The sequence below is a fragment of the Dendrobates tinctorius genome, unplaced genomic scaffold, assembly GCF_039654945.1.
Source record: "Dendrobates tinctorius isolate UK_male_01 unplaced genomic scaffold, ASM3965494v1 ptg000022l, whole genome shotgun sequence".
Lineage (NCBI taxonomy): Eukaryota > Metazoa > Chordata > Amphibia > Anura > Dendrobatidae > Dendrobates > Dendrobates tinctorius.
In genome coordinates this window covers 38,860,140-38,928,358 of record NW_027361690.1, presented here as the reverse complement: position 1 = coordinate 38,928,358, position 68,219 = coordinate 38,860,140, and the positions used below count along the sequence as shown (strand labels likewise).

At 45.1% G+C, this 68,219-nt stretch overlaps 1 protein-coding gene across 3 annotated transcripts; it reads right to left on the bottom strand.

Annotated features, from left to right (window-relative positions):
* Positions 1-41,459: 41,459 nt before the first annotated feature.
* Positions 41,460-65,445, bottom strand: SERF2 (small EDRK-rich factor 2). 3 transcript variants are annotated; one of them, XM_073568609.1, is made up of 3 exons: positions 65,251-65,445; positions 48,033-48,135; positions 41,460-41,959 (listed from the first exon to the last, which is right to left on the bottom strand). In XM_073568609.1, the coding sequence occupies exons 1-3, from the start codon at positions 65,255-65,257 to the stop codon at positions 41,896-41,898; spliced, it is 174 nt and encodes a 57-aa protein (XP_073424710.1). In that variant the 5' UTR covers positions 65,258-65,445; the 3' UTR covers positions 41,460-41,895. The 3 variants fall into 3 exon arrangements, with proteins under 3 accessions (XP_073424710.1, XP_073424708.1, XP_073424709.1); XM_073568607.1 differs by lacking the exon at positions 65,251-65,445 and adding an exon at positions 64,994-65,140; XM_073568608.1 differs by lacking the exon at positions 65,251-65,445 and adding an exon at positions 51,562-51,837.
* Between the last annotated feature and the right edge of the window lie 2,774 nt (positions 65,446-68,219).

The window sequence follows — 68,219 nt, the reverse complement described above, 5'->3', positions numbered from 1 at the left end:
GGTTGTCCCATGAACAAAGTACATTTTAATTAATAGATCTTAGAATAAAATGATTATCAGAAATGGGGCATACTGGAATAATATGTTATTTAAGAGCAGTAAAAAGCATATGGCTCAATGGCCTTATTTAAATGTGTAATAACAAGGGATAAAAAATACAGATAAAGTATGATGCCAACAAAAGTACCTCTAAACACAGTATGATACCCCCAAAGTGAATTCTCCTCACGTATGTTGGGATAACCCTACTGTACCACCAAGCAAAGTATGGTGACCAACATGTTATGATGTGCCAACTGTGATCCCTACAACACTGTGCACATTATAATGATAACCACATTATTCCAAAAATCCAAGACACCAAAAATCATCCTTCACAAAAACTTTCACCCCAGTGTACACAGTAATGTTCAAAATAATAGCAGTGTGTTCAAAAGCATGAATTAATCACAATCTTTATACTAGTGTTTATTTCCAAATGGACAGATTCGTGGTGAAAAAGCCGCGCTGCTGTACAAATAACGATCCAACAGTTATGCTGAAAGTGATGGTTTATTTTCTTTCTCAACGCGTTTCAAAGTCACAAGGACTTCTTCAGGACATGATACAAATATGCCCTGTCATTACATGCTATTTAAATAGGTACAGCATTCAAATCTAGCACCAAATAGGAAATCACATGTCAAACAAGTGTCAAAGTTCATGGAAGTAACACATGAAACGCGTTGAGAAAGAAAATTATCATTTTATTCGGTCGTCCATGACAGCACCACCTGAGAGAGGGGATCTGCCCTTCAGGAACAGGAAACCTACAGATACAAAAGGGCGGCACCTCTCCCACACATCAGTTGGCTTCCTGTTCCTAGAGGACAGGACTTCCTACAGATCGTCCGTCATGGATCATCGAGGATATTCCCAGGCCGGCTGACCGACCCAGGTAGCGGGGGGATCTCCTACCTCGGTCAGCACGGGGTCCCTGGAAGCGCCACGGTGGGGCCGGGTAGGTTGCCACGGCAGTGGAAGGAGCAGGTGGAGCAAGGGGTCCGGTGGACAGCCGCCTCCAGAGTGCCAGCACCAGGAGGTATGTATGCCCCGGGCCCCTCCTGGTGCGGTCCCCCCGGGGTCCGGTCCTTTCCTCATCCGGGCCGGTGTTGGCGCCCGGTCGGCGGGAAGGGGCGGGGACGGGAACGCCAAAGTCGGGTGCCGGCCGGCTTTCCGGTGTGCGCCGAGGATGCGCGCCTGTCCTGGGTCGCGGGCGGCAGCCGGGGTGGGGGGAGCGGGGAGGTCACGGGAGAGTCTTGGGTGGGAGGTGCCACGGCCAGAGCCCTGCTGACCCGGACATCAGGAGGCCTTATGAGGCAGGCGGGGACCCTGCTGGTGTGCTTCCGAAGGCCCAGCAATAGATACGACGGAAGCCCCCATAGACCAGCAGGACGAGGCGCAGGAGCGCCCGCAGAAACAGGCCACAGTGAAGCCTCATACGAGTGGCCAGCAAAAGAAGCAAGGACAAACGAGCGGACAGAGCCACAGTTCCTCCAGACTAAAGGATCCCCCTGCCTCCCTCCGTGATCCGGTACCTGCTTCATCTGCATGGGTAAGACATCTCCGTGAATGTACCCTGATGCAGTGGTCCCTTATGTTTTTCGCAGGGGAGGAAAGCTACGGGAAAACAAGCACAGGAAATGTGCCCTCTGTAGTTGCCCCTTGCCAGATGGCCACCCTAAAAAGTTATGCCAGCCATGCGTGCGACAGACGGTAGGGGTTGATAGGGAACAATAGTCCATGGGTAGACTGACAGGCCCTTACACTCTCCCCCGTTTTTACAGATAGCGGAAGAGACGCCTGACTTCACTACAAGCCTGAGGGAGTTAATCAGGACAGAGATGAAAGCCCTATCTCAAGGGGAATCTTCTAGGAGAAGAGAGGCTAGTTTTTCAGGCTCTGAGTCCTCGGTCGCCCCTAGGAAAGACGATAACTCCTCAGACTCCCCGGCCTCCTCTTCGTCGTGTTTGGATGAAGACTAGCCGGATCTGCTTCCCCTTAGACCAAATGGATAGGCTAGTCAAAGCAATAAGGTCCACCATGGGGGTAGCAGACACAAAGCCAGAACTCTCAGCACAGGACATGATGTTCGGGGGTCTAGATCCCAGGAAGCGCAGGGCTTTTCCATTAAATGATAAAGTCCAGGGCCTGATAGAGAATGGAAAAGGCCTGAAAAAAGGGGTACCATGCCACCAGCCTTCAAGTGGAGGTACCCTTTTGATGACCCAGTGGTAAGCAGATGGGATAAGGCCCCTAAGCTGGACGCGGCAGTAGCCAAAGCCTCCAAAAAATCCTCCGTACCTTTTGACGACATGGCCTCCTTGAAAGATCCGCTGGATAAAAAAGCGGATTCTTTTCTAAAGGGAACATGGGAGATGTCAGCGGGCGCGCTAAGACCAGCGATAGCTGCCACTTGTACAGCCAGGATCCATGATGGTCTGGCTAGATCAACTGGATTCCCAGCTGAAAGACGGAGCCTCGAGAGCATCCATTCAGAAAACTGCTGATCATCCAGAATGCCGCTGCTTTTTTTAGCCGATGCTTTGGCGGACTCTGCAAGGATGGCGGCCAGGACCGCGGGATTGTCTAATGCAGCTCGAAGGGTGCTCTGGTTAAAGTGCTGACCGGGAGATATTCAGGCCAGGTCCCGACTCTGTTCCATTCCGTGTGAGGAGGAATATCTATTCGGCCCCGTCCTGGACAAACTATTAGAAACAGCTGGGGGTGATAAAAAGAAATTCCCCAGTCTGCCGAACCCTTCTTATAGACGTCCCTTTACCAGGAAAGGATATTTCCGTAGAAGGCCGTCCAGAGATCAGGGCAGATAGGATGAGAAAAGAAGAAAAGGTACAGGATTTATGTTTGGAGGAGGGGGGCGCCAGGAAGGTCCAGCACGCGACACTAAAAAACTGCCCCAATTACTAGTTGCCCCGGTAGGAGGGAGACTAGCTGCCTTCTACCCAGCCTGGTCGCTGATCTCTAGTAGCAACTGGATACTGGGGGTGATGGCTGCGGGACTACGACTAGAATTCTCCTGGGTTCCCCAAGATCGATTTAAGGTCACCCCACTCAGGTCTTCCACATCAGAACAAGCTGCCCTGGAGGCCGAGGTTCGTGATCTATGCGGCAAGAAAGTCCTAACAGAGGTTCCAGAGGGAGAAAGGAGGAAAGGTTTCTACTCCCCTCTGTTCCTGGTCCACAAGCCAGACAGCTCCTTTAGGACTATAATAAATCTTAAGGCCCTCAACGAGTTTCTGGTCATACGTCCGTTCAAAATGGAAACAATCAAGTCCACAATAAAATTGCTGTTTCAAAACTGCTTTATGGTGGTGTTAGATTTAAAAGACGCCTACTACCGTATAACCATTCATGCAGCTCATCAGCGTTTCCTCAGAGTGGCGGTTCAGTTAGATGGGTCAGTTCGACATTTCCAATATGCGGCCCTCCCCTTTGGGGTGGCAGTCGCTCCCCGGGTGTTTACTAAAGTGGTAGCGGAAGTTATGGCCCATCTACGTGAATCAGACATTCTAGTAGTCCCCTACTTGGATGACTTCCTTATTGTAAGCAAAACGGCGGATCATTGTTTGGAACAGCTACAGAGGGCAATGTCTGCCCTAGAGCGGTTAGGATAGTTGCTGAACATCAAAAAATCTTGGTTACAGCTGATGAGAGTCCAGTAATTCTTAGGCCTAATCCTAGATTCTGAGAAACCAGAATGCCGTCTGCCTCCGGAGAAGCTTGTTCGCCTACACTACCAGGTCCTGAACGCTTCCAATAACCCCACCATGTCCCTCAGGAAAGCCATGTCCCTTCTAGGGTCTCTCTCGTCCTGTATCCCGGCAGTCCAGTGGGCCCAGTTTCATGCAAGGAATCTACAGGGCGAGGTTTTATTACATCAAAGAGTCCTTGGGGGTTACTTGGAGGGCCAGCTAACCTTGTCTCGAAACACAAGGGAGTCCCTAGAGTGGTGGCTAGACAAGGATAGTTTATCCAGAGGGGTACCCTGGGAGTATAACATAACCCGCATAGTCACCACGGATGCTAGCCCTTCTGGTTGGGGGGCTCATATGGGTGAGATTCTGGTCCAGGGCCTATGGGAGCATCATAAGAATGAAATGTCATCTAACCTGAAAGAATTGATGGCAGTGGAGCAGGTGGCTAAAAAGCTCCTTGTGTATCTACAGGGCTATCACGTACGAGTGTTCTCCGACAATCAGGTCACCGTGGTTTATATCAACCACCAAGGCGGGACTCATTCCAAGCCCCTGATTAATGTAGCAGAGCGTTTGTTCCATCTAGCAGAGCAGCATTTTCTATCTTTAACAGCTCTACTTATAAAAGTGAAAGAAAACATCACGGCAGATTTCTTAAGCCGCAATCTGCTAAAGCAAGGAGAATAGTCCCTAAAAACCTCCATCTTCAACCTGATTGTACAAAATTGGGGACAACCAGAGGTAGATCTCTTCGCCATCAAAGAAAACAGGAAATTAAGACAATTCTGCTCCCTAAATCCCAGAGAGAATCCTCTGGCGGTAGATGCCTTTATGATAAAGTGGGACTTCAGGCTAGCCTACGCCTTCCCTCCCCTCCCCTATCTCTGCTACCCCTGATGATGAGGAAAATCAGAAAAGACAGAGCAAGGGTTATAGTTATCGCTCCATTTTGGCCCAGGAGGGCATGGTTCTCATGCCTCAGGACCATGTCGGTGTCCGATCCTTGGGTTCTTCCGGACATCCCGGATCTCCTATCCCAGGGCCCAGTTTTCCATCCTCAGGTGGCTGGCCTACATCTGACGGCGTGGAGTTTGAACGGTCACTGCTAAAAGATAAAGATTTCTCTCCAGACCTGATTAACACCCTACTTAAAAGTAGAAAAATCATTACTACCAAAATTTACGTCAGAATTTGGAAAAAATACCTTCAGAACTCAGGAGTAGTCGCTGGGGATTCAGTGCCTATAATTCAAATCTTAGAGTTTCTACAGAAAAGTCTGGACATGGGGCTTTCCACCAGTACCCTTAAAGGACAAGTATCAGCCTTGGAGGCCCTCTTTAGCTGCAACATCGCGGGTAATTACTGGGTCAGTAGATTCATTAAGGTGGCAGGTAGATCCAGGCCAATAGTGAAGGATAGATTCATGCCGTGGGACTTGAACCTAGTCCTCACGGCTATGACGGAAGATCCATTTGAACCTATCTCATCAGCTTCCATAAAAAACCTGTCCCTCAAAGTAGCCATCCTGGTAGCTCTGACGTCAGCTCGTAGAGTAAGCGACATCCAGACATTATCTAGGCGTCCTCCTTATATACAGTTTAAAGACGATAGGGTAATACTTAGGCCTGATCCAGCGTACTTACCTAAGGTAGTTTCTAGCTTTCATAGGACACAGGAAATAGTCCTTCCATCCTTCCTCACTAATCCAGCTAACGAGAAGGAAGAGAAACTACACACCCTGGATGCTAGGAGATGCCTCATAGAATATCTGGCAGTTACCGATCCCTGGAAGAAAGATAATGCCCTGTTTGTCTCCCTTCAAGGCCCTAGGAAAGGTTTTACAGCGTCAAAAAATACAGTAGCCAGGTGAATTAGAGAGGCGATTTCAATAGCATACACCTCAAAAGGCAGGTCGGCACCTGGGAAGCTGAGGGCGCATTCCACCAGAGCCATGGCGACCTCGTGGGCTGAGAGATCGGAAGTCTCCATTGACCAGATATGTAAGGCGGCTACTTGGTCCTCTCTGAGTACCTTTTATAGTCATTATAGGCTAGACCTGGGTGCTTCCGCAGACCTCTCCTTTGGTATAAGGGTACTGCAGTCTGTAGTCCCTCCCTAAAGTAGTTATTACTCTCTGTAATTCTCGCAGGTGGTGCTGTCATGGACGACCGAATAAAGTCTTAGTTACTCACCGGTTAACGGTATTTTTCAGAGTCCATGACAGCACCCGTACATTCCCTCCCTTTAGTTTAATTTGGGTGCGCACTTCTTCCTCTTGTATATGTCCACTGGTGATAAATAATTAGATAATAATAGTACTGTACATAAATCATGCATTAACCTTGGAGGTCCTCTTGTGCTCTGTAATCCAACTGATGTGTGGGAGAGGTGCCGCCCTTTTGTATCTGTAGGTTTCCTGTTCCTGAAGGGCGGATCCCCTCTCTCAGGTGGTGCTGTCATGGACTCCGGAAAATACCGTTAACTGGTGAGTAACTAAGACTTTCAGCATAACTGTTGAATTGTGATGTGTACAGTAGCGCTGGTAAAAACCAAAGCAACAGGTTGCGTTTGGCGCTGGTCGGCGCACCGTCAAAAGGACGCAGGCGCCGCCAAACGCATACTGCGCACGGCTTGCATCCTCAGTGATAAAGATAGGGGACGCATGCAGCGTCATGCGCCCAGAGGCGGAGCTACTGGAGGAGGCGCGGCAGGGGGCGGGGCTTAGCAGCGCCGTGCGCAGGCCAACGCTGCGGCCCTAAACGCAAATGTGAAACCGGCCTAAGAGAAACATGTCCATATCATAATGCCTGCACCACCGTGCTTCACTATCTTCAGAGTGTACTGTGGCTTGAATGCAGAGTTTGGGGGTCGTCTGATGAACTGCGGACCTTGGACCCAAAAAGAACAATTTTACTTTCATCAGTCCACAAAATGTTTCTCCATTTCACTTTAGGCCAGTTGATGTGTTTGGGAAATTCTTCGAATGGTAGTTTTCCATTTTCTTATCTCTCTGGTTTGGCTCTCCATTTTAAAGCATTAGAGATCATTTTAGCTGAACAGTCGATCATTGTCTGTACTTCTTTATAGGTTTGTTCAGAGCAGCCTATCACGTTCACTAATCAAAGGCGTTTTAAGTGAAAGTGTGCGTGTGTAGCCCATTCACTATCCCCATCTATCCCTCACTCCCTCAAAATGGCTGGACCATCATTGTAAATACACACCTGTATTCTGTATCTCCCCCACCTCATTGTAGATTATAAGTTCTCACAGGCAGGGTCGTCTAATTTTGCTTTAATTATTGTATTGTTAATGTTGTTACTTATGACTTGTGTTTTGAAACTGTTAAACTGTAAAGCGCTGCGGAATATGTTGGTGCTATATAAATAAAGATTATTTCACCCTCTCCAATCAACTTTTAATCTAAGTACGCTGTTCTTCTTAACAATGCTTGGAACGACCCATATTTCTCAGGACTTCAAGGAGAAATGCATGTACAACATGTCCTGGCTTCACCCTTAAATAAAGGCCACCTGATTCACACCTGTTTCTTAACAGAATGATTGACCTCACTAATTGAACTCCACATTGCTATTATTTTGAACACTCCCCCTTTCAATTAATTATTCTAATACAACAGACTCCAAAACATGCAAATCATGAATGCTGAGTCTGTTGGGGTTTTTTTTAGAATCCACTGCACCATCTAGTAAATTGTTTGACCCATGGTAATACCAAAAACGGTGATTAATCTGGTTCGTCATATTGGACTATTATTTTGAAGACTAATGTAAGAGAAAAATCATGCAGAAAAAAACATGCAACGTCTCGGCCATGCAGGGCCTTTATCAAGCCATTAATAAGGTGTAGACAGTCCTCCATATAGTATTATGGTCCTACATAGTCCTCCCTACAGTATAATGTGCCCCATATTAAAAAAAATAAATACCTTTCTCCAGTCCTCGCAGCTCCGGTCTCAGCAGCGATCACTCAGAAGCTCTTCACTGCTTGGAAAATAGTGGCGTCATCGCTCCTGCTGTGTTGAGACATCAGACGCAGAGGGAGAATTATGACTGAGGGATCGTCCGCCTACTGCTCCATCTTCTTTCATTCTATCGGATTCCAGGATGCTGCAGATAAAGTTGAAAGTGCGATGGCGTCGCGAGCCAAATATAATCACCCTGCGGTCCAGAGTTTGATGTGTGCGCTACAGCAATGCCATACATGCGGGTGCTTATTGTAATTTTTACACACTTTGGTTTTCAGGAGGGTGTGGGGGAAGGGTGACAATTTGGCTTTGGGAGTGTGGATTTTGCTTCTTTTTTTGGCATGGTTTCAGTCATTGCTCTATGCATAGAGAGCAGTGGCTGTAACAGCATCTCTGACACTGACTGATAGCAGGCTCTAATGCTGATACTGCTGTCAGCCAGTGCCGGGGAAGTGGTTATAGCAACCACACTCTATACGCAGAGCGATGACTGAAACCGTATAGGGGCCACCCATGTGACTGAAAGTGTGAGTATGCTGGGGAAATAAAGTTAATTTCCTTTCAGCAGCAGGGATTTCAGTGTGGTACCCTCAAAGTGACAGAACACTATTATCCTGCAGATTAATCCCATATATGCAGGTTAAAGGCGTTATTTTACATGATAGGCTCCCGTTAAAAAAAGATACATGTCCATTAAGTTCATCCAAGGGGTAGGAATGGAACACAAGAGAGTAGTGTATAGGTAGATACATACGTAATGCATCATCCAGTCTGCCCAAAAGAGCAAGTTCTTCCTACTGATCCTGAGTATTGATCAACATTATGTTGTTTTTCTAACTAAAGCACCTACGCCTTTTCTGAAACCATCAATGGTTCCTACTAGAGTTGAGCGAAACGGGTCAAAAAATTTCAAAAGTCACCGACTTTTGGTAAAGTCGGGTTTCATGAAACGAAACCCGACCCTAGGGTGAGGTCGGCCACGAGCTCGCCGACTTTAGCGCCAAAGTCGCGTTTCAAAAGTTTGTTTTCCGCCCTTTTTCAGCCAATCAGGATCCACAGACACTGTGGGCAACGTGATGACATAGGCAGGGGTCACCACCATCTTTGAGAAGGGCATGCAAGTGATTGGCTTGCTTTGGGGGGCGTCACAGGGGGTATAAAAGGGCGTGCATTCCGACCGCCATGTTACTCATGCTGATCGCAGAATAGGGAGAGCTGCTGCTGATTCTGTAGGGAGAGCGTTAGGCAGGGAAGAAGACACCAAAAACTGCTTCTGCTGCTAGCGATTTTGCCTGTACAACACACCAGTCACTGTGTGTGCAGTGCAAGTGGAGGCTATATTTTGCTGTATCAGCTGTGTTGGTTGTTAGGCTGCCTTATAAGGCTTCCTGATAGCTGCATTGCTGTTTTCCCACTGCTCTGCAAACTGCTTTTTTAAAAGCAATCCAAATTTTTTTTTTCTTGTCCTGGTGAGGTACTGAGCGTGCATTTTTTCACACCATACAGCGGTGTACGCTCCTCACACAGTACCGTGTAACGGCTGTTATCACGGCCACAGTGAAGCTATCTGTGTGTGACTCTGTAAGAATAAGTCGAGGACATGTTCCATTCTTACAGACCTCCACCTTCTAGCTTTGTCTGCTTTTCAAACAGTTAAGTATATTTGCTGTTTGATCACATTCAAAACTAGAGAGACAGCGTGTGTCAGTCCGTATACTTAAAAAACACGGAGCTTGACAATTTTACGGACATCGGACAGCGGTGTACGTGCACGCTCCTCTCTCAGTACCGTGTAACGGCTGTTATCACGGCCACAGTGAAGCTATCTGTGTGTCACTCTGTAAGGATAAGTCGAGGACATGTTCCGTTCTTACAGACCTACACTCTAGGGAGATTCCTATTCTGCCCAATTCTATATACACCTTGTAGTTTGTCATACACTAGCCAATTTCTGCCTGTGACATAGCGGTGTGATATTCACTGGGCCTCACACAATCCAACAGTGTCTACAAGTGTGTTCAGAAATTCTACATCTCCCCTGTCCTATAGTGACATTTTTCACACCTGCGACATTGAGCCTGTGACATAGCAGTGTGATATTCACTGGGCCTCACACAATCCAACAGTGTCCACAAGTGTGTTCAGAAATTCTACATCTCCCCTGTCCTATAGTGACATTTTTCACACCTGCGACATTGAGCCTGTGACATAGCGGTGTGATATTAACTGGGCCTCACACAATCCAACAGTGTCCACAAGTGTGTTCAGAAATTCTACATCTCCCCTGTCCTATAGTGACATTTTTCACACATACGACATTGAGCCTGTGACATAGCGATGTGATATTAACTGGGCCTCACACAACAGTGTCCACAAGTGTTGTTCAGAAATTCTACATCTCCCCTGTCCTATAGTGACATTTTTCACACCTACGACATTGAGCCTGTGACATAGCGGTGTGATATTAACTGGGCCTCACACAATCCAACAGTGTCCACAAGTGTGTTCAGAATTTCTAAATCTCCCCTGTCCTATAGTGACATTTTCTCACACCTATGACATTGAGCCTGTGACATAGCGATGTGATATTAACTGGGCCTCACACAACAGTGTCCACAAGTGTGTTCAGAAATTCTACATCTCCCCTGTCCTATAGTGACATTTTTCACACCTGCGACATTGAGCCTGTGACATAGCGGTGTGATATTAACTGGGCCTCACACAATCCAACAGTGTCCACAAGTGTGTTCAGAAATTCTAAATCTCCCCTGTCCTATAGTGACATTTTTCACACTTGCGTCATTGAGCCTGTGACATAGCGGTGTGATATTAACTGGGCCTCACACAATCCAACAGTGACCACAAGTGTGTTCAGAAATTCTACATCTCCCCTGTCCTATAGTGACATTTTTCACACCTGCGACATTGAGCCTGTGACATAGCGGTGTGATATTAACTGGGCCTCACACAACAGTGTCCACAAGTGTGTTCAGAAATTCTACATCTCCCCTGTCCTATATACACCTTGTACCTTGTTTTACATTACTATATAGTTTGTGGGATTTTGTGTACATTTTTACCAAAAATGAGGAAGGCTGGTGGAAGAGGCCGTGGAATTGGGTGGGGGTTGCCAGCTGGTAATGATGGTGTTGGTGGTGGATCTGATGGTAGTGGCAAAAGCAAAATAGGACCGAATGCAGGAGGTGTTGAGCCTGCGTCATCGTCTGGCTCCACAAGGGCTCGAAGGCTTAGTTTTCTAGGAGTTGGCAAACCGCTTTTAACCCCTTCACTACCAAGGGTGGTTTGCACGTTAACTACCGGGCCAATTTTTACAATTCTGACCACTGTCCCTTTATGAGGTAATAACTCTGAAACGCTTCCATGGATCCCGGTGATTCTGACATTGTTTTCTCGTGACATATTGTACTTCATGTTAGAGGTAAAATTTCATTCATATAACTTGCGTTTATTTGTGAGAAAAACGGAAATTTGGCAAAAATTTTGAAAATTCCGCAATTTTCCAACTTTGAATTTTTATGCCCTTAAATCACAGAGATATGGCACACAAAAAAGTTAATAAGTAACATTTGCCACATGATTACTTTACATCAGCGCAATTTTGGAACCAAAATTTTTATTTGTTAGTAAGATATAAGGGTTAAAATTTGACCAGCGATCTCTCATTTTTGCAACACCATTTTATTTTTATGCACCACATCACATTTGAAGCCACTTTGAGGGGTCTATATGATAGAAAATACCCAAAAGTGACACCATTCTAAAAACTGCACCCCTTAAGGTGCTTAAAACCATATTCAAGGAGTTTATTAACCCTTCAGGTGCGTCACAGGAATTTTTTGAATATTTAAAAAAAATTAACATTTAACTTTTTTCACAAAAAAAATTACTTCAGGTTCAATTTTTTTTATTTTACCAAGTGTAACAGGAGAAATTGGACTGCAAAAATTATTGTGCAATTTGTCCTGAGCACGCCGATACCTGATATGTGGGGGGGAACCACTGTTTCGGCGCATGGCAGAGCTCAGAAGGGAAGGAGCGCCGTTTGACTTTTTCAATGCAAAATTGGCTGGAATTCTGATCGGACGCCATGTCGCGTTTGGAGAGCCCCTGATGTACCTAAACAGTGGAAACCACCCACAAGTGACCCCATTTTTGAAACTAGACCCCCTAAGGAACTTATCTAGATATGTGGTGAGAACTTTGAACCAACAAGGGCTTCACAGAAGTGTATAATGTACAGCGGTACAATTAAAAAATCATATTTTTTCCACAAAATGATCTTTTCACCCCCAATTTTTATTTTCCCAAGGGTAACAGGACCCTAAAAGTTATTGTGCAATTTGTTCTGAGTACGCTGATACCCCATATGTGGGTGTAAATGACTATTTGGGCACATGGCAGAGCTTGGAAGGCAAGCAGCGCCATTTGACTTTTTTGGCTGGAATTGAGATCGGACACCATGTCGCGTTTGGAAAGCCCCTGATGTACCAAAACAGTGGAAACCCCCACAAATGACCCCATTTTGGAAACTAGACCCCCCCAAGGAACTTATCTAGATGTGTGGTGAGAACTTTGAACCCCCAAGTGCTTCACAGAAGTTTATAACGCCCAGGCGTGAAAATAACAAAAAAATTTTTTCCACAAAAATGATATTTTTGCCCCAAAATTTTTATTTTCCTAAGGGCAACAGGAGAAATAGGACCCCAAAAGTTGTTTTGCAAATTGTCCTGAGTAGGCTGATACCCCATATGAGGGGGTAAAACACTGTTTGGGTGCATGGCAGAGCTTGGAAGGGAAGGAGCACCATTTGACTTTTTCAACGCAGAATTGGCTAGAATTGAGATCAGACGTCATGTTGCGTTTGGAGAGCACCTGATGTGCGCAAATAGTGGAAACCCCCAATTCTAACCCTAACCCTAACCCTAGCCCTAACCCTAACCCTAACCCTAGCCCTAACCCTAATGGGAAAATGGAAATAAATACATTTTTTTAATTTTATTATTTTTCCCTAACTAAGGGGGTGATAACGGGGGGTTTGATTTACTATTTATGGCGGTTTTTATGTTTGGCAGCTGTCGCACGCTAAAAGACGCTTTTTATTGTAAAAATAGTTTTTGCATCACCACATATTGAGAGCTATAATTTTTCCATATTTTGACCCACCGAGTCATGTGAGGTCTTATTTTTTGCGGAACGAGTTGACGCTTTTATTGGTATCATGTTCGGGCATGTGACATTTTTTGATCGCTTTTTATTTCGTTTTTTGGGACGCAGAATGAACAAAAACCAGCGTTTCATGAATTTCTTTTGGGTGGTGCGTTTACACCTTTCCGGGTGCGGTAAAATCTATAAGGCGGTTTTATTCTTCGGGTCAGTACGGTTACAGCGATACCTCATTTAGGTCTTTTTTTATGTTTTGTCGGTTTTATGCAATGAAAACAATTTTATATAAAAAATAATTATTTTTGCATCACTTTATTCTGCGAGCTATAACTTTTTTATTTTTTCGCTGATGATGCTGTATCATGGCTCGTTTTTTGCGGGACAAGATGACGTTTTCAGCGGTACCATGGATATTTATATGCGTCTTTTTGATCGCGCGTTATTGCACTTTTTGTTCGGCGGTATGATAATAAATCATTATTTTTTGCTTCGTTTTTTATTTTTATTTTTTAAGGGGTTCGCTTAAGGGGTTAACTATTGGGACAGTTTTATAGGGCGGGTCGTTACGGATGCGGCGATACCAAATATATGTACTTTTATTGTTTTGTTTTTTTTTATTTCCAAAAAATGAATTTATTGGGGAATATTTTTTTTTTTTTTTAAATTTATTTAGCGATTTTTTAAAAATTATTTTTACACTTTTTTTTTTTATTTTTTTTTTACTTTATTACAATGTCCCAGGGGGGACATAACTGTCCTGTGACAGATCGCTGATCTGTCACATCACAGATCACTGTGACAGATCAGCAATCTGTCACAGGCACTGCACAGGCTTCCTCATGCCTGCGCTTTGCAGGCACTGAGGAAGCCAGCTTCCTGCAGGCCCCCGGAGGTCCCCGTCGCCATATTGGATCCGGGGACCTGCAGGAAAGGAGCCCCCGGCAGCAGCGCTGCACATTGCGCTGCCGTGGGGGGCTCAGGGAAGCACGGAGGGAGCCCCCTCCCTGCCGATGCTTCCCTTTAACCCCCGGTACACCGCGATTGTGTTTGATCGCGGTGTGCAAGGGGTTAACGTGTCGGGGGCGGTCCGTGACCGCCCCTGACACATTGTGCCGGGTGTCAGCTATGATAATTAGCTGACACTCGGCCGCGATCAGCGGCGCTCACCACGTGGGCGCCGCTGATCGCGATGACGTAATATTCCGTCCATGGTAATTAGGTCCATGGTCACATGGACGGAATATTACGTCAATTGTAGGTAAGGGGTTAAAGCCAGAGCTTCAGGAAAAAGTTTTGGCTTACATTGCTGACTCAGCCTCCAGCTCTATCGCCTCCTATTCTGAAGTTGTAAAAAATAAAAGCACTGAGTTGTCATTGGAGGGTCATGTTCATGAACCACACCTTTCCTTGTGTCCTTCACCCCAACCAAGATTGAAGGATGATGCAGGCCATACAACTGTTTACTCCATGGAGCTGTTTTCACATACCATGCCTGGGTTATCAAGTGAAATGGTGAATTACCCAGGCCAAGATGAATCTGACATGGAGTGCACTGATGCACAGCCACTGATAAATGATTCTGCTGGTACATTCAGTCAGAGCACTACATTGTCCTCGCAGTGTAATGAGCCAGATTCTGACCCTGATGAGACTCAGGTGCCCCTTCCCGCATACTATACCACCATACACGGTGACACAGAGGAAGGTGCACATGACATTGAAGAGGAGGTGATGGATGACCCAGTTGTTGACCCAGATTCGCATCCATTGGGGGAAGAGGGTGCTGCTTCCAATAGCTCAGATGAGGAGGAGGAGCATCCACAGCAGACATCGACATTGCAACAGCTGTTATCTGGCAGGCCCGGAGCACTCCAAAGACAGGTTCAAAAAATCAAAAGAGTTGCTGGACAGCTTGTCCAGACGGTCAAAATAGCACAGCGTGCTAGGCCGCAAAATGTCTTCCAAAGTAGGAAGAGTGCAGTGTGGCACTTTTTTGAACAAAATCCTCATGATCAGGCCAAGGTTATCTGTAAGAAGTGCGCAAAGACCTTTAGCCGAGGGAAAAATCTGAAAAATTTGAATACCAGTTGCATGCTTAGACATTTAACCAGCATGCACTTGCAAGCGTGGACACAACACCAAACCTCAAGTACCACATGTGCAACTGATCACAAAGAAGGTAGTCAGCAACGCTACATTGTTTCCCCCACTGTAAGCCCACCGGTTAGCACAGCAGCAAATGTTGAGGTGTTGTTGCAAGGCCAAAGCAGTCAGGGAATTCCACTGTTATATCAACGAAAGACTGAATCTAGGCCATCAGAAAGAACACTAACTCCATCACCATCATCAACCCTCTCTCAGTCCGCCCTGTCCACCGCTAGTTCCACCATATGCAGCTCTCAAGTCCAGCTCACCCTCCCAGAGACTATGAGTAGGTCAAGAAAGTACTCAGTCTCTCATCCGCGTACACTGGGTTTGAACACCCACTTTGCCAAACTAATCTCGTTAGAGATGATGCCTTATCGGTTGGTGGAAAGCGCAGCTTTCCACGAACTCATGGCCTATGCAGTACCACGCTATGACCTACCCAGTCGCCACTTCTTCTCTTGCAAAGCCATCCCAGCCCTCCACCATCATGTGAAAGACCGCATTGTCCATGCACTCAAGCAGTCAGTGAGTGGAAAGGTGCACCTCACAACAGATGCATGGTCCAGTCGGCATGGCCAGGGCCGTTACGTGTCCATCAATGCGCACTGGGTTAATGTGGTGGATGCAGGGTCCAAAGGGGACAGCGGTGGTGGGACAATGCTGCCTAGCCCACGGTATAGGAAACAGTTGGCTGTAGGCGTTCGACCCTCCTCCTCCTCCTCCAGAAGCGAAAGCTCGTCCACAGAGCGCAGTCATACGAGCACTCCATCTGCAGCTGCCACTGTTGCACACGAGGTGTCCCCCTATCGAGCAGCTAGTGGAAAGCGTCAGCAGGCTGTGTTGCAGATGATGTGTTTGGGCGACAGACACACCGCGGAGGTGCTGGCCGAGTACTTTCAGCGACAAACTCAGTCATGTCTGGGCAGTATACATCTTGAGGCAGGCAAGGTAGTTAGTGATAACGGCCGTAATTTTGTGGCAGCCATAGTACTTTCAAAACTCAGCCACATACCTTGCTTGGCTCACACCTTGAACCTGGTGGTGCAGTGCTTCCTCAACAATTATCCGGAGTTAACAGCCCTGCTCCAGAAGGTGCGAAGACTGTGCGCGCAAATCCGCCGGTCGCCTGTACATTCCATTCGTATGCAGAAGCTGCAGCGATTGCTCCACCTTCCCAACCACGGCCTCATTATCGACATTGCAACAAGGTGGAACTCCACCCTGCACATGGTTGAGCGGCTGTGCGAACAGAGGCAGGCCATAATGCATTTGTGGGAGGATACACGGCCAGGCACTTTGAGAGCAGACATGGAGTTGACAGGTGTGCAGTGGTCGAAGCTGAAAGACCTCTATAAAGTCCTTCAGTGTTTTGAGGAATGCACACGGCTGGTAAGTGCAGACGATGCCATCCTAAGCATGAGCATCCCACTTATGCGTCTGCTCATGCAAACTTTGACGCACCTTAAGGAGCAGGCGTCTGCAGCCAATGTTGACGAGGAGGAAGAGGAGGAGGGAATCCTTGATGACATTCAGCCATTGTCTGCTCAGGGACCTCTCCTGGACGAGGTGGAGGAAGAAGAGGAGGAGGATGATGATGGGGATGATTACTTAGGGGAGGAGGATGCATCTCGTGGGGCAAGTGAAAATGTTGGCGTGGCAAGGTCTGGTACAGGGTTTGTGCATGACTGGAGGGATGTAGATTTGCCAGAATGTGCTCCTCCAACCAGCACTCGCAGTGCATCATTGACACCGGGAACGTTGGCCCACATGTCAGATTATGCCTTGCAGATCCTAAAAAGGGACCCCCGCATTGCCAAAATGATGAACGATGACGACTACTGGTTGGCCAGCATCCTGGATCCACGCTATAAAGGCAAATTACAAAACATCATGCCACAGGAGAACCTTGACCTAATATTGGCTAATAAACAAGCAACTCTGGTAAACCGGTTGGTTGAGGCATTCCCAGCACACAGCAGCGGTGATGGTTCTCACACGAGCCGTACGGGCCGGGGGCAGCTTGGCAGAGGTGTTCATGGTGCACACAGCAGAAGTGGCGTTGAAGACAGGGGTTTCATGACAATGTTGTGGACTGATTTTTCAAGTACCGCTCACACAACTGGTAATACTGCATCGATGGAAAGTGACAGGAGACAGCAGTTGTCAACTATGGTTACAAACTACTTTTCCTCCCATATCGATGTTCTCCCGCACAGGTCATTCCCCTTTGACTATTGGGCCGCTAAACTCGACACCTGGCCTGAATTGGCACAATATGCCTTACAGGAGCTCGCTTGCCCAGCTGCAAGTGTGCTATCAGAAAGAGTCTTCAGTGCAGCTGGATCAATCCTGACAGAAAAAAGGACCCGTCTGTCAACCCAAAATGTGGATGATCTAACCTTCATTAAAATGAACCATGCATGGGTTTCCAAGGATTTTGTCCCACCTTCCCCGATGACACATAGGGTGACAGAAAAATGGCTTGCTTTGGTCCTCCTCTTCCTGGGATTTGAACAATTTCGCCTTTTGCATCAGCTGAATGTCCAACATCAACATATGTCACTTTCTAAAACTCCCTAACTGTGCTGCCTCCCCCTCCATGGCCGGGGTCACCACCTAGCGCACGAAACCGTGCGAGTGCCGTTGCCCTGGACAGGTGGGTAGGCTGACTCTTGGGCGCGGGCACTGGCACAGGGTCCCTCATAGTGCAATCAAGTGTCTCTGACGGTGGTGATGCACACCCGCCGTCAGACACACCGCCGTACTATGAGGGGCCCAGTGCCAGTACCGACGCCCACAAGTGGGCCCCCCTTGCTTGGGCAGGGCCCCAGCATTTGCAATCTTTACCTCTCCCTGCTCCTCCGCTGTGTAGTCTGGGCCGTCAAATCCATACTGGGCCTGACACCGTCTGAGCCTGCCTCCTGATCTATAGACATATATTTTGAATGTGTACACTATGCTATCCATACATGTTATCCGGTGATACGGTACCCTTTCTCACCTTTGTGCAATCACGTGTAATCCATACTGGGCCTGACACCGTTTGAGCCTGCCTCCTGATCTATAGACATATATTTTGAATGTGTACACTATGCTATCCATACATGTTATCCGGGGATATGGTACCCTTTCTCACCTTTGTGCAATCACGTGTAATCCATACTGGGCCTGACGCCATCTAAGCCTGCCTCCTGATCTATAGACATATATTTTGAATGTGTACACTATGCTATCCATACATGTTATCCGGTGATACGGTACCCTTTCTCACCTTTGTGCAATCACGTGTAATCCATACTGGGCCTGAGAACGGCTAGCGAGCTGTTAAGCAAGCTACAGCACCTGTGGTTTGCACACGTAAGATTTTCATTTTTTCAGGAATGACGGTTAGGCCTAATTCCGGAACTGCGGTTGACCTGCACTTACTGGGAAATCATCGTTCGCGGGTAATAATTGTAATCCCAGATCCCCATCACTAACTTTGTTCAGCGGGTTATCTGCACCTGTAAGCGACAAACGCTGGCCTTTTCAGTGTAGCGCACATGCAGCCACGGACATGTAAGGGCATGGCACACCAGTTTTTGGCCAATCTCACGTGCCAGAGCCTCGTGTGTTCCTCTAGTAAGCCGGACTCGGACCGCGGGGCATGACGGAGTCTCGTTCGTTAACGGAATTAAGCTTGCAATGTGTGCATCTTTTTTTGTTGCTGGATGGTTGAGGTTGCCCGTGTTGAGTCAAATTACGCCGTAGGCTCCACTCCTGGTGGTACCCTTCTGGACATTCCTTTGAGGTTCAGCTTTGCAACCATACTGCCCACGTAAAACAAACACTTTGCCTTCATGAACGCTGTTTGGAGGGTCGTGACTCGTGGGAATAACGCCGCCCAATCAGTTAACCTGCTAGAGAGATCCTTCGTTGCTCCCAAGCATGACATCACACTCCCTAGGAGGAAGGTAATGCCACTGTGGCGACCGTACTCCTGGGGGCGACACAAGTGCACTGATGCCCAGCCACTGCTCGATGAATCTGCTGGTACATTGACCCAGACCACTACATTCCCCTCGCACGCTACACGGCCTGAATCTGACCCTGATGAAACTCAGGTTACCCTTCCCATATGCAGTTCCATCTTACACGGTGACAAAGAGGAAGCTGCAGATGAAAGTGCAGGTTCGGCCCACCCTCCGTCAGACACACCACCGTACTATCAGGGGCCCTGTGCCAGTGCTGTCGCCAACGAGTGGGCCCCCCTGCTTGCTCAGGATCACAGCACTTGCAAGGTTGAAATACTGTGCAGTGAGATGGAAGATGGGGACGACGAGAAGTCCAGACTAGTACAGGGATTCCCTAGCGAGGAGACTTATTTCATTGTTTTCAATGTTGGGACAGCAATTTTTGGGGAGCACTATACTCTGGAGAATGATAGATGGGGCCCACCATACACTGGAACATTCCAAAGGTGGACATCAGACACTGGAGCAGCATTTACAGGGCCCATTATACACTAGAGCATTAGAAATGGGGCCCATTATGTTTGGAGCATTATTTGGGCCCATAAGACAGTGGAGCTTCATCCATGGGGACCAACATATACTGTAGCATTATGTGGAGCTCATCATATACTGTTTCAAACATTATATGGGACCAATGATTCTGTATGGAGAAATAGATGGGCCTCGTCATGAGATGTAAAAAGTGAAGTATTTTTCATTGTACTATACCGCTATTTCTCTGCCGTATCGGAGCATCATGAGTTGTGGTATGTGTTAAAGGGGCGCTCTTTCTCCCAGGGCACATGAAAACCTGGAGCCAGCCCTACCCCCCCCACAACTTTAGCCAAATAACCCCCATTTTTCAGTGCGTAACTAGTATTATGAAGTTAATTAAGGTTGACAAGCTTAAGTAAGAAGAATTGATGCTTTTGGCATTCAAATGGGCACTGTAGGTGTGTTTCCTGTCCTCCTCTCACTGCCGACTTTAATTCCCCTTTGACTTACATTGGGTTTCGTGTTTCGGTCGGACCCCCGACTTTTCCCTATAGTCGGCCGATTTTGCTCGACCCGACTTTTGGAAAAGTCGGGTTTCATGAAACGAAACTTGACCCTAAAAAAGCAAAAGTCACTCAACTCTAGTTCCTACTGAGACAATTTCTTGTGGTAGACTATCCCATAGATTAATCATTCTCATGGTACAGACGCCTTGCCACTTTTATAGGCTTAACCTTTCTTTCTGCAGACAGAGGGAGTGCCCTTTGTCTTTTGAGAAGATTTTTACATGGACCCGCTGCTGACCATATTTTTTGTATGGGCCATTTATTTACTTGTACAAGTTAATCATGTACCCCCTTTGATGTCTCAACTTCATACTAAATACATGTGATTTTTTTTTCAATTTCTTAATATCTGAGATCATCCATAACCCATATCAATTTGGTGGCTCTTCATCGTACCTTTTCTAGCTTGAGTGCCTCCTTTCTGTGAACTTGTGATCAGAACTCATGGACTTGCATTTACTGTAAAATAATGCATTTCTTGTAAATACTCAGGACTAGTTACCAGATAAAAATGTAGTGGTTTATTTGGATTATTCCATCAAAGAAAAGATTATTACAGAAAAACATAAAAATAGGTGAAAGAGAGATTGTCCATTAGTTCATATATAAGTTTGTAACCTTCTTTCCTGGAACTCTGAAAAGACATGTGTCTTGTAGTGCGTAGCTCCTCTGGATGTGTGTTGGATTAACATACCAGCTGTTCAGTTATGTACGTGCAGAAATGACATCTTGCGTCTGTGTCTCATGATGGTGAAGGAAGGAACGAGCTACCTCTAGAGTTAGCCATGAATTATATGCGTCTCTTAAAGCACGTGTTCCAGGTATATATGGAGTTGTCCTGTACCATGAGCCAAGCTTACAAAAATAGCCTATGTCGTGTCAGCTAAAGCAATGTACAGAACTGAGTCTTATATGAAATTAACGGATTATTAATATTTAACATTTACGCTTTGGTAGTACTACGTCGCTTTCTCACGAATCCATGCTTCTTTTAATACATGACAATACTCTGCTGGCCTTAGAAGTAGCTGATTTATTTTGATGCTTTTATTTCATATATACAGATCCCTCTCTACAAGTGACTCCTCCTAGTTTTACTCCCCTTAAAGGGAATCTGTCACCTCATTTTGGCGGTCTATGTAAATTATTTCGGTCCAGTCCGATGGGCGGTGTTTGGGGTCCTTTCCTCCACCCCTCTTTGGCCGCTATTTGCATTATTTCTGGGAATTTCCGTAGTTGTCCTCCATATTATGTGCGTGCGCATTGCAATCTTGACTCGTGCACGCGCAGTATGCTTTGCCAAACTGCGGGCAAAGCCGAAAAGCAGTGCGCATGCGCCGGTGAACTATGTCCCAGAACACAGCAAAATACTTCTGGGACATAGTTCCCCGGCGCATGCGCGCTAATGCTTTTCGGCTTTGCCCGCAGTTGAACAAAGCATACTGCGCGTGCACGAGTCAAGATTGCAATGTGCACGAGAATAATATGGAGGACAACTACAGAAATTCCTAGAAATATTGCGGACAGCGACCAAAGAGGGGGGGGGGGACCTAAAACACCACCCATCGGACCGGACCAAAATCATTTACATAGACCGCCAAAATGAGGTGACAGATTCCCCTTAAAACATAATGCCCAGATTCATAACTCTACATTAATCCACACTGAACCTCAACTACCAAGTTTATGACCAAAAACTCATTTTATTCAAGTCACATTGTAATTTATGAACATCCTCCTTAAACCACACTATACTACATAAATTGGTGCCATCTGCAAAAACACAATTAATCCTGTCACTCATAATAAATAAATTGAATAATAGCGGACTCTGCATTGAACTTTTGATACGCTAGATAGAACTGGAGACCAGAGTAGCAGCTCTTTCAGCTTACTTTCTAAGCCTATAGGCTTTAATTTACAGATTAGGCATCTACAGTGGCTTGTGAAAGTATTCCCCAACCCACCCCCCATGGCATTTTTCATGTTTTTCTACCTCACAACCTGGAATTTCACTGCTTTTTTGAGGTTTTGCATCAGTTCATGTAAAGAACATGCCTACAACTGAGATACTTGTATGCATAACTATTCACCCCCCTTGAAGTCAGTACTTTGTAGAGCCTCTTTTTGCGACAATTACACTTGCAAGTCGCTTTGATTAAGTCTCTATGAGCTTTCCACATCTTGCCACTGCGATTTTTGCCCATTATTCGAGGCAAAACTGCTCCATGTCCTTCAAGTTAGATGATTTCCTCTGATGAACAGCAGTCTCCAAGTCTGACCAAAGGTTGTCAGTTGGATTAAGCTCTGGGCTTTGACTAGGCCACTCCAAAACTGTTGCACATTTCCCCTATAACCACTCAATTGTTGCTTTAGCAGTATGTTTTGGGTCATTGTCTTGTTGGAAGCTGATCTTCCGTCCCAATCTCGCATCACTGACAGACAAACAGGTTTTGCGCAAGAAAATCCCTGTGTTCAGCACCATCCATCATCTCCTCAAACTGTGATGAGCTGTGATGATTTGGTGCCAGACACAGTGTTTACCTTGGTGGCCAAAAAGTTCAATTTTGGTCTCATTTGACCACAGCACCTTCCTCCATACATCTGGGGAGTCTCCCACATGTCCTGGCAAACTCAAAACAAGCCATACAATTTTTGTGTGTAAGTAAAGGCTTTTTTACTGCCCGCTCTTCCAAACACCACCTCTTTGGAGTGTGTGACTCACTGTGGTCGTATGGACAGATGCAGTCTCTGCTTCGGAACTCTCCAGCTCATTCAGGGTTACCTTTCGTGCTGCCTCTGTCCTTGCCCGGGCAGAGTTTTGGTGGGCGGCTCTCTCTTGGCAGGTTTGTTGTGGTACCCTGTTCTTTCAATTTGATGATAATGGATTTGATGGTGCCCCAGGAGATCATCAGAGATTGTGATATTGTTTTTATAAACCAACTAGTGATGAGCGAACGTGCTCGGAAAACGTCTTATCAGAGCATGGTCTAGATTTATCCAAGTATCTTGGGAGTGCTTGTTTATTATGTTCGAATCACTGTGTCTGCATGATTTGCAGCAGTTAGAGAATCCCCACATGTTCAGACTCTCTAACAGCCGCAAATCACACAGCCACAGGGACTCCAACATAATATACTTGCTCTTCCAAGATGTTCGGATAAGACATTATCCGAGCACATTCGCTCATCACTAAACCCAACCCAGACTTGTACTTCTCAATAACTTTGTCCCTGACTTGTTTGGCGATCTCCTTGGTCTTCATGGTGCTGTTTGGTTAGTGGTGCCTCTTGCTTATTGGTGTTGCAGCTTCTGTGGCCTTTCAGAAAAGGGTAAAGTGTATATACTCAATAGACAAAAGTGTGTTTCAGCTCACCTCTTCCACGGAAAAAGCCTTTGATTCCATGGACCCTGAGCAGGGATTCATGTCTCCGCCAGACACCAGGAAATGTACTTGAGGAAAAAAGGGGAATCCAGCTCCAAGGGATAAAATCAATTTCTTTTATTTAGTAACATAGTAACATAGTTATTAAGGTTGAAGGGAGACTTTAAGTCCATCTAGTTCAACCCATATCCTATCCTAACTTGCCCTAACATGTTGATCCAGAGGAAGGCAAAAAAAACCCATGTGGCAAACAGTAAGCTTCACATTGGGGAAAAAAATTCCTTCCCGACTCCACATACGGCAATCAGACTAGCTCCCTGGATCAACGCAATATTAAGGGAACTAGTGTATATACCCTGTAATATTATACTTTTCAAGAAAGGCATCCAGGCCCTTCTTAAATTTTATTAGGGAATCACTCATTACAACATCATATGGCAGAGAGTTCCATAGTCTCACTGCTCTTACAGTAAAGTTAATTCCAAAGATACAGTAAAAGTATGACAAAATCATACATCATGCCTGGCTGAAATTGAACGCATTTCGAACACACAAGTGTTCTTAGACTCCGTTGATTATACACAGGCATGAGACCTATTTATATAAAAGGCTCAACAGGTGTGTCAAAGAGATTTTAATACAGAATAACAGCAAATATAAAAACAATGCAAAAATAAATGCAAGAAATATACAAAAATGGACCTATATTAAACAAATATCAAAAACACGCACAATTTTGGGAGCAATGAAAAAAATTAATAATGTAACATTAATTAGTTTTTCAAGTTTAGACCCAATGGAACACTTGTATTGAGCCAGTAAATCCAGAAGGCTTCTTTGTCCCGAAGTCTCCTCTCTCTGTCGCCACCTCTTGGATTCACATGGATCTGTTCAATTGCAAAGACTTTAAAAAACGTTGTCTGTCTGTTGTGAACAGTGACAAAATGATTAGACAGATTAGAAATATTTCGATTAGAGGGATGTGATATATCATACAAGTGTTCTCTGATTCTACTTTTCAGATTGCGAATAGTGGAACCCACGTATAATGAATGGCATTCAGAACATTCCACTACATAAACTATATAGATAGAATTGCAATTCAAAAAATCTTTATTTTGATCTTTACTTTGTAAGTTTTTTTCATTTTTGCTATCTGAAAAAAACATGGTCTTTTTAGAAAGTGCACAGGTTTTGCAAGAAAATATTCCCCTTAGATCTGATCCTACTGCAGTCTTTTCTCACAGGTGTAAGTATATCATTAATGATTGGTTTATTGCAAGGTTTTCTAACAAAATCACAATCTGAATACCTCTTTATAGAAAATCCAGTTACACCTATTATGCATGCCTTACCGAAAACACACAAAAATATTCACCCTCCACCAATGCGTCCTATAGTGTCAGGCATTGGTTCGTTAAACGAACATCTTGGTGAATAGCTTGATATAGTGTTACAACCTTTGGTTCAGAGAGTACCAGGTTATTTGAAAGATTCGAGAGACGTTCTTTCCGTGTTTGAAAATGTCAAGTGGAATCCCTGCTGGACGTGAAAAAAATTACAAAATAAAAGATGTTTTGAATTGTAATTCTAACTATATAGTTTATGTAGTGGAATGTTCTGAATGCAATTTATTATATGTGGGTTCCACTAGTCACAATCTGAAAAGTAGAATCAGAGAACACTTGTATGATATATCACATCCCTCTAATCGAAATATTTCTAATCTGTCTAATCATTTTGTCACTGTTCACAACAGACAGACAACGTTTTTTAAAGTCTTTGCAATTGAACAGATCCATGTGGATCCAAGAGGTGGCGACAGAGAGAGGCGACTTCGGGACAAAGAAGCCTTCTGGATTTACTGGCTCAATACAAGAGTTCCATTGGGTCTAAACTTGAAAAAAGAATTAAAGGGAATCTGTCACCCCTTTTTTGAGATATCATATAATGATATCATTCAATTGTGTGCCACATAAGGATTCTCTTAGTACTTTTGCTTCCCCCTGACCACGCACCTTTCATGCATAAATACCTTTTTTATATCAATTCAGATGTATGTAAATTGCCATGGTCCGGTCTGATGGGCGGGGCTTATTCGCCTGCTCTCCCCCTCCCTGTCTTGTTCTATACATTTCTTCTTCTTCCTGCATTCACGTAGTGTTTCAGCGCTTGCGCATTGCAAAGGCCTCCGACGCTTGTGCAGTATGCTTTGCCAACTGTGGGCAAAGCATATAATCGTTACTGCGCATGCGCCGGTGTTTTTCAGCATGGTCTATGTTCGGCTTCCGGGGTACGCAGGGCTTTACTAGGCAGCCGACGTCCAGGAAGTGCATCCTGCATGTGAAGACTTCCGGGGCATAGACAGCGCTGAAAAATGCTGGCGCGTGCGCAGTAACGATTTTATGCTTTGCCCACAGTTGGGCAAAGCATACTGCGTAAGCGCCGGCTGTCTTTTCAATGCGCAAGCGCTGAAAAACAACGGCATCTGTGATATTCACAGATGAAGTTACATTCAGCAAGCCTAGGAGTGGGGTGGAAGAAGGCGAATGAGCCCCGCCCATTGGACCGGACCGTGGCAATTTACATAAATCTGAACCGATGTAAAAAAAAGTATTTATGCATGAAAGGTGCGGGGTCAGGGGGAAACAAAAGTACTAAGAGAATCCTTATGTGACACACAATTGAATGATATCATCACATGATATCTCAAAAAAGGGGTGACAGATTCCCTTTAATGTTACATTATTAATTTTTTAATTGCTCCCAAAATTGTGCGTGTTTTTGATATTTGTTTAATATAGGTCCACTTTTGTATATTTCTTGCATATATATTTTTTGCATTGTTTTTATATTTGTTGTTATTCTTTGTTAAAATCTCTTTCACGCACCTGTTGAGCCTTTTATATAAATAGGTCTCATGCCTGTGTATAATCAACTGAGTTTAAGAACACGTGTGTGTTCGAAACGCGTTCAGTTTCAGCCAGGCACTTTTTCTCACCGGTATACCCGGTATCTCCGTGATGTATGATTTTGTCATACTTTTATCTTTGGAATTAAATAAAAGAAATTGACTATATTCCTTGGAGCTGGATTCCCCTTTTTTCCCTAAAGTGTATATACTGACAGACCATGTGACACTTAGATTGCACACAGAGGGGGACGTCCTTTCACTAAGCATGTGACTTATGGAGGTAATTGCTTTCACCAGAAATTTTTAGAGGCTTCATCGCAAAAGGGGTGAATACATATGCACATGTCAATTTTTACTTATTTGGTTCCATAAATTTGATCTGTCTATAATTTTCTCACTTCCCTACCTTACTATTTAGTTACTTTCACAAGACACTGTAAATGCGTCACATGGCTTCGTATTTGAGATCTGTGTTCTTTGTGAGTTTGTAATTAGTCATAATACATCATTTTTGCATCTGTTTCTATATCTGTGCTGTATTAGTGTTTTTACAGATAACACACATACCCCATTAGTTTATAGTGCCAATCAAATGTCTGTATTTTGTTGCAAACTGTTTATCTGCATAAAAAAACCTCTTGGATGTGTATTTTTAATCCAAGGAGTGGATCAAAAATCACTGAGACATGTCAATCAGTACGTGATCCGTGTACAGTTTACTTTTAATATTGCAATGGGTAGGTGAAGCTGTGCAAACTTTTTTCCATAAGAGTGAAACACCGATGGTAAAAATACACTCCTACCAAACACTGATGAAAATCTGATCCAAAACACTGATGAAACTTGGACCATTTTTCACTTTTAGCTTTACAAAAAGTGATATACTTTAGATATGCTTATGTGGCCAGATATCAACCAGAGATTGCACACATCGATATTTTCATAAGGCCTCAGACAGAATATGTATGTGAAAAGTATTAAGTTATGTACCGGTATTTTTCGGAAGCCCATGACAGCACCACGAGAGAGGGGATCAGCCCTTCGGGAACTGGAAACCTACAGATACAAAAGGGCGGCACCTCTCCCACGCATTAGTTGGATTACAGAGCTTGAGAGGAGCACCTTGGTTAATGGCACAGAAATATATACACAACCTGAGCTAAATATCCCACGTGAAATTATAAGTGGAAGAAGTGCGCACCCACACGTGAAAGGGAGGGAACTAAGGGTGATATCATGGGCTTCCGAAAAATACCGTTACCGGTATGTAACTTAATAGTTTATTCGGACTCCCATGACAGCACCACGAGAGAATTAAAGAGATGTAACAATATCTTAGGGAGGAACTACGGCCTGCAGCACCCTTAACCTGAAAGTAAGGTCTGATGAATCACCCATGTATAACCTATAACGGTTAAAAAAGATGCAAGGGGGTGACCACGTAGCTGCCTTACATATCTGTTCAATGGATACTCCAGATCTTTCTGCCCAAGAGGTTGCCATGGCTCGGGTAGAATGCGCCCTTAAGTTCTGTGGAGCCAGACTGCCACCTGCTGTATAAGCTAGAGAGATAGCCTCCCTAATCCATTTCGCTAGTGTACACTTCAAAACTCTAAATCCCTTCCTAGGGGCCTGAAAGGATATAAATAGGGCGTTTTCTTTTTTCCAGGGATTGGTGACAGAGATACTGTAATAGGCATCTCCTAACATCTAAGGTATGGAGTTTTCCTCCTTCTGGTTCTTGGGGTTAGGGAGGAAGGAGGGGAGAACTATCTCTTGTGTTCTGTGGAAGTCAGAGGCAACCTTGGGCAAGTAGGCAGGGTCTGGCCTAAGTACTGCCCTGTCGTTCAAAATCTGCGTTCCTAGAGTACCTGGATATCACCTATTCTACATGCCGACGTGATAGCTACCAAAAAGGCTGCTTTGAGGGATAGAGTCTTATTTGAGGCATGGGTTCAAACGGAGATTCCGTCATAGCCGTAAGGACTGTGTATGGGCCTAGATGTGTAGGTGCTTTAATGAATCTGGATATCCAGTAGTTATCATAGAATCATAGAGTTGGAAGGGACCTCCTGGGCCATCTGGTCCAACCCCCTGCTCAAAGCAGGATTCGCTAAATCATCCCAGGCAGATGTCTGTCCAGCCTCTGTTTGAAGACTTCCATTGAATGAGAAATCACCACTTCTCATGGCAGCCTGTTCCACTCATTGATCACTCTGTCAAAAAGTTTTTCTAATATCTGAAGAGAGAAGGAAGATCCGGCACTGGAGACTTGATAAAATCCACGATAAGTTTTATCCACATAATTTCATGATAAAACCATAAAGGGGAAAACAGACCCCCACGCCTGACGCGTTTCAAACCTTAACCAGGTTCTTCCTCTTTTCTAATATCTGTGTCTCCTCCCATTCAGTTTCATCCCATTGCTTCTAGTCTTTCCTTGTGCAAATGAGAATAAAGATGATCCTTCTACAATGTGACAGCCCTTGAGATATTTGTAGATAGCTATTAAGTCTCCTCTCAGTCTTCTCTTTTGCAAGCTAAACATTCCCAAATCATGCAACCTTTCCTCATAAGACAGGGTTTGCAGACCGGTCACCATTCTGGTCGCTCTTTTCTGAACTTACTCCAGTTTGTTGATGTCTTTTTTAAAATGTGGTGCCCAAAACTGGACACAGTATTCCAGATGAGGTCTGACCAAAGAGGAGTAGAGGGCAATAATGACTTCACGTGATCTAGACTGTATGCTTCTGTTAATACATCCTAGAATTGCATTTGCCTTTTTTGCTGATACATCACACTGTTGACTCATATGCAGTCTGTGATCTATTCGTATACCCAAGTCTTTTTCACATGTGCTGTTGCTTAGCCCTATTCCTCCCATTCTGTATATGCTTTTTTCATTTTTATTGCCCAGATGTAGTACTTTGCATTTTTCTCTGTTAAAAACCATACTGTTAGTTGCTGCCCACTGCTCCAGTTTATTTATATCTTTTTGAATCCTCTCTCTCTCTCTTTCTTCTTCTTTGCAACATCACAATTAAACAAGGCCCCAAGGGCTGAAATCTGCACTTTCATCAAGGTGCTAGTAGCTGATCCTAATTCCAGACCTTTCTACAGGAATTCTAAGATCTGTCCTATAGGAACCCCTTCTTCGGTTTGAAGGTTAAACGTGGCTAGAAATTGTCTCCAAGTTCTAATGTAGATCTTGGTTATTACAGATTTCCTGCTTTTCAGAAGGGTGTCTATTAGATTGGGGGAGAATACTTTGTCCTTCAATAATGACCTTTCAAACGCCATGCCATCAGGTGGAGCCCTGATACCTGCAGGTGATTGACTAGGCCCTGGAAGAGGAGATCTGGGAGTACCCAGGGGTCATAGATAGACATTGTCCTCAGCCATGAAAACCAGGCCCTTCTGGGCCAGAAGGAGGCAATAAGAATGATCCTTGCATTGTCCGCTCTGATTTTCCTTACTACCAGGTGCAACAGAGATAATGGGAGGGAAAACGTAGGACAAGTCGAAATCCCACTTCCTTAGGAAGGTGTCCACCGCCAGAGGTCTTTCTCTCGGATTCAGAGAACAGAACAGTTTTACTTTTCTGTTCTGTCTGGTGGCGAAGAGGTCTATTTCCGGTTGGCCCCACATTTGGACAATCTGTTCGAAGATGGCTCCATTCTCCTTGTCTTAGAGTATTGCGGCTTAGGTAGTCTGCTGTGGTATTGTCTTTCCCTCTTATGTGAAGCGCTGTTAAAGATAGAAAATGTCTTTCCGCTGTCTGGAAAAGGCGTTATGCTACCTCCATCAGAGCCTCGGATCGGGTGGCACCTTGGTGGTTGATATATGTGACTGTCACCTGGTTGTCCGAGAGAATTCTGACATGGTGAGCCTGTAGGTACACAAGGAGTTTTTTATTGATAGCTCTACTGCTGACAGTTCCTTCAGATTGGAGGAACTCTCTACTAATGGGTCCCATTGTCCCTGGACCACAATATCCCCCAGATGGGCCCCCCACCCCGATGGACTTGCATCTGTCATTACTACATGAGATATGCGATACTCCCAGGGAACTCCAGTAGACAAGTTTTCCCTGTTAAGCCACCATTTAAGGGAATCTAAAGCCAATGTACCTATTGTTATCTTACCCAGTAGGGACCCCTCAGGGCCCTATAATTAGTTATCTCTCTGAAGGAGTGTAACTGGGCCCATTTGATGGCCGGAATACAAGATGTTAGAGAACCCAATAGGGACATGGCCTGTCTGAGGGTCATGGAGGGTTTTTTCGCCGCACAGGAAACCTGATGATGAATATGAGAGACTTTGTCAGCTGGCAGATGACATTGTTGTTTTTCTGAATCAAAAATGAGGCCAAGAAATTGTTGGACCTTTATGGGTTGTAGATGGGCTTTTTCAAAATTTATTATCCAAACCAGGCGTTCCAGAACGGATATAGACCTTTCAACTTAGAAAGGCAATGGTCTGAAGAATTGCCTATAATCAAGAAGTCGTCTAAGTAGGGTACTACTAAGATGTCGGATTCGCGAAGGTGAGCCATGACTTCCGACATTACTTTTGTAAAGACTCAAGGTGCTGCCAAAATGCCAAATGGGAGTGCTGTATACTGAAAATGCCGGACTATGCCTTTTATGGAAAGAGCCACTCTTAGGAAGTGTTGATGTTCTGTATGAATGGGCACATGGTAGTATGCAGCTTTTAAATCTAAAACCACCATAAAACAGTTTTGAAACATTTTTATTGCCGAACCAACTGTTTCCATTTTAAAGGGTCGGGCCACTAGGAACATATTAAGGGACCGAAGATTGATAATGGTCCCGTAGGAATTATTCGGTTTCCAAACCAAAAACAGGGGAGAGTAGAATCCTCTACCCTCCTCGGAATCCGGCACTTCCACTAGGACATTTTTGCGGCATAATTTGATAATTTCTGCTTCAAGAGCCGTCTGTTCTATCTGAGAGGAACGGACTGGGGTTATTTTAAACATATTTCCTGGGATCGAGAGGAGCTCCAGCTTAAGCCCTGTCGATATTACATCCTGCACCCAAATGCTGTTGGTGATAGGAGTCCAGGCTGGATAAAAGGCAGACAGTCTACCCCCCACGGGGATTGCTAGTCATTGGGATGGTTTCTTTCTCTCCCAGGATGAACGCCTAAACATGAAGCCGGTACCTCTTCTTTTTTTACCATCCCATGTGGAATGGTCTCTTGCTGGCCTCCTCTGACCAAACTTCCTCCTGTTGAAGGGATGAGGATGTTGAGTTGGGGAACCTTTTTTTTCTCATCCCCCGCCTTGTCCAGCAGTTCATCTAGGACCGGACCAAAGAGATACACCCCTTCACACAGGATGGCGCAGAGCTTAGATCTTGCTTGAATATCACCTCGCCAGCATTTTAGCCATAATGCTCTGCAGGCCGTGTTGGAGAGGCCAGCTGCCATTCTGACGGAGTCCACTGAGGCATGTAATAGAAAGGCTGCGACCCCTTGGATTGTTGGGAGGGCTCCCAGAGTTGTTTCCCCGTGGGCTCCATTATAGATCTGGCCGTGCAAGTGGATGCCACCGCAGGTCTCAGAGATCCGGCCGCCATCTCTCAGGTCCCTTTAAGAAAAATGTCTGATTTCCTAAGGGATATTTGAGAGCTCCCATATCCTCAAACAGGAAGGACGATTTTTTTCATACTTTCACCACAGCTGCATCTAATTTAGGGGCTTTCTCCCAGACGTTAACAGCTGGGTCGTCAAAGGGATATCTCCGCTTGAGGGCTGGAGGTAAGGAGCCCTTCTTTTCCGGCCTCTTCCACTCCCGGAGAATTCCTGAATCTTTTTATTCAAGGGAAAGGATCTTCGTTTCCTCTGATCCAATCCCTTAAACTTGACGTCTTGCATGGATAGTTCCGGTTTGGGCTTCACTATCCTCATTGTTACCTTGACCACCTTTACTAGTTTATCTACCCGGTCTAGGGGTAGACAGAAGCGGCCCGAATCCTCCTCAGATGAAGAGGTTGAAAAGGATGATTCGGGGGAACTGTCGTCTCCCCTCCAGTCAGTTGATGACTGGAGGGATCTTCCTGCCTAGAGCTCTCGCCTTGCATCAGGGATTTTATGGACTCCCTTACTTCTGTCCTGATAATGTCCTTCAGACTTGAAGTGAAGTTGGGAGTCTCTTCTGCCACCTGAGGGGACATTTAATGGGCACTATAGACTCTCTCAGGCCAAGCGCAGCACCCCCCTTCCCCAATCCCTGAGACCTCAACATCTGGATGCAGGGGGCATAATCTCTTTGGACAAGAATCCGGTAGGGGGCATCTACAAAGTGCGCATTCTGTGTCTCGCCTTATCTGTGCATTTCTTCCCCTAGGACAAAAACAAGGAGGCTGCATCATTGGGTGAACATTTACGAAGATCACTTACCAGTACCAAGATACGAGGGGGGAATTTTTCAGCTGGTGATGTTGCCTGTCTGGAAGAACTCTTCTGGCTGGACCAGTCACTCACTTGGCCCCGACTTGTACTCTGGTTCTGGCTGCACAGTAACTTCTAACTGCTGCAGGGGTTGCTGCGGCTGCTCATCCTCCATAGTAGTGAAAAATGGGCCAGAAGCATGGGTCCACCAGCCCAATGGCTCTATATACGCCTTAAGTATCTGGCCAGCAGGGCACATCGCATTTCCTCCTGTGGCTTACCCGCAGGTGTATCCTGTTCATAAAAAACAGGCTCCGGTCCCCAGCACAGCGGCCATTTTCCCGGTGCCAGAAAAGCCCCATGCATGCGCGGGAGCCGGCGCCAGTGACCCAGAAGCGACCGCCTACCCCATCCCTTGACATCACCTGGCGGCCCCAAGATGGCGCCATGTCAGAGACCGCTCTGGGATGCCCAGAGAGGAACCGCGCGCACGCTACCGCATCCGACACCACTGGACCCGGATCTCGAGGCACTGCTGGAGCACAGGAGACCCCAGGCTACTTACCTCAAGCTGCTGCCTTCCGGAGACGGCAATCCTCCGGACCCCACTCCCTGCTGTACGCACACTGCCGTGAAGTCCATCGAGGACCACCGTGGTGCTTCCAGGGACTCCGCGTCGGTCGAGGTAGGAGACCCCCCCCCAGCTACCTGAGCCGACCGGCCTGGCTTGGGGACATCCTGAATCTGAAGGATCCGGTCCCATCAGGAACAGGAAACCAACCGATGCCTGGGAGAGGTGCCGCCCTTTTGCATCTGTAGGTTTCCTGTTCCCGAAGGGCGAATCCCCTCTCCCGTGGTGCTGTCATGGGAGTCCAAATAAATTTAATATCCATCTGTGGTTTTCACGGATAGAACACACATTAAAGTCTATGGATCTGTTCACGTGTTTTTTTTTCCTTGGATTGGGTCCACAACACTAGCAGAGAAATGTCCGTTTATCAGCATGACGAATTAAAATCATCTATACAAATTGATGGATCTGTGAAAATGATGGACAGCACATGGATGGCATCAGCGTGCAGTCAGTGAATAAAATTGCAATGGGTGGGAGCTTTGTAAATAATTGATCCATACATGAAAAACACATACTCGTACATTTTTTTTTGCATATTGAAAAAAAAAAAAAAAGTCTGAAGGAAGCCTTATACTTGTGGGGAACAGATTTAAGTCCCTGGATAAGTATATTATGCTTCTGAGCAACTGAGCACAAGTTAATCCTACAACTGTACACAGTAAGATTTTACTACAACAGATGTAATGGCTGCCCCCCCTCCCCCCATAATATATAAACAGCACTTGGTATGGCATGTGTGCGAGGCGATCGCTTCCTCCCTTTACTACCCTTCTAGGCATTGTAATAATAATAATAATAATCTTTATTTATATAGCGCCAACATATTCCGCAGCGCTTTACAGTTGAACAGTTTCAAACACAACAGTCATAAGTAACAACGTTAACAATACAATAATTAAAGCGAAATAAGACGACCCTGCTCGTGGAGCTTACAATCTACAATGAGGTGGGGGGGATACAAAGCACAGGTTTGTATTTACAATGATGTATTTACAATGACGGTCCAGCCATCTTCAGGGGGTGGGGGTTAGATGGAGATAGTGAATGGGCTACACACACACACAAACATGACTTTGATTACTGAATGTGATAGGCCGCTCTGAACAAATGTGTTTTGAGCGAGCGCCTAAAACTATGCAAATTGTGGATGGTCCTAATATTTTGGGGTAGAGCATTCCAGAGGATTGGCGCAGCACGGGAGAAGTCTTGGAGTCGGGAGTGGGAGGTACGGATTAGGGCAGAGGTTAGTCGAAAGTCATTTGCAGAGCGCAGCGGTCGGTTAGGCCGATAGACAGAAATGAGGGAGGAGATGTAAGGGGGTGCCGCACTGTGGAGAGCTTTGTGGGTGAGAACAAGTACTTTGAATTGTACCCTGTAATGAATTGGCAGCCAGTGTAACGACTGGCGAAGAGCGGACGCGTCTGAGAAACGATTAGCCAGATGGACAACCCTGGCTGCTGCATTAAGGATAGACTGGAGAGGGGAGAGTCGAGTGAGAGGGAGGCCAATTAATAGAGCATTACAGTAGTCTAGGCGGGAGTGGATCAGGGCGACAGTGAGAGTTTTTGTTGTTTCCATGGTGAGAAAAGGGCGGATTCTAGAGATGTTCTTTAGGTGTAAGCGGCATGAGCGGGCAAGAGATTGTATATGGGAGGTGAAGGAGAGATCGGAGTCGAACATAACACCCAGACAGCGCACCTGCTGTCGGGGTGTTATTATGGTGCCACCCACAGAGAGGGAAATGTCAGATTTAGGGAGGTTAGTAGATGGTGGGAGCAGAAGAAGTTCAGTTTTGGAGAGGTTGAGTTTCAGATAGAGAGCAGACATGATGTTGGAGACTGCAGACAGACAGTCAGTGGCGTTCTGTAGTACAGCGGAGGTAAGGTCAGGGGATGATGTGTACAGTTGTGTGTCATCAGCATAAAGATGGTACTGAAAGCCAAATCTGCTGATGGTCTGTCCAATTGGGGCTGTATAGAGAGAGAAGAGAAGGGGGCCAAGGACTGAGCCCTGAGGTACCCCAACAGTGAGAGGAAGAGGAGATGAAGTGGAGCCAGAAAACAGAACACTGAAGGAGCGGTCGGAAAGATAGGAGAACCAGGAAAGAGCAGTGTCCTTAATGCCTAGTGACTGGAGCCTAGAGAGTAGGAGAGGATGGTCAACAGTGTCGAAAGCTGCAGAAAGGTTGAGAAGAATGAGCAGAGAATGGTCACCATTACGTTTTGCTGTCAGAAGGTCATGGGTCACTTTGATGAGTGCAGTTTCTGTCGAATGTAGGGGGCGGAAACCGGACTGTGAAGGGTCTAGGAGGGAGTGAGTGGAGAGGTAACGGGTAAGGCGTGAGTATATCAGGCGCTCCAAGAGTTTAGAGATGAAGGGGAGATTGGAGACTGGTCTGTAGTTGTTTGTGCAGGATGGGTCAAGGGTGGGTTTCTTTAGTAATGGAGTAATGATAGAGTGTTTGAAGGAGGGGAAAATGCCAGAGGAGAGGGAGAGATTAAAGATTGTAGTTAGGTGAGTTGTGAAGACTGGGGAGAGAGACTGGAGGAGATGTGCGGGAATGGGGTCGGTTGTGCATGTAGTTGGACGAGAAGAGGAGAGGAGCCTGGAGACTTCTTCTTCTGTGATGGGAGCAAATGTGGAGAGTGAGCCAGGGGAAATGCAGGGAGGGATGGGAGTCACTGAACTTGGTGATTGGGAGCGGATTTCCTGACGGATATTGTCTATTTTCTCTATAAAGTGGGAGGCCAGGTCATCAGCGTACTTATATAAAGAAAAAAAAATTCCCATCATAGCAACCACCCTTATTAAGGTTTGTGCAGGGTAAGAGTACATCTACAGATGCTGTACATGGAGCAGAATGAATCCTCTGCACATGTTCCTAGTACCTTGCTGGTCTCTCAGCTTGCCAATGTTTTGTTGCTCCTGTGAAACAAAGTATGACACCTTTTGGCATTTTTTAACAAATCTCTGTTATTTAAAAATCGATTTTTTTCTTGTAATTCATACTGTAACTTATACCATAATTTATACAACTCTGCTACTATTACATTGTTGTATAACAAGAGAACATAGAATGGCAGATTTGCAAAAATTCTCTGCAGCCAAAAATATGGCAGTAATCAGCAAGTGCTGAACAACAAATACAGGGTTTTTAGTCAATACGTTTTTTTGCAGAAAAATGTATACCAAGCTGCCTCACCAACGTCAAGGTAACCCGTGTCGAAGCAGTCTCTATCTAATGTATTTAATACCTGAACATCTGAACAGTGTCTTGACATGAACAGGATTCAGACAGGCTGCTCCACAGTGTGGGCTTATGGTCTGAGACAGCTCTTTTGTACACCTCACACAGGAGAGGGGTGGGGTCTCCCAAACCATGCTAAGCAAGGAAAAAATGGATTAAAAACACATGTGAAATGCACAAATGTGAACACGTCGGTCAGACAGTGTTCACACCACCCATTAACTAAGATATAACAAGAGAACATAAGCCCACACTGTGGAGCAGCCTGTCTGAATCCTGTTCATGTCAAGACACTGTTCAGATGTTCAGGTATTAAATACATTAGATAGGGACTGCTTCGACACGGGTTACCTTGACGTTGGTAAGGCAGCTTGGTATACATTTTTCTGCAAAAAAAGGTATTGACTAAAAACCCTGTGTTTGTTGTTCAGCACTTGCTGATTACTGCCATATTTTTGGCTGCAGAGAATTTTTGCAAATCTGCCATTCTATGTTCTCTTGTTATATCTTAGTTAATGGGTGGTGTGAACACTGTCTGACCGACGTGTTCACATTTGTGCATTTCACATGTGTTTTTAATCCATTTTACTATTACATTGTGTAGTTTTTCCTTTTTATTAGAAACTTCATTGCATTCTTGTCTTTAGTCAGGTCATGTGATATTAAGTTTTCCATCTGGGAAACAGCAACAACAATCACATGTAGTGATGATGACTACACAGTTATAATAATGTAAGAGACCTTCTGACTGCACACATATCCATTAGCCCATCTAGAATATTAAGGTAATTGGTACCACAAAAGACGTACACTGTGGAAGTCAGAGGGGTGAAAGGATGGAAGGGTTTTTTTTTTTCTTTTTAACTGGACTGGTTCCTTAACCCCTTAACTCCCAAGGGTGGTTTGCACGTTCATGACCGGGCCTATTTTTACAATTCTGACCACTGTCCCTTTATGAGGTAATAACTCTGAAACGCTTCCCTGGATCCCGGTGATTCTGACATGGTTCTCTCGTGACATATTGTACTTCATGTTAGTGGTAAAATTTCATTCATGATAACTTGCGTTTGTGAAAAAAAACGGAAATTTGGCGAAAACTTCGCAATTTCCAACTTTGAATTTTTATGCCCTTAAATCACAGAGATACGGCACACAAAAATCTTAAGTAACATTTCCCACGTTTACTTTACATCAGCACAATTTTGGAACCAAAATTTTTTTTTGTTAGGAAGTTATAAGGGTTAAAAGTTGACCAGCAATTTCTCATTTTTGCAGCACCATTTTATTTTTACGGACCACATCACGTTTGAAGCCACTTTGAGGGGTCTATATGATAGAAAATACCCAAAAGTGACACCATTCTAATAACTGCACCCCTTAAGGTGCTCAAAACCACATTCAAGAAGTTTATTAACCCTTCAGGTGCTTCACAGGAATTTTTTGAACATTTAAAAAAAAATAAATAAAAAACTTTTTTTCACAAAAAAATACTTCAGGTTCAATTTTTTTTATTTTACCAAGGGTAAAAGGAGAATTTGGACTGCAAAAGTTATTGTGCAATTTGTCCTGAGTACGCTGATACCTGATATGTGGAGGGAAACCACTGTTTCAGCGCATGACAGCGCCGTTTGACTTTTTCAATGCAAAATTGGCTTGAATTGAGATCGGACACCATGTCGCGTTTGGAAAGCCCCTGATGTACCAAAACAGTGGCAACCCCCTACAAATGACACCATTTTGGAAACTAGACCCCCTAAGGAACTTATCTAGATGTGTGGTGAGCACTTTGAACCCCCAAGGGCTTCGCACAAGTTTATAACGCCCAGGCGTGAAAATAAAAAAAAATATTTTTTTCCACAAAAATATTTTTGCCCCCAATTTTTTATTTTCCTAAGGGCAACAGGAGAAATAGGACCCAAAAAGTTGTTTTGCAATTTGTCCTGAGTAGGTTGATACCCCATATATGGGGGTAAAACACTGTTTGGGCGCATGGCAGAGCTTGGAAGGGAAGGAGCACCATTTGACTTTTTCAACGCAGAATTGGCTGGAATTGAGATGAGACGTCATGTTGCGTTTGGAGAGCACCTGAAGTGCCCAAACAGTGGAAATCCCCCAGTTCTAACTCCAACCCTAACCCCAACACACCCCTAACCCCAATAGGAAAATGGAAATACATTTTTCTATTTTATTATTTTTCCCTAACTAAAGGGGTGATAATGGGGGGTTTGATTTACTATTTATGTCGGTTTTTATATTTGGCAGCTGTCACACGCTAAAAGACGCTTTTTATTGTAAAAATCGTTTTTGCATCACCACATATTGAGAGCTATAATTTTTCCATATTTTGACCCACCGAGTCATGTGAGGTCTTTTTTTTTCGGGACGAGTTGACGTTTTTTATTGGTATCATGCTCGGGCACGTGACAATTTTTGATCGCTTTTTATTCCGATTTTTGGGATGCAAAATGAACAAAAACCAGCGTTTCACGAGTTTCTTTTGGGGGGTGCATTTACACCGTTCCGCGTGCGGTAAAGTTGATAAAGCGGTTTTATTCATCGGGTCATTCCTTTTACAGCGATACCTCATTTATGTCTTTTATGTTTTGGCGCTTTTATGCAATAAACAATTTTATATAAAAAATTATTTTTGCATCGCTTTATTCTGCGAGCTATAACTTTATTTTTTCGCTGATGACGCTGTATGGCGGCTCGTTTTTTGCGGGACAAGATGACGTTTTCAGCGGTACCATGGATATTTATATGCCTCTTTTTGATCGCGCGTTATTGCACTTTTTGTTCGGCGGTATGATAAAGCATTATTTTTTGCTTCGTTTATTTTTTATGGGGTTCGCTAAAGGGGTTAACTAATGGGACAGTTTTATAGGGGTCGTTACGGACGCGGCAATACCAAATGTGTACTTTAGTTTTGCTTTTTTTCTTTTATTTCCAAAAAAATGAATTAGGAAATATTTTTTTTTTTTAATTTAGCGATTTTTTAACAATTATTTTTACACTTTTGTTTAACTTTATTAGGTTGTCCCGGGGGGACATCACTGTCCTGTGACAGATCGCTGATCTGTCACATCACAGATCACTGTGACAGATCAGCGATCTGTCACAGGCATTGAAGCAGACTTCCTCTTGCCTGCGCTTTGCAGGCACTGAGGAAGCCAGCTCCCTGCAGGCTCCCGTCGCCATCTTGGATCCGGGGACCTGCAGGGAAGGAGCCCCCGGCAGCAGCGCTGCACATTGCGCTGCTGTGGGGGGGCTCAGGAAAGCACGGATGGAGCCCCCTCCCTGTCGATGCTTCCCTTTAACCCCCGGTACACCGCGATCATGTTTGATCGCGGTGTGCAAACGGTTAACGTGTCGGGGCGGTCCGTGACCGCCCCTGACACATTGTGCCGGGTGTCAGCTGTGATAATCAGCTGACACCCGGCCGCGATCAGCGGCGCTCACCACGTGGGCGCCACTGATTTCTGTGACGTACTATCCCATCCCTGGGAATTACTGTATTTTTCGGACCATAAGACGCACTTTTTTTCCTCCAAATTTGGGAGGAAAGCGTGGGTGCGTCTTATGGTCGGAATGTAGCATGTGGGGAGGGGGTAGCGGGGAGTAAGATCGCACTGGCATAGCAGGAGGCAGGAAAATGTTGCCTGCTGCAGGAATCCAGCGCTGGGGAAACCACGTGGTCCCGATACAGTGAAGTGAATATTCATGAGCCGCTTCCCCGCTCTCCTGTCAGCTGAGCAGTGAGCAGCAAAGGACAGACCCACATGGTTTCCCCAGCAGATTCATGCAGCACCTGGGGAGATCTGTGTCCAGTGGTGGAGGGGGCAGGAGCAGGGTGGAGGGGGCAAGAGCAGAGTGCAGCAGGAGGGATCGCCACATACCTGACAGGCAGCACAGCCAGGGCCTGTGGAGGACCTGTGATGAGGTCATGAAGAGGGGGGGCTGGAGCATCACATGACCGCACAAAGCCCTGCCTCTTCATGATGTCATCACAGGTCCTGCAGACACCGCACTACAAAGCGTGCAGCATCCTCTTGCATGACCTGTGGTGAGGACATAAGAGGGCTCTGTGCGGCCATGTGATGCTGCATTACCTCACCACAGTGTGGCTGGCTGGCTGCAGGACCTGCACTGAGCACAGTGAGCAGCAGCCTGTACAAGAATGAATTATAAGGTTAGTAATTGCAGAACATAAAAATCACTGACATCCTGTGGTGAACTATAACTCCCAGCATGCCATAGGATCTGCAGGGATCTTAAAGCAGCACTCCAGTGTTATTTTTCAGTGCTGGAGTGGTGCTTTAAATATAAGCCCTGTGCCCCCATTCTTATACTCACCCTCCACTGTCTTCATACAGTACTTTACAGACAACACACTAGTCCCGCAGCACCATCATCTACCTGTAGCTCATAACATACTATTATATATATTAACACCACAAATAATAGTATGTTATTAAATATTTTACCACTGTTTTTGGTTCAAATATATTTTTCCCTATTTTCCACCTCTAAAACCTGGGTGCGTCTTATAGACCAGTGCGTCTTAATAGTCCGAAAAATACGGTAAGTCCCAGGGCAAATGGACGGGATAATACGTCACATGGCAGAAAGGGGTTAAATATGTATATGAAGGTGAATGGGGCACTACATGAGGTGGTTAGAGGGAAAGTATTTTTTTCCTTTAATCAAAAAAGCTATAAGACAAATGTACACACCACCCACGGAAAAAAGTCACTTTATTGAATATCTGACTGGGTCCACCGTGAATACAAAATGACAATTTACTTTAAATCATGGTGAATTGCTTGTTGAACCTTGATTTCCATCAGAACACATTTGCTTTAGCTGACTTAACCATTGCTAGCTCAGCCATCAGAGAAAGCCAAAAGGAATAAAAAATAACCCAAAATCGGTGCAGGGTTATAACAAAGTGGCGGTATATTTATAATATGTACACAAGGCAGAGCGGGGGAAAAAAAAAAAAAAGTTATGCTACTAGTTTGACAAAAGGAAAAGGATAAAAATGACAGCGGACAAAAATAAAACTCTGCATTGGGGCAAACAAAGCCATTTAGCCAAATGTTTTTGTTCAGGAATAGGGCAATGTATCAACGCATCGTCGTCATCTTCATCCATTACGCACAATCCACAAATGCTATTTTGGCTCGTCTTTTTTCTCCATTGCCTTTTTCTGCTTCTCTTGCATTATCTGAGCATCTCTAAAATAAAAAAGGTAAAAATATATTAGGATCATAATGGTTGGAAATTATTTTCTCCAAAATAATTCTGGGTAGTCTTTAAAGGGATCGTTAAGTACTAGACAATCACTTCTTAAATACCAACAAGACCCATTTTACACAAAAGAAAAACATCAATCCAGGGATGTTGGCACTGTGTGACCCAGCATTGACGACTGTGAAGGCTGCAGCCCATCAGCGGTTACTGATTGTTACGTCATACGACTGCTGCAGTCTGTTCCATCAGACGTACAGTAAGTGTTCTGTCTGACAGAAACATGAAGCCTGGGACAGTTTTATAGGGCGGGTCGTTACGGACGCGGCAATACTAAATGTGTACTTTTGTTTTTTTTATTTCCAAAAAATGAATTAGGGAATTTTTTTAATTTAGGGATTGTTTATAAATTATTTTTACACTTTTTTTTTTTTACTTTATTTTATTGTCCCGGGGGGGGGGGGGGGGGGGGACAGATCACTGATCTAACAGTTTGCACAGCACTGTCAGATCAGCGATCTGACAGGCGCTGCACAGGCTCTTAGTGCCTGCTCTCAGCAGGCACTGAGGAAGCCGCCTCCCTGCAGGCCCCCACGGCCATCTTGGATCTGTGGGCCTGCAGGGAAGGAGACCCTCAGAGCGGCGCAGCACATCGTGCTGCTCCAGGGGTCTCAGGGAAGCACGCAGGGAGCCCCCTTCCCTGCCGATGCTTCCCTAATCCCCCAGTACACTGCGATCATGTTCGATGTCCATGACCGCCCCTGACACACAGTGCCGGGTGTCAGCTGTGATTATCAGCTGACACCCGGCCGCGATCAGCGGTGCCATCCCCCGGGGAGCGCCGCTGATCGCTTAGACGTACTATCCCGTCCCGGTTATACGGGCCCGGGTACCGTGGACAGGATAGCATGTCTGATGTCAGAAAGCGGTTAAAGGGATATTTTCCTGGGAGTTCTAGAAGTAGCTTGGCTGTTTTGTAAAGTGCTATGGATGTCCAGTCTCTTCTCAATTCCCAAAGGTGAGGAAAGGTGACCTGCTCAAGATAAAAGCAGGTCCCGCCCTCTAGAATTATAGAAAGGTAGAGATGACCCAAGAGGTCCCTTCCAACATGTCCAAACTCCTGCTCAATGCAGGATTCAATAAACTATCTCAGACAGATGTCTGTCCAGCATCTGTTTGAAGACTTCCATTGAAGGAGAACTCACCACCTCTCGTGGCAGCCTGTTCAACTCACTGATCACTCCCACTGTCAAAGTTTTTTCTAATATCTAATCTGTATCTTCTCCTTTTCAGTTTCATTCCATTACTTCTCATGTTTCCATGTGCAAATGAGAATGATGATGATACCTCTAAAATGTGACAGGCCTTCAGATATTTGTAGACAGCTATTAAGTCTCCTCTTAGCCTTCTTTTTTGCAAGCTAAACATTTCCAGATCCTTTAACCATTCCTCGTAGGACATACTTTGCAGTCCACTCACCATCCTGGTAGCTCTTCTCTGAACTTGCTCTAGTTTTTCAATTTTTTTTTTTTTTTTTTAAAATGTGGTGCCCAGAACTGGAGTCAGGATTCCAGATGAGGCCAGACCAAGGAGGAGTAGAGGTGGATAATTCCTTCACGTGATCTAGACTCTATGCTTCTCTTAACACATCCCAGAACTGTGTTTGCCTTTTTTTGCTGCTGCATTACATTGTTGACTCATGTGTAGTCTGATTAATACCAAAGTCTTTTTTGCTTATGCTGTTTAACCCTATTCCTCCCATGCTATATATGTTTTTTTTTCATTTTTCTTACCCAGATGTAGGACTTTGGTTAACTGGGAGAAATGCATTGTTATTTGCTGCCCACAGTTACGGTTTATTTACATCTTTTTGAATCCTCTGTCTTCTCTAGTATTAACTATCCCTCCTAGCTTTGTGTCATCAGCAAATGTAATAAGTGTACCCTCAATTCCTTCATCTAAATGATTGCTCAAGATGTTGAACAATACAAGGCCCAGGACAGAGTCTTGTGGTACCTCACTTGAATCATTCTTCCAACTGGATATGCAACCATTTATGACCACTCTTTGGGTTTGATCACTAAGCCAGTTATGAATCCACCTAACAGTTGTCTTGTCCATTCCATAATTAGTCATTTTTTCAATAAAGATTGTGTGAGATAGTTTGTCAAATATACCACATCTACTGCGTTTCCCTAATCCACCCAGTCAGTGATTCTGTCATACAAAGAAAGTAACTTAGTCTTAGTCTGACATAACTTAATAGTTACAAACCCATGCTGGCTCTCGCTAATCACTTCATTCTCACCCAGGTACTTGCATACATGTTTAATAATTTGTTCAAAGATTTCCACTGGTATAGAAGTAGGGCTCACTGGCCTATAGTTCCCTGGGTCCACTTTCTCCCCCCTTTTTGAAGATAGGGACAACATTCACTCTTCCCCAGTCTTCTGGGACTTCTCTTGTTATCCAAGAATTTTCAAAGATTATGGAAAATGGTTCAATAATTTCTTCTGCGATCTCCTTTAGTACAACAAAAGATATCATACCTCAAAAGATCACTCCATAATAGTATACATTCATAAGGGCAACTCTAATGCAATGAAAACCTATAACAGAACGCGGAGTTTGAAGCCCAAATCTGTAGTTTAAGTAATATGCCACTCTCCACAATAATATGTGAAAGCTACCTATTTTATTAACAAATAAGTGGACTCGGCTTATTCATAAAAAGCCTACATAGCACATGGGCAGTGAGCAAACAATCAATTGAATAGCAATTTACATATAATTATTGGGCCCGGACTAATCAATATAAAAGGATTATAAATGAGTAAAGTGCTTAAAATAGTACAAATTATATGCAATACATAGTCACCAAAATGTACAGAGAATGCCCACTAGCATTAGTAAATCATGGTACCACAAAAGGAATCAAACAAAGCTGCACCTAAACTGTAAAATGTTCCTTACCCATGTGGGGACCGGGTGAGACCTGCGAGACGCCGATGCGTGTCGCCAAATCTGCTTCTTCCCAGGGCTGTATGGAAGGCGCCGATTTGGCAAAACGCGTCGGGCGTCTCGCAGGTCTCACCCGGTCCCCACATGGGTAAGGAACATTTTACAGTTTAGGTTCAGCTTTGTTCATGGCTCCTTTTGTGGTAGCATGATTTACTAATGCTAGTGGCCATTCTATGTACATTTTGGTGATCGCTTTTACCTTCATGTGATCTTTGGACCCTTGACTATGTACCTATTTATAATCCTTTATATTGATTAGTCCAGACCCAATACTTATATGTAAACCGCTGTCCAATTGATTGTTTGCTCACTGCCCATGTGCTATATACAGTGGGGCAAAAAAGTATTTAGTCAGTCAGCAATAGTGCAAGTTCCACCACTTAAAAAGATGAGAGGCGTCTGTAATTTACATCATAGGTAGACCTCAACTATGGGAGACAAACTGAGAAAGAAAAATCCAGAAAATCACATTGTCTGTTTTTTTTTTCATTTTATTTGCATATTATGGTGGAAAATAAGTATTTGGTCAGAAACAAAATTTCATCTCAATACTTTGTGATATATCCTTTGTTGGCAATGACAGAGGTCAAACGTTTTCTGTAAGTCTTCACAAGGTTGCCACACACTGTTGTTGGTATGTTGGCCCATTCCTCCATGCAGATCTCCTCTAGAGCAGTGATGTTTTTGGCTTTTCGCTTGGCAACACGGACTTTCAACTCCCTCCAAAGGTTTTCTATAGGGTTGAGATCTGGAGACTGGCTAGGCCACTCCAGGACCTTGAAATGCTTCTTACGAAGCCACTCCTTCGTTGCCCTGGCGGTGTGCTTTGGATCATTGTCATGTTGAAAGACCCAGCCACGTTTCATATTCAATGCCCTTGCTGATGGAAGGAGGTTTGCACTCAAAATCTCACGATACATGGCCCCATTCATTCTTTCATGTACCCGGATCAGTCGTCCTGGCCCCTTTGCAGAGAAACAGCCCCAAAGCATGATGTTTCCACCACCATGCTTTACAGTAGGTATGGTGTTTGATGGATGCAACTCAGTATTCTTTTTCCTCCAAACACGACAAGTTGTGTTTCTACCAAACAGTTCCAGTTTGGTTTCATCAGACCATAGGACATTCTCCCAAAACTCCTCTGGATCATCCAAATGCTCTCTAGCAAACTTCAGACGGGCCCGGACATGTACAGGCTTAAGCAGTGGGACACGTCTGGCACTGCAGGATCTGAGTCCATGGTGGCGTAGTGTGTTACTTATGGTAGGCCTTGTTACATTGGTCCCAGCTCTCTGCAGTTCATTCACTAGGTCCCCCCGCGTGGTTCTGGGATTTTTGCTCACCGTTCTTGTGATCATTCTGACCCCACAGAGTGGGATTTTGTGTGGAGCACCAGATCGAGGGAGATTATCAGTGGTCTTGTATGTCTTCCATTTTCTAATTATTGCTCCCACAGTTGATTTCTTCACTCCAAGCTGGTTGGCTATTGCAGATTCAGTCTTCCCAGCCTGGTGCAGGGCTACAATTTTGTTTCTGGTGTCCTTTGACAGCTCTTTGGTCTTCACCATAGTGGAGTTTGGAGTCAGACTGTTTGAGGGTGTGCACAGGTGTCTTTTTATACTGATAAGTTTAAACAGGTGCCATTACTACAGGTAATGAGTGGAGGAAAGAGGAGACTCTTAAAGAAAAAGTTACAGGTCTGTGAGAGCCAGAAATCTTGATTGCTTGTTTCTGACCAAATACTTATTTTCCACCATAATATGCAAATAAAATGAAAAAAAAAAAAAAAAAACAGACAATGTGATTTTCTGGATTTTTTTTTCTCAGTTTGTCTCCCATAGTTGAGGTCTACCTATGATGTAAATTACAGACGCCTCTCATCTTTTTAAGTGGTGGAACTTGCACTATTGCTGACTGACTAAATACTTTTTTGCCCCACTGTAGACTTTTTATGCCTACTTAGCAACTTATCTATTTACCTGCTACCTTTCCTGTATCTGTACTCTGGTTGACCTTGTATTAATCTCTACCATATAAACTCATTCTAATGTATTTTTGATATATTGTTAATACAATATGTAGCTTTCACATACTATTGTGGAGAGTGGTGTATTATTTAAACTACCGATTTGGGCTTCAAACTCCGCGTTCTGTTATAGATCTCCTTTAGTACACTAGGATATAATTCATCAGGACCTGGAGACTTGAATTCATTTATGTTAGCCAAGTGTTCCATTTCTCTGTTTATAGATAGCGTTGATTCTTGTATTCCTTCAATAGTACAGTGAAGATTAGTTGATGTTACATTTACTTTCTGAGAAAACAAATGCAAAATAGAAATTTAAATGTTTGGTCTTCTCAACATCATTTTTTAACACTTTACCATTTTCATCCGGTAAAACTCCTATAGAATCTTTGACTTTTTTATCTTTTGACATACCCCCCAAATCTTATTGATTTTGACATTTTTACAAGCCTTAATTCATTATCAGCTTTAGCTAATCTGATTTGTCCCCTGCAGGTTCTGCAGACAGCATTATATTCTTCTTTAGATATGCCCCTCTTTCCATTTTATAACCATTTTTTCCTTTTTAGCGTGTTCTTTGTCCTTTCATCCTGGTTTCTTTAAATGCTTCCTACTCTTCCCTCGTTAGGGACTGTTAATTATGCTTAGAGAATCTCATTTTTCAAAGTTTCCCATCCTTCATGGACATCCAGCCAATGGATCCCTCCTATCCGCTGAGTCCCTTAAAATCTGCCTTTCCGAAATCCAACCTTGAATGCCGAGTCTTCACAGGTTTTCCTCCTCTAGTTATCCAAAATTCTACGATAGCATTTATAGCATATCCTGAGGATATGTAACCAGTGTCCGTGATGACAACGACCCTTTGAGGAAATAATCATGATAAACGCGTTACACAAATTCTAAACCAGAGGAGGTAGGAAGTGATTCAGCACCAAAGGTTTACCTAGAGACATCTGCAGTACTACAATCCTAAAGAATTCACAGAAGACACAAATGCAACCCATTCACAATACCTCTGCTTTCGTGCAGCAGCAGATAAGCCGTCATCTTGCTTTTTTCCCTTGTCTTGATTTTTTTTCATATTTTTTGCTCGGGCAAGTTCACGCTGGTTTCCACCTGCAAAATTAAATGTATTACATCACACGATGGATCAGTGAAAAACTTTCATTTGACATTTGTGATAAAATACAAATGTCAGAGCTCTTTGTAGAAAAAAAAAAAAAAAGTCAAAGCTTTTATTACTGCATGCAACTATCTGTACAGAGCAGAATTGCTAATTTAGTGCCCATTAGTGATGAGCGATAGTATTTGATCACGCCGAAGATACCCTACATTCGAGCCCCGGCAGCTGCATGTCTCACAGCTGTCGAACAGCCCCAACACATGCAGGGATTACTTAACACACAGGCAATCCTTGCATGTGTTGTGGATGTCGAACAGCCACAACACATGCAGCCACGGCGACTCGAACAGAGTATCTTCGGCGCGCGCTCAAAAGCCATGTTCGAGTCGCCGTGGCTGCATGTGTGTTGTGGCTGTTCGACAGCCACGGCGACTTGAACACCAGTGTAACTTAACTGTATGCGATGGCTGTTTTACAATATCGTTTGCCCCCTCTGACTGCAATTTTGTGAGGATCCCCTTCCCTTATTCTTCCCGAACTGTTTTTAACATTTTCTGATTAATAATTAAAAAGAATTTATACAAGGGGGAAAACAAAGGGATTAATAGCTTTTCTAATAAACGTTAACTAAAAAGTCCCTATCATTCTCTCTAACTGCTTTATTATTTTTATCTACATCCCGTTTGGATGACGTTTCATTTGAGAATCCCCAGTGCATGCTGGGATACTCAAATGAGATATCAGGGAGCAGAGGTTGTGGTCACTGTTGTAGCCTCTGTCCCCACCCTGAAACGAAGAGCCATCAGTGGCCTCCATTTCACGGGCTGGGCTAGTCTCTGCTCCACTGAGCATGCATCGGTTGTCACTTCCGACGTATGGTCAATACGAGCTCTCGTCATTACTTTCAATGCACAGTGACAATGCGCTTCCTCGCCGACTCTGATGAGAAATGACAACCCAGAAAGAGAGTGAACTGTCAGTGTGCACTGTAAAGAGAAAAAAATGGCGAAATGAAAGCAATATTGCATACGTCGAAATTAACAACCGGTGCATGCCCAATAGAAAAGGGACTAGCCCAGTCCCTGAAACGGATGTCACTCATGACGCTTCAGTGTGGGGACAGGGGCTGACACAGTAATCACAGCCTCTGCCCCCTGATGATGTCTCGTCTGAGTATCATCAAACAAGAAGCAGGTAAAAAAATAAAGTAGTTAGAGTAGAGAGAGAACAATAGGAACTTTTCAATTCAAGTATATTTGAAAAGCTATTAAATGTAACAGTCTAAGATTAAAGTCAATGTTAGTTTAGGACCACCCCTTTAAACAGGAACTTTCACCAGCTTGAGCATGTTAAACTGACCGACATCATGGAGTAGTGTCTGAGGAGCTGAATAAAACGGAGTTCTGTTTTTCAATTTTTCCTCTCCATTGTTGAGATATGTGATTGTAAATTTTAAGTTATAACTTAGGATAAGCCCAAGAGGGCATTAGAGATTGTATACTAGGGGTGAGTACTTCTTTCGCTGCATGATGCTGAACAACCATAAGCAGAAAGTGAGTCTCCAGAGAGGCTTATTTTTCCTGAGAGACATGCAATCACCTACAGCCATTCTTTCCTCTAATCTCTGGACCTACTGTTTTCATTTGAATTCTATATTTCTTAGTCTTTATATTTACCGTAGAGAGCAGTGCGCCTTGAAGAGCGACTGAGCTGTGCTAGGTCGGCATAACTGCTTGCTGCCTTAGTAAAGCGCATGAGTAGGAGATGACTGTCGCTGACAACTGCGCTCCGTACATTGAAATTAAACGTGCATAGCGCAGTAGCTGGTGACAAAGTAATCTCCTCTGTGGAGTCCCGTGCAGGCAGCAGTTACACTGACTTACTAGAGATCAGACAGTGTTTAACCCTTTAACGGCCGCCGATACGCCTTTTAACGGTGGCAGTTGAGGGTACTTATCCCTTCAGCACCGCTTTTTAATGGCGTTGAGAAATAAGTGTTTAGCACCCCCCAGCATCGGAAATTCTCGGGAGTCTTGGCTACCAGGGGTAGCTGAGACCCCGGAGGACATGATTTGGGCGCCAATGTGGCGATCAACACTGAATAATGGCGACAGCAGGGAAAAAAAAAAAAAAAAAAAAATCCAGATTTCCCATTTATTTTCTCTCTCCTCTGATGTGATCTAGCACATCAGAGGAGAGAGAAATGGGGACCCCCGAGCTCCTCTGGTGTCCCTGGACCCTCCTGCATCCCCCCGGCATCTTCTTCCAAGAAGAAAATGGCTGGTGCATGCGGCGGCCGCCGCGATCTTCCGGCCGGCACCCGGCAACAATAGGAAATTTTTCCTATTGGTTCACTTTGATCACTGTGATAGACCCCATCACAGTGATCAAAAAAAAAAAAAAAAAAAGTAAAATCAAACCCCCCTTTATCATCCCCTTAGTTAGGCAAAATGAATAAAATAAAAAAAATGTATTTATTTCCACGTTGGGGCTAGGGTTAGTGTTGGGGGGCTCCCACTGTTTAGGTACATCGGGGGGGGGGGGGGGGGGGGGGGGAGATCTCCAAACACGACATGGCGCCCACCATTGATTTCAGACAATTTTGCATTCAAAAAGTCAAATGGTGCTCCCCTCCCTTCTGAGCCCTGCCACAAGCCCAAACAGTGGCTTTCTCCCACATATGGGGTATTTGCGTACTCAGGAGAAATTGCACAACAAATTTTGTGGTTCATTTTCTCCCGATACCCTTGCGAAAATGAAAAAAAAAAAAACTGGATCCAAAGTAAATTTTTTGTAAAAAAAAAACAAAAAAAAAAAAAAAAAAACAGATTACTTATTGGTTATACTCTTTTGTAGAGTCCACGACAGCACCCACTGAGAGCGGATCCGCCCCTAGGAACAGGAAACCTTCAGAGATAAATGGGGCGGGCTCCCTCAGTTTGGATTACAGAGAACAAGGAGGAGCCGCCATGTTTTAGTCAATTTTGCTAGATCAACAATTTACATCTATACATACATTATATATATATATATATATATATATATATATATATATATATATATATATATATATATATATATATATATATATATATATATATATTTTTTTTTTGTATATTTATATACTAATTCTTAAGTCTTGTTTTCCACCACCAAGGAGAACCACGTGTACTTTTTTTAATTTAAGGGCGGGAAGTGAACGGGTGCTGTTGTGGACTCTACAAAAGAGTATTACCGGTAAGTAATCAGTTTTTTTTTCTCTTCGCCACGACAGCACCGAGAGATTTTCAGAGATAATCACCTGGGAGGGCACACCGTGCTAAGGACCGATCTACCAAAAACTAAGTCATCGGAGGAGGATAGATCTAGTCTATAGTGGCTATAAAACGTAGATGGAGACGACTAAGTTGCAGCCTTACATATTAGCTCACTTGGGACGTTCGCTCTTTCTGCCCAGGAGGATGATATGGCTCGAGTAGAGTGCGCCCTTATACCCTGTGGAGGGTCTTCTCCTTTCGCTGAATATGCCATCGTGATCGCATCTCTGATCCACCGGGACAGCGTGCCTCTGGTAACTTTAGACCCCTTCTTGTTACCCTGGAAGGAGATAAAAAGAGCCCTGCTCTGCCTCCAGGGACTGGTTCTATCTAGGTAGGCTAGAACTGCTCTCTTCACATCTAACGTATGGAATCTAACCTCCTCTGGCGTTACCGGGTTCTCATAGAACTAGGGAAGGCACACCTCCCGGGATCTATGAAAGGCGGAAATGCGCTTGGGAAGATAAGACGGGTCTGTCTTTAACACTAGCTTGTCCTGGCTTACTAACAGGAATGGGGGGGGTCTACTGACAAGGCTTGGAGATCACCTACTCTTCTTGCCAAGACTAGGGCTACTAGTAGGGCCGTCTTCAATGAAAGACATTTTATTGACGCCGAGTGTATGGGATCAAATGGAGCCTGAGTGAAGGTGTCCAAGACCAAGCCAAGGTTCCACGTTGGTAGCTGAGGGATGTGGACTGGCCTTGCTCGTTGACAGGCTGAAATAAATCTGGCCACCCATTTATTTCCTGCCATACTGTGGTTATATAAGGTTCCTAGAGCCGATACATGGACCTTTAGGGTGTTCACTGAGAGTTTCAACTCTCGTCCCTTCTGCAGCAATTGTAGAATAGCTCTAATGGGTACCTCGCTGGAAAATTTTGCAGTGTGAAAAGCTAAAAATGTTTTACATATTTTCACAAATCTTTGTTGTGGATTCTTTTCTACTCTGAAGTAGAGTGTTAAGATTATTTGATAATCCTCTCAACTTCAGTAACCCCCTTTCAAATTCCATGCCACTAGGTGCAGGGATCTGACCCGGGGATGATGACAGGGTACCTGTGACAGAAGGTCCTGGTGTAGAGGAAGGATCCATGGGTCGTCAATCGACATCACTCTCAACCATGAAAACCACGGCCTCTTGGGCCAAAACAGGGCTATCAAGATGACCCTCACCCCTTCCTCCCGTATTTTCCTGACCACTGTTGGTAACAGCACCATTGGAGGGAAGGCATATGCCTGCCGGAATGTCCGGGGTGTTTGGAGGGCATCGAGCACGTCTGGACTGTCTGCTCTGTATAGCGAAGCGAACCTCTCTACACGTCTGTTGGCTCTTGTCGCGAACAGATCTATGACTGGTCTGCCCCATCTGGCCGCTATCATCTCGAAGATGTGCCGGCTGAGGACCCACTCTCCCTGGTGTAAAGTCTGGTGGCTGAGATAGTTCGCCCTGGAGTTGTCCACTACTCTGATGTGCATAGCGGACAAGGAACGGAGATGTGATTCAGCCATTTGTAGAATTTTTTCCGCGATAGACATGAGCAGACAAAAGCGCGTACCTCCTTGCCAGTTTATGTATGCCACTGCGGTGGTATTGTCTGTCTGGACTCTCGTGTGGGTGCCTCTTAGCTGCGGGAGAAAACTTAGATCTAGCGTGATATATAGCTGTTAGTTCCTTCATATTGGACGAGTTCCCCACTTCGAGTTTGGACCATTGACCCTGCATCATATCTCTTTCTAGATGGGCCCCCCCACCCCACGGGGCTAGCATCTGTGGTGATTATTCTGGAGGGGACAATCCACCATGGAACTCCTCCAGTTAGATTGTTTGGGTTCAACCACCACTCCAAGGAGCTGATTACTTCTGGTGATAGGGATATTCTCCCCTCCAACCGGCCCTGCAGCCTATTTGCTTCTCGCAGTACGTTACACTGCAATTTCCTGGAGTGGAATTGGGCCCACTGTACCGCCGGAATGCATGATACTAGGGACCCCAATAACGACATCATGTTTTCATTACCTGCCCTCCGTACCTTGTTAATTATAGCCCGTGTTTTAGATTCTGGTAGAAAGCATTTTTGACTTACAGAGTCTATTTGGAGGCCCAGGAACGTCTGACAGGTTACTGGTTCCAGTCTGGATTTTTCCCAGTTGATCAGCCAGCCTAGTCTCTGTAGGGATGAGATACTATCAGCAATCCTACTCTCGCATTTTGAAACCGAATTTCCTACTATGAGCAGGTCATCCAAGTATGGAATTATTAAGGTGTCCTTTAGTCTTAAATATGACATCACCTCTTGCATTAGCTTGGTAAAAACACGGGGTGCCATGGATAATCCGAACGGCATTGCCGTGAACTGGAAATGCTGTATCCGATCCGCTAACGAGACTGCCACTCGTATGTATTTTTGGTGCTCTCTGCATATAGGGAGATGGTAATAGGCGTCTTTTAGGTCCAAAACTGCCATTTAGCACCTAAGAAACAAGAGTTTTAGTGTTGATCGTATTGATTCCATTTTAAAGGACCGTAGCCTCAGGAAGGTATTGAGCTTTTTTTAAATTAATTATTGTTCTAAAGGAACCATCCGGCTTAAGAACAAAAAAATAGGGGAGAATAAAATCCCATTCATCTTTTGGCACCTCTATCAGTACCTGTTTAGACAAGAGTGTCATTATCTCCTTTTCTAACGCCTTCTGCTGCGTTGGGGACTTCAAGGAAGTCAATAGAAAGGAGTTCGGTGGATACCGAACAAACTCTAGCCTTAGGCCTGATGATACAATATTAATTGCCCAGGAGTTGGACGTTATTTTTCCTCATTGGTGGCTGTATTTTAGTAGCCTGCCACCTACCGGTGATTTATCGTTACCGGAACCTGTCCCCCAACCTAAAGGGGCGCTTCCCAAATAAGTTGCCTCTCTGCTTGGGATCTTTATTGCCCCACCAGTCTTGGGATCTGAAATCCTTTTTACCATATGGAGGCTTCCTGAAGGCTCTCCTGTTGAAGGGAATACATGGGTTAGGGAATCCTTTTTTCTTTCTCCTGCTTTTGTCAGGATCTCGCCAACTGTGCGCCAAACAGGTACTTACCCTGACAAGGCATAATGCATAGTTTAGTCTTTGTCTGTACATCACTTCTCCACCCCTTTAACCACAAGGCCCGCCGGGCTGCGTTGGTTAACCCTAGACGGAGGGAGTCAGCTGAGGCGTCTGATAAAAAGGCGGCTGCGTCCTTGATGAGGGGAATAGGCTCCAGGCCTCTATCTCTGGATGCTCCGCTTTTTATCTTCTCCTCTAGCCATATTACCATGGACCTTGCCGTGCAGATGGCTGCTATAGCCGGTTTGAAGGCCCCTGCACATGTCTCCCAAGACCGTTTGAGGAAAATATCTGCCTTACGGTCCAATGGGTCCGATAATGTCCCTGTATCCTCTACAGGCAGGGAAGATCGACGGGAGGTGGAGGCCACTGCCGCATCTACCTTAGGGGCTCTTGACCAAGACGCCAACTCGTCATCGAAAGGGTATTTCCGTTTGGAAGCTAAGGGGATGAAGGTTCTCTGCCCCTACTTCTCCCACTCCCTTTTTACCAGTTCCTTTATTGCTGGTACTACTAGGAAGGCTTTGACTTTCTTTTGGGAGATACCCGCAAACATTATCTCCTGCGGGGTCTTGGGCTCCTTAACACCGGATAGCCCCATGGTATTCCGTACGCACTTAACTAAATTATTCACACTGTCCGTGGGAAAGCAAGCCTGCTCCTCCTCGTCTGAGGTTAGGTACTCCTGAGATCTGAGTCCCAATCCCCAACTTCCGAAGGTGATCTAGAGGCTGGTGAGGCTATCCCCCCAACGGGGGTCTGAACTCTGAGTACTGCGACCTCCTAGGGCCCGCAACTCTTCCCTGATTATTGCCCGGATATCCTCTTTCTCACCTGGGGATTCCTCTCGCACGGTCTGTTGAATACAGGTTTGACACAACCTCTTAGGGTGACCATCTGGGAGGGGCTGGGAGCATAACGCACATTCCCTGTTTTTATTTTTCTCCGTTCTTTTGGCCTAAGGGTACATAAACAAAGACAGGACGCCATCAGCTAGGAGCTTGACTCAACACTCACCCGTGAAGTTCGTCAGCTTAATACCGGCTGCAGGGTTCAAGACTCAGGCTGAGGTGAGGCGCGAGATGACTTTCTCCGCTTCTTCTCCGAGGGTTCGCTCTGCCTTGAGCGTTCGCCAGTACCCCTCCTGGAGCTGCTGCTTCTTCGGGTATTCTCAGTCCATCCTGTGCTGCCACTTTTCCTCGTGCTGCCCTGTGGGGATTTCCCTGGCTGCACCTCCTGGAACGAAACTGGGTAGTTTGTCGACAACATGGCTACGCACTGGTATGCCTCTGGCCGGTGCTTTTATGCAGCTTTCCGGTTTCCTCATTTCATTTTTTTTTTCTCCACTGTGCATGCGCGGTTGCGCCCGGCGATACCACAATGTTTTCCCCCCTGCCCCGGAAGTTCCTCCTTCACTTCCGGGCCACCTGGTCTCTGCATGCTGGCGCCAGCCTCCTCACCTCCTCTGGACGCCGCGCGTCACCCGACGCTACCCCTGCATTGCCGGAGGGGCATACCGCTGCTCACCATCTGGTATGTCCATTCTCCCCTTTAGCGCTCCAGGCACCTCTGCGTCCTGCGGGAGCTTAGGGATCCATTTTCCTTCCCTGGCCTCGCCTCTCCATGGGGGGGGGGGGTTCTCCCCGACGCAGTGCCCCGCTCAGTAATGCGGTGCTGGAAAGGAAATCTTCTAGCGCTGCTGCACTGCACCCCTATGTGAGCCAGGCAGCCTTCGCCATGGCCTCACCCGCATTACCAGCTGAGGGGGGATTCCCAGGTCTGGATCTCCCGTCGCTACTTCCAGCTCTGGGGCCCCCGTTGCTCATATAGTGCCGCGGGCGGCTACCAGGCCAGGAATCCTCTTCTCTGTGGGTTCCTTCTAGGAACAGGAAACCAAACCGAGGGAGCCCGTCCCATTTATCTCTCTGTAGGTTTCCTGTTCCTAGGGGCGGATCCCCTCTCAGTTGGTGCTGTCGTGGCGAAGAGAAAAGTAATGTTTAGTGATGAGCAAGTATACTCGTTGCTCAGGTCTCCCCGAGCATGCTCGGGTGAGCTCCGAGTATTTTGGCGTGCTCGAAGATTTAGTTTTCTTCACCTCAGCTGCAGGGCTGTGGAGTCGGAGTCGTGGAGTCGGAGTCAGAGTTAGTTTTGGTTGGAGTCGGAGTTGGTAGAAATGTACCGACTCCAGCTTTAAAAAAAAATGTATTAATATTTCATAATTGAACTTTCATATGAATTTATAAATGTTACTCAAATATATATGTTCTATCAAACTATGAACAACAGTGATAAGCAGTTCTGCTGGAGATAGAGACATTTCTTACTTCTTGTGTGTCACTGTTCTCCACTGCCCTTATCTAATCTTATACTTGGTTAACCTCATGCTGCCCCAACCCCCCTACTTATAATGTATGAAACTGAAAGTGAAAATGTGTTGCAAATTCTTAGTAGTAAAGCTCCTCCTCTAGACTAGATCATACTAGGTGTGTGTCTTCCAAGCATCTCACAACTGCCTGCTACTCAGAAGAGGAAGACTGTAAGAAGTATTATCCTTTCAACAAACTTTGCATCAGTTAACTGTGAGTACATGAGGAATAATAACAGTATTACTGACCACTATATCAGTTGTACGACCTGGCAATAATTTTGTACAATTGTTTTTAGGAAAAACAATAGTCATTTGGATTGTGAATGCAGAATTAAAAACCTGACAATGTCAAAGAAGCATCACATTAAATCAGCTGAACATTTCACCATCACTCAAGATAGAAAACATTATGTCTGTCAGTGTATGACAAATGATCCAGACGAAAACAAATGCTGTGAAGCCAAGATGAGTGCATATTCAGGCAAAGATAAAAATGCTCCTACCAGAGCTACTAATCTAAAGAGACATTTACAGCACTTTCATCCTGAAGTACTGAAAGCAGTGGATGAGAAAGACTGCATCCAAACCAATGAACCAGTGCCCAGCTCTTCCAGCCAAACAAAGGAGCAGAGAACTTTGCAGCCATCAGTTGCAAGATATTTTGTCACAGTAACTTTGTCACTGACAATGACAGTAGATACATTTAAAAAACAGATCATAGAGCTTGTTGTAAAGGATAGTGTGCCTATTTCATTATTTTCACGACCAGCTTTTATGTGTCTGAATGGGGAAATGGCCCGCAAGCTTGGTGTTTCTCTGGAGAGAGAGAGAGTGAGTATTAGAAAATTAGTAATAGAAGAAGCTTTTAAACAAAAGGAAGAACTTAAAAAAACTCTCAAGGGACACTTTCTGCTTCTTAAAATGGATGCCTGCACACGTCACAGAGTGAACTATTTTGCTATCAATGTCCGATTTGTTTGTGACAAAAATGAAATAGTTACCAAGACATTGGCAGTAAAAGACACCAAAGCTCATCACACCAGTGAGTTTCTCCAGGTCTTGGTGGAAAAGGTTCTGCAAGACTATGAACTTAAAAAAGAGCAAGTTCTTTCTGTCGTAACTGACAATGCTTCAAATATGATAAGTACTATTAAGCTAATGAATGAGAGTAATGATGGTGACCAGCAGCTAGAAGAACATTCTGGGCCCACAGACACAGAAATGTTTGAAATAGAGGAACACAGTATTGTAACTGAGGAGCAAACTGAAGTTGCTTCAGATGAACAGCAACATGATAGTTTAGATGATCTTGTTGAAACTGTGTCAATATGTTCTTTCATTCATCACATGCGCTGTGTTGTGCATACGCTACAGCTGGCTATAAGAGACAGTCTGCAAGAAGGACATGCTGCTGCACTGATTGGCAAGGTGAGAAAATTGGCTACTGTTGCCAGAACCCCTAAAGTTGACTCAATTTTGAAGAGACGTGCTGGAAAAGGGGCAATTATTGATCAAGCCACACGATGGGGCAGTACTTACTTAATGATTCAGCGCTTGGTTGAACTGAAAACCTTTCTTGTAGACATGGCTAACCCTCAACTGACGCTAAATGAAAGTCAGTGGAATCAGGTGACTGAGCTGGAAAAATTGCTAGAGCACCCATTTACAGTGACTAAAAAATTACAAGCAGAGGACTTAACTCCAGGTATTTTCTTAAAGGAGTGGAAGAACCTGATGTTTCGCCTGTCCCAAAGAGGAGGGTTAATTGCAAGTGGCATTGCTACATCAATGAAACGGAGAGAGGAGCTACTATTACAAAATAACATTCTTTTGGCAGCTGTTTAGTAGACCCAATGCATCGGATTCTTCTAGATGATCAACAGCTAAGTAAAGGAAAAGAAGCTCTGTTTAAAATAGCAGTAAGGATGAAAGGGTTGCAGAACAGTCAGGAGGAACAAGAAGAATTTGGTCGTCCTGCCACATCTTCACCATCATCATCAACTGATGAAGAATTTAATTTCGAAAAATATTTGGATCACAAGGACCGTGCAAAGCGTTCCCGCATAGAAGAAGAGTCATCCCCATCAAGGAACACAGCCAGTACATTTCAGCAGAATTTTTCATGTGCACTAAAAGAAATTGAGAAATTTGACCGTTCATCAAAAATAACAGTGCAACAAGCGATTCCTCTGTATCCTGACATTGTCAGAGATGTTGCCCGAGTGGTTACTGCTTTGCCACCAACACAAGTTAGTGTAGAGAGGTTGTTCTCTGCTCTCAAAATAATTAGATCAGATTTGAGGGCATCCATGAAGGAGGATCTGACAGAGGCAATACTTTCTGAGGACAAATTTATAGATTTCTTCTTATTAACTGCATATAAGTGTTTATTGCATATTGATTTACTTACAGTTTAGAAAAGTTTATAAAAGTTATTTGCTATATTCTAATTGTATTCTAATAAATGTAGTTTTTGCTCTAAGTGGTCTGATTACTTATATGATGGTGAGAAACTGAATAAGCACGATGTTTAATATTTTACAACAGTAAATTTGTTGTTATGAATTGGCCATTTATGAAGGAGTCGGAGTCGCAACTGTGGCTTACCGACTCCACAGCCCTGCTCAGCTGCATGATTTTCGACTGCTAGACAGCTTGAATACATGTGTGGAACGCCTGTTAGGGAATTCCCACATGTATTCAGCCTGTGAACAAGTCGCAAAACATGAAGCTGAGACGACGAAAACTAAACCTCCGAGCACGCCAAAATACTCGGAGCTCACCTGAGCAAAGATGCTACTTGCCGCCTATCACTAGTAATGTTCCTTTTTTCATTCCACATTACTTTAGTTCTCGTGAAGCACCTGAAGAGTTAATAAACTTCTTGAATGTGGTTTTGCGCACCTTGAGGGGTGCAGTTTTTAGAATGGTGTCACTTTTGGGTATTTTCTGTTATATTCATCCCCCAAACTCACGTCAAATGTGATTTGGTCCCTAAAAAAAATGGTTTTGTAAGTTTTGTTGGAAAAAATGAGGAATCGCTGGTCAACTTGTAACCCTTATAACATCCTAACCAAAAAAAAAAAAAAGTTTCCAAAACTGTGCTGATGTAAAGTTGACATGTGGGAAATGTTATTTATTAACTATTTTGTGTGACACCATTCTCTGATTTAAGGGTACAAAAAAATAAAAAAAAATTGCAAATTTTTAAAATTGCCAAATTTCCACTTTTTTCATAAATAAACGCAAGTTACACTACCGTGTAAGAGTTTAGGGTCACTTAGAAATTTCCTTATTTTTTATAGAAAAGCACAGTTTTTTCCAGTGAAGCTAACATTAAATGATTCAGAAATACACTCTATACATTGTTAATGTGGTAAATGACTATTCTAGCTGCAAACGTCTGATTTGTAATGCAATATCTTCATAGGTGTACAGTCATGGCCAAAAGTTTTGAGAATGACACAAATATTATATTTTCACATGATCTGCTGCCCTCTGGCTTTATGTGTTTGTCAGATTTTTTTATCACATACAGAAATATAATTGCAATCATATTATGAGTAACAAAAGGTTATATTGACAGAATGAGTTAATGCAGCAAGTCAATATTTGCAGTGTTGACCCTTCTTCTTCAGGACCTCAGCAATTCTCCCTGGCATGCTCTCAATCAACTTCTGGATCAAATCCTGACTGATAGCAGTCCATTCTTGCAAAATCAATGCTTTTATTTTGTCTGAATTTGAAGGGTTTTTTTTGTCCACCCGTCTCTTGATGATTGACCACAAGTTCTCAATGGAATTAAGATCTGGGGAGTTTCTAGGCCATGGTCCCAAAATCTCTATGTTTTGTTCCCTGAGCCATTTAGTTATCACCTTTGCTTTATGGCAAGGTGCTCCATCGTGTTGAAAAAGGCATTGTTGATCGCCAAACTGCTCTTGGACGGTTGGGAGAAGTTGCTCTTGGAGGACATTCTGGTACCATTCTTTATTCATGGCTGTGTTTTTAGGCAAGACTGAGAGAGAGCCCATTCCCTTGGCTGAGCAGCAACCCCACACATGAATGGTTTCAGGATGCTTGACAGTTGGCATGAGAAGACTGGTGGTAGCGCTCACCTGGTCTTCTCCGAATAAGCCGTTTTCCAGATGTCCCAAACAATCGAAAAGGGGATTCATCAGAGAAAATGACTTTACCCCAGTCCTCAGCAGTCCACTCCCTGTACCTCTTGCAGAATATCAGTCTGTCCATGATGTTTTTTCTGGAGAGAAGTGGCTTCTTTGCTGCCCTCCTTGAGACCAGGCCTTGCTCCAAGAGTCTCCGCCTCACAGTGCGTGCAGATGCACTCACACCTGCCTGCTGCCATTCTTGAGCAAGCTCTGCACTGCTGGTAGCCCGATCCCGCCGCTGAAACACTTTTAAGAGACGGTTCTGGCGCTTGCTGGTCTTTCTTGGGCGCCCTGGAGCCTTTTTGGCAACAAGGGAACCTCTCTCCTTGAAGTTCTTGATGATACGATAGATTGTTGACTGAGGTGCAATCTTTCTAGCTGCGATACTCTTCCCTGTTAGGCCATTTTTGTGCAGTGCAATGATGACTGCACGTGTTTCTTTAGAGATAACCATGGTTAACAGAAGAGAAACAATGATGCCAAGCACCAGCCTCCTTTTAAAGTGTCCAGTGGTGTCATTCTTACTTGATCATGACAGATTGATCTCCAGCCCTGTCCTCACCAACACCCACACCTGTGTTAATGGAGCAATCACTGAAACGATGTTAGCTGGTCCTTTTAAGGCAGGGCTGCAATGATGTTGAAATGTGTTTTGGGGTATAAAGTTCATTTTCTAGGCAAATATTGACTTTGCAAGTAATTGCTGTTAAGCTGATCACTCTTTATAACATTCTGGAGTATATGCAAATTGCCATTAGAAAAAATGAAGCAGTAGACTTTGTAAAAATTAATATTTGTGTCATTCTCAAAACTTTTGGCCATGACTGTATAGAGGCCCATTTCCAACAATCATCACTCCAGTGTTCTTATGGTACTTTGTGTTTGCTAACTGTGTAAGAAGGCTAATGGATGGTTAGAAAACGCTTGTGCAAGTATGTTAGCACAGCTTAAAACAGTTTGGCTGATTAGCGAATGTATAAACCTGACCTTCCTTTGAGCTAGTTGAGAATCTGGAGCATTACATTTGTTAGTTCCATTAAACTCTTAAAATGGCCAGAAAAAAAGAACTTTCATGTGAAACTCGACAGTCTATTCTTGTTATTAGAAATGAAGGCTATTCCATGCGAGAAATTGCCAAGAAACTGAAGATTTCCTACAACGGTATGTACTACTCCCTTCAGAGGAGAGCACAAACAGGCTCTAACCAGAGTAGAAAGAGAAGTGGGAGGCCCTGCTGCACAACTGAGCAACAAGACAAGTACATTAAGCTAGTTTCACATTTGCGTTTAAGGCCGCCGTGGCGGCCTGCGCACGGCCGCTGCTAAGCCCCGCCCCCTGCCATGCCTCCACTAGTAGCTCCGCCTACGGGCGCATGACGCGTCCCCTATCTTTAGCACTGGGGACGCAGGCCGTGCGCAGGAATGCGTTTGTTGGCGCATGCGTCCTTTTGACACTGCACCGAGCACACCAAATTGCAATAGGTTGCGTTTGGCTCTGGTCGGAGCAGCGTCAAAAGGACGCATGTGCCGCCAAACGCATACCTGCGCACGGCCTGCGTCCCCAGTGCTAAAGATAGGGGACGCATGACGCATGCAGCGTCATGCGCCCGTAGGCGGAGCTACTGGCAGAAGCACTGCAGGGGGCGGGGCTTAGCGGTGGCTGTGCGCAGGCCGCTGCTGCGGCCTTAAACGCAAATGTGAAACTAGCCTTAGAGTCTGCTGTTTGAGAAATCGAAGCCTCACAGGTCCTCAACTGGCAGCTACATTAAATAGTACATGAAAAACGCCAGTGTCAATGTGTACAGTGAAGAGGCGACTCTGGGATGCTGGCCTTCAGGGCAGAGCGGCAAAGAAAAAGCCATATCTGAGACTGGCTAATAAAAGGAAAAGATTAATATGGGCAAAAGAACACAGACATTGGACAGAGGAAGATTGGTAAAAAGTGTTATGGACAGATGAATCCAAGTTTGAGGTGTTTGGATCACAAAGAAGAACAATTGTGAGACGCAGAACAACTGAAAAGATGCTGAAAGAGTGCCTGACGCCATCGGTCAAGCATGGTGGAGGTAATGGGATGGTCTGGGGTTGCTTTGTCCAAGGTAAAAGGGATTTTGAATAAGGAAGGCTATCACTCCATTATACAACGCCATGCCATACCCTGTGGACAGCGCTTGATTGGAGACAATTTCATCCTACAACAGGACAATGAGAGCACACCTCCAAATTATGCAGAAACTATTTAGGGAAGAAGCAGGCAGCTGGTATTCTATCTGTAATGGAGTGGCCAGCGCAGTCACCAGATCTCAACCCCATTGAGCTGTTGTGGGAGCAGCTTGACTGTATGGTGTGCAAAAAGTGCCCATCAAGCCAAACCAACTTGTGAGAGGGGCTTCTGGAAACATGGGGTGAAATTTCTCCAGATTACCTCAGCAAATTAAGTGCTAGAATGCCAAAGGTCTGCAATGTCATTCTTTGACGAAAGCAAAGATAAAAGGAGAAAACTATTTAAAAAAAAAACAACAAAAAAAAAAACAACTTTTTTTCTAACCTTGTCAATGTCTGGACTAGATTTTAAATTCATTTGGCAACTCATCTGATTAATAAAAGTATGAGTTTTCATGGAAAACACAATTGTCTGGGTGACCCCAGTATATCGAAATTTTTTTTACCACTAACATGAAGTACAATATGGCAGGAAAAAACACTCAGAATCAGCGGGATCCGTTAAAGTGTTCCAGAGCTATAACTTCATAAAGTGACAGTGGTCAGAATTGTAAAAATTGGCTTGGTCATATAAGTACCAAATTGGCTGTCACTAAGGGGTTAATGTGCAGAGCAGCCATGATGGATCTGATCACTGTAAACAGGTTTGACCCCACATCAGGGCTGTGAGAACAGGTGGAAGCCTGGGTGACCTGTCTTCACGCCTGCTGCCCCGACACCCGGAACTGTTTTCAGCGATTACAAGGGTATATTCCCACGATCCAGACCTAGCAGCGCTTTGGACACAGTGTATGTTCGCTCCGTCCAAAGCGCTGCCTTCTACTGAATACAGATGAATCCGCATGTGTTCACTGAAAAGTGCGCATTTCCCGCATCCAATACATTCTATTGGTGTAAGTTTCTCTTGCAGAGACTAGCCTCTGCACAGCAGAAATTGACATACTGCGGTCCTGAAAGACACGCCACATGTCAGTGGGACTTCTAGAAATCCCATCCACTGTGCTGTAACATCTGGCCTCTGCGGGGGTCATGCTGCATAAATACACAGCGTCAAACCCGTGGGCACGTACCCTAGGAGACACTGCAGCCCAGTGCTGGCTCCCCCCACAGACAGGAGCAGCACATGACAAGTGGTCTGCGCAGCTGATGGCCTGCGTGGCCACTTACATGGCAGCAGTGTATAAGGGAAAAACTAACAATATGTTACATTTCGTGTTTTACATCAAATGTTTACAGTGACTCGTTATTACTTACACAAAAAGTGAAGTTTATCCACAAACTAAAAAACAAAACCCTAAGGTTATGTGCACACGGTGCGGATTCTGCTGCGTTGTACAGTACCTTTATGTCCTATGGAAATAATAAAAAGCTGTGCACATGCTGCGGATTTTTCTGCGCGGTTTTGCTGCGGTTTACAATCCGCAGCATGTCAATTCTTTTGTGCAGAAACGCATATTATGAGGTGGAAAACCGCAGGGATTTACCTGCGGTTTTCTCTACAAAATCCGGACACCCAAAAAACTCCGTGTGCACATAGCCTTATTTACTGATCCCAATCCCAGTACTGAGGAGACAGGGGCAGAAGGGGGATCGGTAACGGGTGGGGGGTATTGGTTCTTAAACCTGGGATGGAAAATCTCTTTAAACACCTGATGGCAGAACTGTAAGGCAAGGCACGTACCCACTGAGCCACGGGAGCCTGTATATGTACAGTGCGGCACATGGCCGCTCGGTAGTCCGGCCTGTGGGCGGAGCGGAGGGATCACTACCGGGGCCGCTAACGGTGCAGACCCGCTAACTCCCGGGCGCCAGGCCTTGTTGACGTGGCACACAGGCCGCAGACTCCGTGCTTTCCGCTCTCCTACCACAGTCATCCTCCGGCTGCACATTCAGGGCAGAGGCACACACGTGACCGGCCCCACAGTCGCCAATACTCACGGGTCATGACTCCGGTTCTCCGGGACTCGTCCTGCAACAACTTCCTCCTCAGTCCGCTGCGGGTCACCGTTTGCCGATCACTAATTGGCTACCCCACGTCACATGGGCCCTAGCCGTCGCCTCGCGCATCAACTATTTCCAATGTGATACGCATAAGCCCCGCCCCTTGGGAGGTGGAGCTTCAGTGTAAGCTCGGCGAATGGGAGCAGCCGCAACGTGTACGCGTGGTCACTTAGCCGAATGTTATCGCCGGCAGTTTTGTGGTTAAACGTATTGTCACGTGAGCCCTGACGTCACGGTTTAGTTCAGCGCTTTCCATTCCAGCCTCTACCTGGAATCCTCGGCCCTTGCAGGAGGACATTCTTCTAGTGGACGCTGGAGGGCAGCACTAGACCTGTGACAGACAAGGCGACACTACCGAGTCCACTGTGTCTGGGGAGACCACCAGATGGTGTAAAGGGGGTTTCCAATGTTCACCATGGTTACAGTCGCTGAGTGCTTGTTAAAATAAGAAACTTTTGCAATTTACTCTTATTAAAAATCCTCCCCGTTCTGAAGAATGAAGGGATTATTAATTCTATTGTTTACTGCTCGTTGCCTGGGTTACCGGCCTGTTTCCTAGGCAGGGAGCACACACTTTTCATCAGCGCTTGCCTCTGTTCACACATACCCAATCTGTGACATGAGTGCAGGTCGTGAAAGAAAGCTGACGGCACGTGTACAATGTCCATTTCAATATTATTCAGGTGGTCTGTGTTTTCTTTTTCCAAGGATTGAGACCCCGATTCAACAAGGCCGGTAATTTTGTCGCCATTCTTGACGTGGGGGCGAGGTGGAGTAAGACGCTCCTCCATGATCTGGCGGGTGGAGTAAGATTTCTGCCGTAGGGACCGCTGCAGCTCAATTGGACGAACTGTGAATTACGTCAGAATTCTGGTGGCGTTGCTTTTGATGAATCGGGGCCTGAATGTCCACCGGGAAAAGAATGGGTGTAGAAAAAACCCTGATCCCACATGGATAATCTGGATAGCAACCAATTTTTCTGGATACAATTCTTTGTCGTAGGAACTTTTATTTGGTCTTGTAAATTGTAATACATGCTGATGTTTAACAATAGACGTCATACGGATCGCATACCGATGGCCATACAGATGAGAAACTGGCCAATTTTTCTGTATGAAAATTGCTCAATTTGTATATGTTCCTCTGGACGAAGCCTCATGGATCAATTGATCTTCATCAGATTGGTCAGGGTATCAGCTTTTACCATCAGCCGTTTTATACATTTTTCTTGCGTACAAAAACCTGATGGCGATTTCTGAAGCTGCCACTAGCGAACAGTGAAAATCAGACGGCACCAGGATGTCAGCAGTGTGCTGGCTGAGATTTTCACTGGCCCATAGACTTGAATGTGCAATTTCGATCTGTGACCTGGGCACGCCCCCTTGGCTGTCCAGGTAACAGGTGTGGGAGGAGATCGCTGCCATCTTTGTGTAGCCCGCAGTGTATGCTGCAGGCTTCGCTTTACCCATCGTCGCATACACTGCTCAGTCAGTACATACGATGACAGGAGCCTGTGAGGGGAGGAGATGTCGTGGAGCGGAAGTCCGGGGTGAGGTGAGGCGAGCGGCGATCATAGCCTGTCAGTATTACAGTACAAGCTACAGATCACCGTTCACCGCAGACATGTTTGGAGCATAAGACACTGCGCAAGGAAGGTGAGTAGAAGCGTTTTTTTTTTCTGTACATTGAATATGGCACAGTGGCTCAGTGGTTAGCACTGCAGCACTGGGGTCCGGGGTTCAAATCCCACCAAGGACAACATCTGCAAGGAGTTTGTATGTTCTCCGGTTTCCTCACACACTCCAAAGACATTCTGATAGGGAATTTAGATTGCGATGATAATGTCTGTAAAGCACTGTGGAATTAATGGTGCTATATAAATGAGTAAAATAAATAAATATGGGCTCTAGTACACAGGATGGGGACATATACCAGTATGGAGGCAGTGACTGGTGTTACATGTGAGGGCCACTGTATGTTCCTCAGAATTCGCACAGAGGCGTATTGAGGCCATGAGACGGCATTACAGTCACAGGCACAGCTGTGTGCCGCAGCGATCTGGTGTTGGTGGTGCCAAGGGCCCAGCCATGTGACTGCCAACTGCCCACTGGTATCTGAACCCATGAACTGGTAGCCATGTCTATGTATGTCCAGCCAGTCGGTACCGCCACTAGAGGCACCGCTGACAGCGAACCACAGCTGTGTCAGTTTGGTGTTTGCTAGAGTGCAGAGCAGTCGGCTCTGCATAGCTCCACCTGTGTGAGCAACACAGGCAAGTGGAGCCAAACAGCCAAGGCAGCTGGAAGGCCTGGCACCCACAGCATGCACAGCCATGCAGTCGTCCACGGCAAATTGTCTCAGGAGGTGTATTTGTGTGCTTATTGGCTGTAATCCAATCCGGCTGTGATCCGGAGGATATCATGTGCTGTGCATTATTTGTGAGTTAAACACTAGAGACATTTGCTTTTAACTTTTCTGGGTCACTGCCTCATCGCTGCACAGTGTGCTACTGTGGGAGAAGGGGCCCCCGTCGAGTGCCGGAACCAAGGGGACCATCATTTAGGTTCCGGGGCAGGTTGTTTCCGGGGGACAGAGTTCAGGGCCGGACCGTTGAGACTGACAGATGGGCTGGGGAGGAGCCAATATAAAAAGGGCGGAGAACGCGAGTCACAGTGAGTCAGCAGAACGGAGAAGGGGCAGGAGACCGTGGGAGTGTGTGAGAGCCAGAGCAACGTCCAGAGGCCAGAGAGGAGGACAGAAGCAAGAGGGACACTTACACCGGACGGCAGAGGGACGGCGCCGAGTCGGCCGTCAGATAACTGCTGCTCCGCCTCAACCCGCGGCCTGCCCACGGATACCTGCGGCCATTGCCACCTCACTCCAGCCCGTGCCTGCGGCCTGCGCGA

Bases quoted from the DNA above. Each gene is read 5' to 3' on its own strand.
- SERF2 (XM_073568608.1), bottom strand. From the start codon at position 51,673: ATGGCATATTCAGCGAAAGGAGAAGACCCTCCACAGGGTATAAGGGCG. The intron at 48,136-51,561 runs GTAAGGCTGCAA...TTAATTTTGCAG, and splicing joins CGTCCCAAGTGAGCTAATAT to GTGGAAACCAGCGTGAACTT. The intron at 41,960-48,032 runs GTATTGTGAATG...TTTTTATTTTAG, and splicing joins GCTGCTGCACGAAAGCAGAG to AGATGCTCAGATAATGCAAG.